This window comes from Antedon mediterranea, chromosome 9, assembly GCF_964355755.1.
Source record: "Antedon mediterranea chromosome 9, ecAntMedi1.1, whole genome shotgun sequence".
Classification (NCBI taxonomy): domain Eukaryota; kingdom Metazoa; phylum Echinodermata; class Crinoidea; order Comatulida; family Antedonidae; genus Antedon; species Antedon mediterranea.
In genome coordinates, this window is record NC_092678.1 from 14,576,145 (window position 1) to 14,648,233 (window position 72,089).

Sequence of the window (72,089 nt, forward strand, 5' to 3'; positions counted from 1 at the left end):
TCCCAGTATGGCATTCTAGTCTCACTAAGAAACAAAGTGATATAATAGAATCTGTCCAAAAAAGGGCTTGCAGAATAATATTGTGTAATGACTACATATGTTATGACCAAGCACTCAATGATCTTTCTTTAGACACTTTATCTGATAGAAGGCGTAATCTATGCTATAAGTTTGCTCTGAATTGTTCAAAAAGTATTCATTTTGGAAAATGGTTTCCAGTGAAGAATGTAAGTAACATGAAACTAAGACGTGTAAAGTATCAACAACCCAAATGCAGAGTTTAAAGATATAGAAAAAGTGCAATACCATACCTTGTCTCGCTTCTAAATGAATAATCAGTATATATCACCCAGTACAGCTTTGCGATTCTTATTGATGCTTTTAGGTGTTTTTTTTTCTTTTTTAATATTTTAAGCTAAACTTTTTGAATGTTCCTGTATTGTATTTCTTGTGTAAATTGCCTCCTTTTTTATATATTATTATCATTGGTTTTATACTTTTATACAAATTTTAATATTGAACAAATGTAAATATCTTTGTAATGAAATGAAATAAAAAAAAAAATTACTTTTGTGACGATAGAATTGACTTTGATAGATTTAATTCTTTAATGTTTAACCCTTTTGGTATTAATTTTAAAGATGTTATTAATGACAACGATGCCCAATTATTTTCCGAAAATATTGACTCCTGTGCCTATGAATATATCGATAGCCTTAACAACAAATATTCAACACAAGATTATTCATTTAGTATCTTTCACTTATACACACGCAGTCTTGTTAAACATTTTAACGATATCAATGTATGCGTAGGTTCTATTAACCATGAATTCTCAGCACTATGCTTCACCGAAACTTTTTTTAATCATAATACGCCCTTTTCCTTTTATAATATTCCCAATTATAACCTCTTGCATGTTCCACGAGCTGATAGACCATGAGGAGGCGTTGCCATTTACCTACATCAGAGATTTAAATATATTCTTCGCCCGGATTTATAATTTATCATTACTAATGGTTCGGAATCTCTTTTCATTGAAATCGATTCACAACCCAAAAACATAATCCTTGGAGAAGTATATCGTTTGCCTGAATTATCCATTAACACATTTAATAAAGATATCTCTAATTTAATTGACACAATTAATAATGAGAAAAAACAGCATATATTTCTGGAGACTTTAATATTAACTTGTTAAATTCGAAAACACACAAAGGAACTTTAATCGACAATATTTTTTGTAATAATCTATACGATAACATTTCTTCCGGAATTCTTTATTCTGACATCTCGGATCACTTTCCTGTTTTCTTGTTAATACATAATTCAAAATATATATACATAAAAAAAGTCAATGATATTTCAATTTCTGCCTTAAGTAATGATTTGTCAAATTTTGACTGGACTATTATTTATAACTCCAATGAACCCAATGAGGCATACGCATTATACAAGGACATATTTAGTACATTATATAATAACAACATTAAAACCACTCGTTCCAGACGCAATATTCGGAAAGAAAAAAAACCTTGGATAACTAAAGACTTAATTAAATCTATCGACAAAAAACACAAATTATATAAAACATTTCTTGTATCTAAAAAGCAAAAGGACAAAGATAAATATGTTAAATATCGAAATGTACTTACCAAAATCCTTCGTACTGCCCAAATGAATTACTTCAGTGACAAATTTGAATTCCATAAAAATAACATCCAAAAAACCTGGCAAACAATAAATGGAGTCCTTGGCAAGAAATCTCGTAAACCGTTTCCTTCTCACTTTATTAACAATGACATTGAATTAAATACAAACTGCAAACAAATTGCAACTGAATTCAATAATTATTTTACTAATATAGGGCCAAATTTAGTTAACAAAATACATGTGTCGGATAATGATAATTATACTTCTACCCTACCTCGTCCATGTGTCCACTCTCTCTTTCTTAGTCCAGTAACCGAACATGAAGTTGTCAGTATAATAAATCTACTGGGTTTGATGGGATTTCCAATAAAATTATTAAACATGTTTCTAATTTTATATCCAAACCCTTAACTCACATTTTTTTTTTTTATCTTATGTGGGTTCATCCCACTTTTATTTCCATACCACTGTTCTCTTTGCATATATTTTTCACTATACACTATACATATCATTATATTTACAATGTTTGTTTAATCATCTGTTTACATATACTTATTTAAATAGTTTTATTCATTTGTTTACATATTATCACATTGATTACATAGCTTACATAACTCACATTTTTAATATTTCTTTTCAAACCGGTATTTTTCATGATTCTTTTAAAATAGCTAAAGTCATCCCTATCTACAAGAAAGAAGATCCTCATCATTTCAATAACTACAGACCAATCTCCCTACTTCCTTGTTTCTCAAAATTAATTGAAAATATAATGCATAATCGAATTTTTTCCTTTTTAACTAAACATTTTTTTTTCTCTTTTGTGGCGTTAACCACTATTTATTCATTTCATTTCATCAACAGATTAATACAATTATTTATAATAATAATAATAACTATTCATTGTTATTCTTACTTTTGTTTGGTTTATATATATATATATATCTAATGTGGTATAATGGTTATCTAGTGGTCTAATGGTTAGGACATCTGCATATCAAGCAGGCGGTCCTAGTTCGAGTCTCGGTTGGGGCGACTTTTTCTCATTCTCACAGATTTCCTCATCTTTATCGTTTCAAATTAATTAATTAAATTTCAGTATAACACTGGGCGGTTTAGAATTAATGTTCTTTGCCTCTTGTGTTTATATATATAAAAGTATCTCTTCGGAGATTCCGCCTCGTGAATAAAAATACTGAAAGATGAGGGCGTATCAATATGATCTCTGTTGCGCGTGCGTACAACTGAGGACTAGTGCTGTTCCGCCGTACCACGCCGAGAATGTTAAAGAGTCGTTATCCAATCGAGTTCGAACAATACCATGAAAGCCCCAGTGGTCTAATGGTTAGGACATCTGCATATCAAGCAGGCGGTCCGAGTTCGAGTCTCGGTTGGGGCGACTTTTTCTCATTCTCACAGATTTCCTCATCTTTATCGTTTCAAATTAATTAATTAAATTTCAGTATATCACCGGGCGGTTTAGAATTAATGTTCTTTGCCTCTTGTGTTTATATATATAAAAGTATCTCTTCGGAGATCCCGCCTCGTGAATAAAAATACTGAAAGATGAGGGCGTATCAATATGATCTCTGTTGCGCGTGCGTACAACTGAGGACTAGTGCTGTTCCGCCGTACCACGCCGAGAATGTTAAAGAGTCGTTATCCAATCGAGTTCGAACAATACCATGAAAGCCCCAGTGGTCTAATGGTTAGGACATCTGCATATCAAGCAGGCGGTCCGAGTTCGAGTCTCGGTTGGGGCGACTTTTTCTCATTCTCACAGATTTCCTCATCTTTATCGTTTCAAATTAATTAATTAAATTTCAGTATATCACCGGGCGGTTTAGAATTAATGTTCTTTGCCTCTTGTGTTTATATATATAAAAGTATCTCTTCGGAGATCCCGCCTCGTGAATAAAAATACTGAAAGATGAGGGCGTATCAATATGATCTCTGTTGCGCGTGCGTACAACTGAGGACTAGTGCTGTTCCGCCGTTCCACGCCGAGAATGTTAAAGAGTCGTTATCCAATCGAGTTCGAACAATACCATGAAAGCCCCAGTGGTCTAATGGTTAGGACATCTGCATATCAAGCAGGCGGTCCGAGTTCGAGTCTCGGTTGGGGCGACTTTTTCTCATTCTCACAGATTTCCTCATCTTTATCGTTTCAAATTAATTAATTAAATTTCAGTATATCACCGGGCGGTTTAGAATTAATGTTCTTTGCCTCTTGTGTTTATATATATATATATATATATATATTTTTTTATTTTATCAACGTTACTGTTCTTGGAATCAGAACATTAATATTTCTTTTCTGTTATCCACCTTTTTTCATAATTTTCTAGTATTTTTTTTGTTCTATAATTCTCAACATCTAAAATTGTGAACACTTAACTAATAAATGTACTGTAGGAGATACATTTACTAATGTTGTATAGTTATTTTCGGTAGTATTTTTTGACATATAATTCATTTATACCCTATATACAGATTATATACATTATTTTAAAATACGAATATAAAAAAACAAAAACAAAAATATTAAAAATGCATTTCTTACTTATGTGTCTAGTTTTATGTCTCACGGTTATATGTGTTTTCTTATCTTCTCGTGCGTTACTTATGTTGCGTTACGTTTCTTTTTTGTTTTCAATATTAATCTATACAATTTTTTTTTAAATTGATATTTCATATAATATAAAATGAAACTGCCTATGTGTATTATACAACATTATTATGTAATATATTTTAAATAATCAGATTCACATCAATATAAATTATAATAGGTGGTTAAGGTAAGATCTTTTGTTTTTTCCGCCATAAAAAGACGAGACAATGATCCGGTCCATTTGTTTACATTTTTCAAAGTGTGTGCCTTGTAAACGCAGAAGCATCCAATAGAGAACATGTGGTCTACATATTTGTTTCCTGTACCTAGTACAATGTTTCGATAATTTACCTCGATCCCAAATGTGTGCATGGTGTAAACGTTAATATATTCCCATAAGGGTTTTACTTCAGTGCATTCATAAAAGAAATAGGCATCATCCTCTACTACGTTGCATTGTAGGCAAGTATCTGTGTTGCTTATTTTCCATGTTAACAGCCTTCTTTTGGTAGGTGTTATACAATGCAATAATTTGATGTTCAACGGTTTAAGTTTATTATCTTTAATATCTTTAATTTTTCTTTTCCATGTTAGAAACCAATCGTTCTCCATGTTAAAATATGTTTCCCATTTTGTTTTACTTTTGGATGGTTCTAGACATTTTTCCTTAATAAAGAAAGAACATATTTGCTTGCTACTCATATTCAAACATCGAACGTGTGTTGTTTTTGGTATTTATCCCTTAAAAAGATTTTCTCTTTCCATTATTTTGGAATTGCGTTTAATACAATTTGCCATTCAGCAATCCAGTTTGATTTATATCTAAGCATATCAAGTAATTCATTTGCGTTAATGAACCTATTCTCAATTACAATATCATTAATAGTTCGCACACCTGACCTTATTCAGTTTCTAAAAAATAATGACATGTCATTGTGTAAAATTATTTTGTTATACCAGAGTTGTTGATGCAATATATCATCATAACATAATTGACGTTTAGTCATACCACTATTAAGTTTTACTAAAATACATAGTATAGATTTTTAGAAATCGGGTATGGCTTTAAAAATAGCATTTTTCTTATCAATATATGATATGTTTTCAATAATATCTTTTGGGCCTATTCTATTAAAATATGTGTTTGGCAGACATTTCCACTTTGAATCCTCATTGTTATACAATCTTTTAAGCCAAGATATTTTTTTAAGATTTAACCTGTGACCTGAAATCAGGCGCTTTAACACCACCACTTTCATATTCGTTTATAAGAACTACTCTTTTAACCTTTTCTCTTTTTCCATCCCACAAAAAGTCAAAAACTATGTTATCAACACGTTTTAGAACACTTTCAGGCGTGTCTATAATACTTGCAACATAAACAAGTTTCGACAGGCCAAGCCTCTTTAAGATAATTGTTTTCCAAAAATGGTCAGATTTCTTTTTCGCCACGATTTAAGCGTGTTTTGTAACGACTATATTTTTTCGGACCAATTTTTAGCAAAACAAAATTCTTTCTCATGGCCAATATAAATACCTAAAACTTTAAAACCGTCAGAAATCCAATTAATGTCCAATAGGTTGTCCTTTTTCTTCCATTTTCCAAGCCACATGGCATTTGTTTTTTCTGTGTTAAGTCTTAACCCAGACACACTACCAAATTTGATAACAACAACAATAGACTTTATTATGCTGTTCTCATAAATAAGACCGTGTCGTCTGACAGTTGTGCAATTTTGACCTCGACAACTGGGTCTGGTAAAAGTATACCTTTAATAAGTGTATCCTGTTTTATCTTTAACGCCATAATTTCAGCGACCAAGATGAACAGAAGTGCGGATAAAGGACAACCTTGTCTTATATCTCTAAACATTTTAAAGTTTTTTGAGCACCATCCATTGTTTAAAATAATACATTCTGTTTCAGCATATACAACTCTGACCCATGCAATAAAAGACGGTCCAAAATTGAAATGGTACAAAGTGTTAACAAGAAAAGTTCTGTCTACTGTGTCACAAGCTTTTCTAAAGTCTAAACTTAATAATGCCCCTGATAACTTGCTAGTATCCATATATTCAATTACATCTTCGATCAATCTGATGTTTTTACCACCAAAACGGCCTCTAATGTATATCCTTTTTGATCATTACTCACAATTGTTTTAATAACATTTAGTAGCCTTTTTGTTAAAACAAAGGCGGCAATTTTATAGTCAGTGTTTAAGAGAGTTATGGGTCTCCAATTGTTTAGTCTTCGTGATCACCTTTTTTAAATATTAAGTTTATTACTCCCCTTTTTTGCGTATTTGATAGTGCTCCATTCTTTAAACATAGATTAAGAGCATTGCAGACTAATAGGCAAATCTTGGGCCATAATGTCTGATATAATTCTACCGTGAGACCATCGGTACCTGGCGCTTTATTTAGTTTCATACTCCGTATCGCTTCTTTGCATTCTACGGAGGTTAATTCTCCTTCACATAACCCCTTTTCAAGATGTGTTAACTTTGGAACGTCTATTAAATTTAAATAATTTTGAATATCATTTGCTTGTATGTCCTCTTTTGCATACAACTTTTCAAGTGTTTGACTTCTTCAATCAGGATATCTTTAATTTTTGTGGCGCATGCTCCGTCAGATTTTTTAATAATCTTTTTATTTGTTTTCTTTTCCCGTTATTTTTTTCCAGACCAAGGAAGTATTTGGAGTTCTTTTCTCCTTCTTCTACCCATTTTGCTCTTGAACGAATTTGAGCCCCTTTTGCCTCATAGGCATATATATCCTCTAATTCTTTAGATTTAATTTCAATTTCTGCATTCACATATTCATCTCTATCGTTGTTCATTAGTTTAGCGTTTAGTAGTTGAATTTCTTTTTGTAAATTTTCTTTATTTCTATTTATATTTTTTGATTTTAGTTTGCCAAAGTTGATTGAAAATTCTTTGATTTTGATTTTAATTAGTTCCCAGATTTCTATATTATTAAGAAAATAGAACTGCTGTGAACAGCTATCTATTATCTGATTAATTTTGTTGAGAAATTGTTCGTCCTGTAATCGGAATTTAATTTCCATAATCCTGGACCACGAGAGTCTTGTAATATATTTATCTTAATGGAAACTCCTTGGTGATCAGTAGAAAATATGATAAGGGATAATTCTGACCCTATGTTGACTTGCTTCTCATGCGCTTTCTTTTTTTTTTCTGTTTCTGGATAGAACTAGATGAGCCGGCAGCTATGTTCGTATTTTTATTAGTGTTTTCATTGTTTTTTAACTAAACATAACATTTTATTTAAAGGCCAATATGGTTTCAGGAAAAAGTATTCAACAGATCTTGCTTTATTAGATATTTTTGACAAAATTACAATTGCCCTGAGTAAAAATGAGTTTTCTGTTGGCATTTTCCTTCATTTATCTAAGGCCTTCGATACTATTAACCACGATATTATTTTAATTCATAAACTTTCAAATTACGGTATCAGAGACTTCCTTTAAAATTAATTAAAAGCTACCTTTTCAATCGTGTTCAGTTTACTTCCTTAAATAATTTTAACTCTTCCTATTCCCGTTTAACTCGTGATTATTGATTTTTGTTAACGATATACCAAACAGCTCTAAATTACTAAATTTTATCTTATTTGCTGACGACACAAATATTTTTTTCTCTCATCCTAAATTAAATACCTTGTTTAAAATTGTCAATGATGAGTTACTTAAAGTTTCAAATTGGCTCAAACACAATAAATTAACTCTTAATACATTCAAAACGAACTATATAATATTTTCTAAACGTAACATTTCAAATTCTTTAAATGAATTGATAATAAAATGATCAAACGAGTTAATGAAACACAATTTTTAGGAGTAACCATAGATGCCTCTCTGACTTGGAAACTCCATATAAATAAAATCAGTAATCTAGTTTCTAGAAATGTTGGAATATTGAACAAATTAAAACATATCTTCCCTCAAAAAACCTTATTAACCCTTTATAATACTTTAGTTTTGACTTACCTTTCTTATGCCAATTTATGTTGAGCAACTACTCTAGATAAATTTAATACGTTATGCCGCTGGACAAGTCAAGAGAAAACTCAAATAGACCGCCTTTTTAAACTACAAAAACGTGCACTTCGGATTTGGGCGGGAGAATCATTTGGAGCCCATACACAATTACTTTTTAAAAGATTTAACGTTTTAAACATTTATGATTTAAATAAATTACAAGTTGCCTCATTTATGTACCGTTTATCTAACAATTTACTGCCTTCACATTTAAGTGCTTTATTTACAAGAATTGACGAACGCCATTCCTATAAAACCCGATCCTCTGTTAACAATTAAAATTATATCCTTGATAATTTAAATGCTCGACGATTTTCTATTTATTATTTTGGTCCCAAACTTTGGACTTCACTCTCAAATGAACTTAAACAGAAATCTTCCTTTTATAGTTTTCAATCTAATTTCAAACACAAAATTGTTTCAGAATATGCAACATAATTTTTCGCCAATCTTTTATCCTTATTTATTTGGTCGTGATACATGGCATTAAATCCTGGTATTCAATAATATCGTTATTTGTATCGTTATTTTTGTTATTATACCATATTTAATTATATTACATAACCTATGTAAATACGCGAATGTGATTGGATGAAACTGCATCACATGACTACCGCTGCGAGGATCGTAAATCGTATATATCCTCGAGAACGATGATATTGACTGAGGAATTTTCGCGTAATTATCGTGTCCCCTGTCATTAAACATACAAATTCTCGAGTACGATGATATTGACTGTGTAATTTTCGTGTGGCAACACTCGCGTTTGCCGATAAATAAACAAAAGTCATCTACTCGATCTTGAACTCGGGTGGAATTGTCACTCCATCGCAAGACAACGCTTCAACCGCTACGCCACGTAACTTGCTTGAAGAAATTAATCATCTAAACTATTTAAACTATGCATACATAGCGCCCTCCTTTGTTATTAGTCCACCCTAAATGTGATGAAACACCGTTTGTGATTGGTCAATACTCACGGTAGTAACCTAGTAACTAGTACGCGCTGAACATCCGGTGATTCGGCTCTCCTCGAAGAGAAGAAGACGAATTGTTTATTCGGCCTACCTGATTATAATATTTTTATTAATAGGCTTATTGATGGAAATTCTTCTGTTAATTTAAACGACCTAGGCCTAAGTGAATATTTTATTGCCAAGGAATCATTAATTAGTAATTATCTGTATATTATTCTTCGCAAGGTAAGGTGTCTAGGCCTAGGCAGGCTTGTTTAAATACAATACAAATACTATATCAGGCCTAGCCTAGCTTCACCCAACCCAGCAGCAGACTTGTTCTTGGCTATATAATATAACAGATATTGCCTTTTATATCGGTTAAAAATAAGATTTGACATCCCCTCGGGAATGATATTAAGTTCCCGGGGAATATATATTTCCCTCAGCTGGCGCTTCGGGAAATATATATTCCCTCGAACATAATATCATTCCCTCGGGGATGTCAAATCTTATATTTAACCTCTAAACAGTCAATATCTGTATAATATTTCATATTGTACTCTAATTGTTATCACTATCCCTTTTATCATTATATTATATAATTGCCTGGTTTATCTTAACTTCCATAATTTAAACTGTTTTTATTTTTTATTTTATGTACTTTCACTATTATATATTTATATTTTAGTCTACTATGTAGCAATGTTAGTATACCTATAGGCATACGGGGGTTATGACTTAAAGTTCAGTGAACTTACTGTGACCTCCATCCACCCACATTTAATATATGTTATGTAAATGTAAATTATATATATATATATATATATATATATAAGTGAGTGGAAAAAATAAATAAACGAAATTTTACAAGGTTTTTGATGCGAGTAGTTTAAAAAACCTATTTCTTTTCAAATTCACCCGTGTGTTTTTCGCGTTGCTGTTCTATTGTTAGTCGACTGAAGCTATTGTTAGTTTGAAAGGCTGGTTACATAAAATTTACACAAAACTCGTATACACTTTTTTTTGTAGTGAAATTAGCCTAAATCACACAGCATTAAGACACACTTTTGATGAAAATCGGGTCAAGTGTGTTTGAATTTTGCCAAGTATAGTATTTACTTTGTTTGTTTGTATGTTTGTATGTGTGTATGTTTGTATGTTTGTATGTTTGTTTGTTTGTTTGTTAGCACGATAGGGTTCATTCAAGTTATCGTTCTGAATTTCTGGGTGTAGATAGGTATATACCTTCAGACCATGCCTATTAAAAATCAACAAAATTGGTTTATTAATAACTACACAAATAACAAAAAACTATTTTATTTTCAGACCGGCTAGTGTTAAAAGATAGGAGACACTTTTCAAAAGCCGGTGATCAGTTTGTAACACGTAAACTGAAATTACATTTTCTTGAGAACTACTTGTCCAAAAAATCTCATTTTTGGACAAGCGGCAAGGGTTATAATTTGTGATTTGTAAATTTAAAACATAAGTTTATTCAATGGACCGGTTTTTTCATACGAGTAGTTTTCATTTCTAATTCACACCTTAGTTTTGAACTTGTTGTTCTATTGTTATTCAATTTAAACTATTGTTAGTTAGTTATTGATAACTAGTTTTGTTAGTACCAGTGTGTGTCCTTGCTTATTTTATTCTGTACATAGGTAAATACTTAAAGAACATTATTGATTTTCAGGTAAGTTAATATACTGTTTGTCACAAAAGCTTATCTTACGTATGATATATTAAATAGCAATCATTCTGTATTCTTTTAACATGGACATATTCTTTGATATGGACCAAAACATTAGTCAACAGGTCAAGCGGTTAAGCTTACTACAGAAGTTAAGGCAGAGGCGCCGCAAATCGGCACAGCTTCAAGACACTCCTCGATCATTATTCTGGTCAATCTTGATTTTAGAAAGGTCATTGTTGCATTGCCGGAGTTGTTTGGATTAAAAAATTATTTAAACAAATTATTAACCCCAGCAGGATTTTAACAATGTAAAGTTAATACCTAAAGCAAAAAAAATGTATCTTTCAACATGCTCCGAGTCAGTGGATATATTTCACCCAGTTTCTGAGTCCTTTCATTTGTTTGTTTGCCTGATTACTCAAAAAGTAATTACAAGATCTTTCCCAAAATAAAAATACAGATTGATATCCGGTCAAGGACCACTCCATTACAATTTGGAGGCAATCTGGACCACTTTTTAGAAATATTTTCAGACCTACTAGTGTTAAAAGAAAGGAAAGACATTTTAAAAAGCCGGTGAGCAGCCTTAAAGTAAAAAGTGAACTAAAATTGTATTTTCTGAGAACCAATTGTCTAAACAAAATAATTTTAATACTAGAGGCAAGAATTATAATTTGTGATTTGTAATTTATAAACATAATTAGATTTAATGTACAAATTTGTTGTTGAGAGTATTTTAAAACCCTATTTCTTTTCAAATTCACTCGTTTGTTTTTCCCGTATCTGTTCTATTGTTAGTCGGCTGAAGCTATTGTTAGTTGAAAGGCGGGTTACATAACCTTTACACCAAACTCGCAAACACATGCTTGTAGTGAAATTAGCCTAAATCACACACAGCATTAAGACACACACTTTCTGGTGACTAAATATGATGAAGACGAATTTTACAGTAGGCTGATTTATGCACTCTAGTATCATTATTTACTCAGTCTATTTCAATATACACAAAAAAAAAGGGTCAACCTAAGAGAACATAATCACTGTAGCGGAGCCGGTTGACCCAACCCCAAAGTTATTTACAATACTTAATATATTTGATGTTTATGATTTCTTCACAGAATGGAAACACACCAATCGATATTTATCTGAATCAAGATGATGTTAAATTAGAGATATTGTTCTGTCTGATAACCAATGGTGTATCCCCAACATTTAAAAAAGAGGTAATTTGAAAAAAAAATTAAATTGAAATATAGCACACTGGTAAAAGTACACGTAGGCTTCCTTAATATTGTTTTGCTTCGTTTTTATTCATCTAGTGCACTGTATGTTGTTTAATTATTATTCATCCTCAGCCGTTGTCAGTCCACTGCCATAGTGAACAATCTCTAGCTGCTCCTTGCCTCAATACATGTCAATTTCATATCGTTATCTCACTATTTGTCTTCCGCTATTTCTGTTCTCATCCATGGGTCTCCATGATGTCATTAGCGAAGTCCATCTATTGTCTGTTCTTCTACTGATTCGTCCAGCCCACTTCTACTTACTTAATTTTCGCATAATGTCTTGGACATGTGTTTCTTTTCTCATCCATTAATTTGTTTTTTTCTCTTTATATGTGATTCCAAGAATATTTCTTTTCATGCCGTGCTGTGCTGCTGCTATTTTTTTCATTTTATTTGGCAGTGCCCATGTCACAGCTTTATATGTTGTGATTTGTAACATGCATTGATTAAAGACATTTCTTTTTCGGTATTTCCCCTCGAGTGATGTTGCTCAGTTTTCCATATTGGCACCAGCCCAATCTGATTCTCTTCTTTATCTCTTGTTCTTGATTCTTTTCTTTTATGCTGAATCTCTGCCCCAGATAGATATATTCATTAACATCATTAATGTTATTGCCATTAACAGTCACAAATCCATGAGGTACCATGAAAATTACCATAACTTTTGTTTTCTTCCTATTTACTTTCAATATCTGGCATTTGCAAGGTCTTTAAGCATATCTTCCGTTCACTGATTTGCTCCCCCAGGAGAACATTTTTTTTTCCATTGATATCCACTCCTTAATCTTCCCACGCCAGTAAGCGAAATATGCCTTCCAAACAAGTATAAATAGTTTAGGCGAAATTGTATTACATTGTCGGACACCCTTCTTTGTGTGGTCTTTTCTCGCTTGGTTTGTGCATCGTAACTGTGGTAGTGCAGTTGGTGTAGATATCTTGAGTAGGTTAATGTACTTATGATGAATTCCATGATCTTGAAGAGCTTTTCAAACTGACTGTGTCTCTACCAAATCAAATGCCTTTTCATAGTCTATGAAGGCCATACAATGTGGTTTGTTGTATTATTGGCATTTTTTATCGGGTTCAGTGTATGAATATGATCCATGCTATAAAAACCACTCCTAAATCCTCCTTGTTCACTGGGTTAGTGGCTATCAAGTGAATTTTCCATTCGATATATCAGGATTCTTGAAAACACTTTGTATTGTTATTAACATGATGCAACTACTCTTGGTATAATTAAAATATTTTAGCTACTTTCGATTAATTTAATTTAGTTAATCCATGTTGTAAAATCCATCGAAGGAAAACATTTATTAATAAAAATATAACAATTTTATTTTTTTTAGAATGGAAGCAATGCTCTACATGTACATCTAAGTGGTAGATATGTTAAACCTACATTGAAAATAGTGACCCATCTTATTAATCTTGGTGAATCTCCATCATTACAAAATAAGGTAATATACATTAGAGTGATGTAACCTTGTGTATGTTCGGGTGGAACTCAAAGACACCCCAGATCACTACTGTGGTGTTCATAACTATATATATATATATAACTGAGGACTAGTAGTAGAGCAGTTAATGACATGAGCTGTGCATTTTATTACCAAAGCATGAAACTTGGCACAAAGTTTCTATAATGTATATAGATTCAAAATATCGGGGGGTGCCAAGTGTCCAACGTCCGGTATGGCGGCCATCTTGATTTCAAAATGGCCACCATAAAAACAAAAAATGTTCATATCTTGGCAACTATACACATTAGAGACTTAATTCTGGTCTCAAATTGTTCACAAACTATATATTTCTATTTACTCTAATGAAAATTTTCGTCCAAAAATGACCGGAAATGACGTTTCTTTCAGTGTGACCTTTGACCTCGTATTTGTATATCTCTGTAACTACTGGTCATTTTCAATAAATGTTGGTGTCATTTTGTTCAGAATAAATACATTTATATTTGTAGTAATGAAACATTTTCACATAAAATGACCGGAAATACAATTTATGACCTTTGACATTTAATTATTGATTTTTAATTATGTGAATATACTGTATGTGGATTTTGGTGGTCTTAAATGCACCTAATTTTGAACTTTGACCTGATAGGCGTAATTATATTAAATGATTAATGGACTTAAATTGTATATTGTACATAAAATTGGTAAACATTGTGCTTGGTGGTACCATTAGTTCAATGATGTTGGCACCTTCTGATTCGCTAAAAGTTTTAATAGTTTGACAGAGGAAATAACATACATGTTATGGAATACCGTAAAACCTCGAAAAGGTGATAGTATGAGCTTCTTTTCGAGATAGACTGTATTTGAATGTCAAATGAATAGTATGATGATCGTGTTTATATCAATATATTATTAATGACCTTACAAAGAACCCTTTATATTTCAAAAATCAAGCCTCAGTTATTCTACAAGTTATTGTTTTCCAAGTGGCTGGTAGGCCTATTTTGATTGCATCTTCTTTTTGTAGGCCTATGCTTCCTCGGTAATATGGTCCTACCCCTCCTTCTTTGTCTGTAGGTGGTCTTATACCCCATTCTTTGTCTGTGGATGGTCTTATACCCCCCTTCCTTGTCTGTGGATAGTCTTATACCCGCTTCTTTGTCTGTGGATGGTCTTATACCCGCTTCTTTGTCTTTGGATGGTCTTATACCCCCCTTCTTTGTCTGTGGATGGTATTATACCCGCTTCTTTGTCTGTGGATGATCTTACACCCCTTTCTTTGTATGTAGATGGTCTTACACCCCTTCTTTGTCTGTGGATGGTCCTACACTCCCTTCTTTGTATGTGGATGGTCCTACACCCCCTTCTTTGTCTGTGGATGGTCTTATACCCCCTTCTTTGTCTATGGATGGTCTTATATCCCCTTCTTTGTCTGTAGATGGTCTTATAATCCCTTCTTTGTGTGTGGATGGTCTTACACCCCTTCTTTGTCTGTGGGTGGTCTTACATCCCCTTCTTTGTCTATGGATTGTCCGACACCCCTTCTTTGTCTGTGGATGGTCTTACACCCCCTTCTTTGTCTGTGGGTGGTCTTACATCCCCTTCTTTGTCTGTGGATTGTCCGACACCCCTTCTTTGTCTGTGGATGGTCCTACATCACCTTCTTTGTCTGTGGATGGTCTTATACCCCCTTCTTTGTCTGTAAGTGGTCCTATACCCTTTCTTTGTCAGTGGGTAGTCTTACACCCCCTTCTTTGTCTGTGGACGGTCCTACACCCCCTTGTTTGTCTGTGGACGGTATTACACCCCTTTCTTTGTCTGTGGACGGTCTTACACCCCTTCTGTGCATGCGGATGGTCTTATATCCCCTTCCTTGTCTGTTGATGGTATTACACCCCTTTCTTTGTCTGTTGATGGTATTACACCCCTTTTTTGTGTGTGGATGGTCTTACACCCCTTTCTTTCTGTGTGGATGGTCTTACACCCCTTCTTTGTCTGTGGATGGTCTTACACCCCTTCTTTCTCTGTGGATGGCCTTACACCCCTTTCTTTGTCTGTGGACGGTCCTACACCCCTTTCTTCTTTGTATGTGGATGGTCTTACACCCCCTTCTTTGTCTGTGGATGGTCCTACATCCCCTTCTTTGTCTGTAGATGGCCTTACACCCCTTTCTTTGTGTGTGGATAGTCTTATACCCCCTTCTTTGTCTGTGGATGGTCTTACACTCCTTTCTTTGTGTGTGGATGGTCTTATACCCCCTTCTTTGTCTGTGGATGGTATTATACCCCCTTCTTTGTCTGTGGATAGTCTTATACCCCCTTCTTTGTCTGTGGATGGTCTTATACCCCCTTCTTTGTCTGTGATGGTCTTATACCCCCTTCTTTGTCTGTGGATGGTCTTACATCCCCTTCTTTGTCTGGACCCACTACTTTGATTGATTAAATCAGACATTGTTTCTTGTATGATTAGGAGACCAAGACCTTCAAAGTGAAAGTCCACAAGTGGATGCCTAAAAAGGTCTTGTACAGAACAGTATATTGTAGGTCCATGTCACTAATTTGAGAATTACTTGAATAATTATATTGAGATGTCTTTTACGAATTGATTTGGTTCGGATTTTGCTAAAAAATCAATGAGTAGAGAAAATCGAGGAAAAGGATTCAGATGGTTTACAGCAAAGGCCCATTACCATAAAAATGGAGTACATTTTTTTAGATGCAACGAAAATGAACAAGAATTATCTGAGTTTCTGACTAATGAAAGTAGGTCTACTGCACAAATGCAGGATAAGTTTGTAGTAAGTTTGAAAGACGGTATTCTCTTAACTCATGAAAATGAAAACTTTCCGAACTTGTCTCATATGCAACATCAAAGAGGCCAACGAAAGAATGCTACTTTACATCAAAAATATTTCCAAATGGCATCTAACAATTCAATTCAACTTTTATTTCAGACAATTGTCCATATGGTATAATGCATTGCAAAAAAAAAGATGATGGAGAGAGGACCAAAACTTTTATCTAACGATTGACACATCACATTTTAGCAAACAAGTCGGCATAGATGAGCTCAGTGATTGCTGTTTCTCAGTGATCTGTCATACTTTACGCCTATCCTATCACATCAAAAGTCAAAAATTCAGAATAATAATTCCTGGTCATTTTTGCAGTGTCATTTATTTCGTTAAAAAAAATTAGGTGCATTTATACCAATGTAAACCACATATAGTATGTTCACATATTATATATGTCAAAGGTTATAAATTGTATTTCCAGGCATTTTATGTGAAAATGTTTCATTACTACAAATATAAATGTCTCTATTCTGAACAAAATGACACCAAAATCGATTGAAAATGATCAGTAGTTACTGAGATATACAGATAAGAGGTCAAAAGTCAAACTGGGCGAAACGTCATTTCCGGTCATTTTTTGGCGAAACTTTTCATTAGAGCAAATAGAAATATGTGGTTTGTGAACAATTTAACACCAGAATCATGTCTCTACTGTTTATAGTTGCCAAGATATGAACACTTTTTTTTATGGTGGCCATTTTGAAATCAAGATGGCCGCCATACCGGACGTTGGACACTTGGCACCCCCCGATATTTTTAATCTATATACATCAAATAAACTTTGTGGCAAGTTTCATGCTTTGGTAATAAAGTGCACAACTTGGCTATTTTTATGGCACTAACTGCTCTACTATAGTGCTTTTCCGCCGTACCACGCCGAGAATGTTAAAGAGTCGCTATCCAATCGAGTTTGAACAATACCATGAAAGCCCCAGTGGTCTAATGGTTAGGACATCTGTATATCAAGCAGGCGGTCCGAGTTCGAGTCTCGGTTGGGGCGACTTTTTCTCTTTCTCACAGATTTCCTCATCTTTATCGTTTCAAATTAATTAATTAAATTTCAGTATATCACCGGGCGGTTTCGAATTAATGTTCATTGCCTAATGTGTTTATATACATATATATATATATATATATATATATATTATATATATTAAAGAACAATACCATGAAAGCCTCAGTGGTCTAATGGTTAGGGCAACTGCATATCAAGCAGACGGTCCGAGTTCGAGTCTCGGTTGGGGCGACTTTTTCTCATTCTCCAAGATTTTCCTCATCTTTATCGTTTCAAAAATTAATTAAATAATTTTCATTGTATCACCGGGCGGTTTTGCATTTATTTCTATGCCTGTTATGTTTATATAATATATAAAAGTATCTGTCGAGATCCCGCTTAGTGAATAAATATACTGAATTATAGATGAGGGCGTATCAATTTTATCTCTGGTGCGCGTGCGTACAACTGAGGACTAGTTGTGTTCCAACCGTACCACGCCGAGAATGTTAAAGGGTCGTTATCCGATCGAGTTAAAGAACAATACCATGAAAGCCCCAGTGGTCTAATGGTTAGGGCAACTGCTTATCAAGCAGGCGGTCCGAGTTCGAGTCTCAGTTGGGGCGACTTTTTCTCATTCTACCAGATTTTCCTCATCTTTATCGTTTCAAAAATTAATTAAATAGTTTTCAGTGTATCATCGGGCGGTTTGGAATTTATTTCTATGCCTGTTGTATTTATATATATATAAAAGTATCTCTCGAGATCCCGCTTAGTGAATAAATATACTGAATTATAGATGAGGGCGTATCAATTTGATCTCTGGTGCGCGTGCGTACAACTGAGGACTAGTTGTGTTCCAACCGTACCACGCCGAGAATGTTAAGGGGTCGTTATCCGATCGAGTTAAAGAACAATACCATGAAAGCCCCAGTGGTCTAATGGTTAGGGCAACTGCATATCAAGCAGGCGGTCCGAGTTCGAGTCTCGGTTGGGGCGACTTTTTCTCATTCTCCCAGATTTTCCTCATCTTTATCGTTTCAAAAATTAATTAAATAGTTTTCAGTGTATCACCGGGCGGTTTGGAATTCATTTCTATGCCTGTTGTGTTTATATATATATATATATATGTTCCGCCGTACCACGCCGAGAATGTTAAAGAGTCGCTATCCAATCGAGTTTGAACAATACCATGAAAGCCCCAGTGGTCTAATGGTTAGGGCAACTGCATATCAAGCAGACGGTCCGAGTTCAAGTCTCGGTTGGGGCGACTTTTTCTAATTCTCACAGATTGGTGATATACTGAAATTTAATTAATTAATTTGAAACGATAAAAATGAGGAAATCTGTGAGAATGAGAAAAAGTCGCCCCAACCGAGACTTGAACTCGGACCGTCTGCTTGATATGCAGTTGCCCTAACCATTAGACCACTGGGGCTTTCATGGTATTGTTCAAACTCGATTGGATAGCGACTCTTTAACATTCTCGGCGTGGTACGGTGGAACAGCACTAGTCCTCAGTTGTACACACGCGCAACAGAGATCAAATTGATACGCCCTCATCTTACAGTATTTTTATTCACGAGGCGGGATCTCCGAAGAGATACTTTTATATATATAAACACAGTAGGCAAAGAACATTAATTAATATATATATATCTAGATCAAAGTGGTTACGATAAGCAGTTGGACACCTCTGGCCGATATAAAATCTCTAAAATAGGGAAACAAAATTACAATAAAAAGTATAAATAAACAATACAAAAAAAAATTATACGATCAAAATGCCAAACCCACAAAACAGCCTTCCCTCAAGAATCAGCTCTCAGCTTCCAAATATGACTGCGTCTCGGCCCCGGGACGGTAATGTTAAATGTTTAGGATCATCATTATTGTGAGGCAAAAAGAGTTTTGAGAGATCCATAGAATAATGTTACTGAAGTGCCACTGGTCATTACAAGCACATATCTAGATAATTATATTGATACACATACTTTGATATACACGTTCTGCCTTCCTTATAATTGAATTCTCATGAAAGAACATTTGTTTTCCTGTATTTTAAGTGTATTGTAAACATAATATGTCTCATATTTAGTATTTCTGTATCTGAAGTATTTTGTAAATATGTATGTAATATTCATGCTGTATCAACGACACAAAAAAACCAACAACCCTTCATGGTGTCAGTTGTATCAAACTGTATAATTTATAAATCTAATTATATTTGATATTTATGATTTCTTGACAGAATGGAGACACACCGATAGATATTTATCTGAAGCGTGTTGATGTTAAATTAGAGATATTGTTCTGTCTGATAACCAATGCTGTATCAACCACATTAACAAAAGAAGTAATGTTCCATTAACTTTACAACAAAACAATTAAATTAAATATCATACTTGTAACAGTACACGATGCTTAATAATATTCTTTGTTTTGCTTCGTTATTTTTGTTATTATCAACCTCAAATGTAAGAAGATATACTGTATGTTGTTCAATATTAAAGGGCAACTTGACCGAGGACAATATTTTAACAACGTATTAGAAATGTACATATGATTCCGGAAACATCGCGAGATTAATGATATCGCCGCACGCGCTCGCCCCATACAGCCGTAGTCATAAAATGCTGTGACGTCACATGTGCATTACAACATTGACGTCATGAGTTTTCACTGTTGTTAACATACACGAGATAGGTACCTTTAACTTCAACTGCTTATTTGACCTGCATTAGGCTTAATTTTGCCAACATATTTAGCTTGGTATTTAAAAAAAACTTCATTATCCAGATAAGCAAAATAAACAATAACAAAAATCAACGTTTTTATTGCTTACGATTTATTTACAAAGTTTGTTTACTAGAAATTGTTTAGATTTGCCAGACTTGTCTATTTACCCGAAGGATAGCTAGAAACATGATGCTCTAGAATCATTGAACTATATCAAAGAACTAAAAAGAACATTTTTCACCAAATGGAAGATGGGTTTGTGTCGATAGAGTTCAGGAATGTTCCCAATGGTTCTGTTAATGCTTTTAACTTTGAGAAGGTCGTGTACTTTTGACCCAATGGCGTACAGGGGGAAATTTTTATATACGTGTTTAATGGCTTTTACCTTCGAGAAGGTCATGTCTTCGACCCATTGGCGTTCAGGGGATATTTTGTATAAGTGTTTAAGTAATGTACATTCTTTTTCCTTTTGCCTTCCCTTGGACGAACACGTCAATAAATTGTTGTTGTTTAATGGCAAAAACCGACATCGAGGATGCGTTTCGTAACATTGCAATCCACCCTTGTGATTATCACCTTTTGAGTTTCTCGTGGAAAAATAAGTACTACTACGATCGCTGTCTTCCGATGGGGGCCAGTCGTTCATGTAGCATTTTTTAATCGTTCAGTACAGCATTAGTTTGGCTAATGCTTACAAAATTTAATATCCCGGATATATCTCATATCCTGGACGATTTTTTCTTTGTCGGTCCTAAACATTCAAATCTTTGTCAAAATGCACTTACTACTTTTATCTCACTTTGTAACACACTAGGGGTGCCCATTACAGATTCGAAGACTGTTTTACCAACTACAGTCATTGTGATATACGGCATAGAGGTGGATTCTGTTTCCATGGAATGTCGTTTACCTATGTCAAAAAATCACGAAGACAATCACTAAAATTAACCATTTTTTAGCCAGGAAGAAAGTTACGCTGCGCGACATACAGTCGATTTTTGGCCTGCTGAATTACGCCTGTAGCGTGGTGCTACCAGGTAGAGCCTTTTACGCCGTCTTATAAATATCCCATCCTTAGCGAAACATCCAAATCAGTTTATTCGCTTGTCGCGCGAGGTAAAAGACGATTTACATATTTGTTTATGTACATTAATTCTACGATATGTTAGTTACAATTCTGTATAGACCTATAACTGTTATATTATATTATCGGTTATTTTTTACAAGTATATTAACGGTGCGTTTATCTATATAACAATGGTGAATGCTTGTTAATTGTTAATACTATATATTCAATAGGGGCGCGTGCGGCGATATCCTTAATCTCGCGATTATTATTTTTTTTTATAGGAAGAAACCAATGCTCTACATGTCTTTCTAAGTGGCAAATATCTTCAACCTACTTTAAAAATAGTGACTTATCTCATTAATCTTGGTGAATCTCCAACATTACAAAATAAGGTAATGTACATAAAAGTGTAATGTTCGTGACATGTGGACCTCGAACTCACCCCAAATCACCAGTAGTGGTGTTTTTAACTCTAAATATCAGTGTGGTTACGGTAAGAAACCAATACAGTTGGACACATTTAGCGTTCGTGGCAACGAGATCAAATCTCTAAATGGGAAATGAAAAAATATATTTTTTTTTTTATTATCAGCATCGTTTGTATAATTTTATTTTTATTCAATGTCTGACTTTTTATTTTTCATCAGTATAGGGGCAATATATTTGAATTAATAATATTTGTTATTATATGGTAGCCAAACACCAAAACTGGTTGTTGCCTAACGGTCATACATCATCGTACAATCTAGAAGCTTTTAACCACCCGATTCCTACCTAATGTGAAACTGCTGTTCTAATTAAATTTGGTGCCATTATTATGCCAATTTTACGATTGTTATCATCTATTAAACAGTAGTTGTTTGGTTTTGCTGTAATGTGGTTGTCTCTCTAAATTGATCTGATATTTATTGATATAATGATGACATGTTTTATTTTTATAAATATCTCTAAAAATCTAGCTTTTCGACTTTTCATTTAGTAGTTTTATCATCATCCTCACCATCTCCCTTTTTAATACATCTCTTATCATCATTGATGATCATCTTTTAGACCATTTTCCGATTTTCTGTAACCAAATGGGTCAATATAAGATGCAATGCCTCGCGAGCTTACGTTTGTAAAAAACAGCTTTACTCAAAGCCTGGTGTAGTTGTTCAGGAGTCGCTTATATTCGGGAAAGTTTGATTTTGCAATCTGGTCAGCAAATACAGTTCAACGTTACCGGTTCATTTCCATATAAATGATCAAACTATCAAGTTTTCTACAATTTTCAGAGTTTCTTACTTTTTTTTTTGTTTAACCATATTTTATGAGGGTGATCCATCCAGCAATTGCTGATCATTAGGGACCCTCAGATGTTCACAAGACAAACATATAGGCCTACACAAGATGCTCTACATAAACAACGTCTTATTACAAGTCTTTGGGAGTGGAGTTGTAATTTTGTCCTTAGATCAAATGTTGACATCCTGACGGGTCTTGAACCCAGGACCCTTTTTAGTGGTAGCTAAGCATCATAACCACCAAGCCACAACTCCACCAATCCTAATAATGGGTACTCATGTTTTCAGTTGTTACATTATATAACAGTAAAAAAAGTGTGAACTTAATCACTGTAGCGGAGCCGGTTGACCCAACCCCAAAGTTATTTACAATACTCATTATATTTGATATTTATGATTTCTTCACAGAATGGAGACACACCAATCGATATTTATCTGGAGCGTGCTGATGTTAAATTAGAGATATTGTTTTGTCTGATAACCAATGGTGTACACCCCACATTTAAAAAAGAGGTAATTCGATAAAAAATGTTAATTGAAATATAGCATACTGGTAATAGTACACGTATGCTTAATAATATTCTCTTGTTTGCTTTGTTTTTGTTCATCATATTATTATTACTTTCAAATGTAAGAAGGTAGTGTATTATGTTGTTTAATTATTATTCATCACCAGCCGTTGTCAGTCCACTGCCATAGTGAACGATCTCTAGCTGCTCCTTGCCACTGTACTGTATCTCAATATATATTTGTCTTCCTCTATTTCCGCTCCCATCCATGGGTCTCTATGATGTCATTAGCGAAGTCCATCTATTATCTGTCCAGCCCCCTTCTACTTACCTAATTTGATAGTTCTCATAATGTATTGAACTTGTGTTTCTTTTCTCACCCATTCATTTCGTTTTTATATGTGATTCCAAGCATATCTCTTTTCATGCTGTGCTGTGCTGCTGCTATTTTGGTTATCCGCGATTAGTGGATAGCCCGCTTGTTATTGTCAGGATCTTTTTTTTTTTCTACGTTCTTTTTTCTTTCCACGAACTTTGTCAAAAATTTCCCTGTAGCTGTAGATGTGCAAGAAACTTTGTTTTTTGATTTTCGAGTTGCGCAGCATAGGTTACGCGGGATTTTATGAGTTTCAATGATTGATCATAGAATAAAAACCAAAAGTCATTTTGTATTGAAACTTTCTATGGATTAATAATGGTTTCACCGAGTTACGCGCGAACGCGCGTTTAAAATTTCAAAATGCGAAAAAAACTTCTAATCAACTTTCTACGCGTTTCATGTCATTTTGAGCATTTCAAACATTTCCGCACGCACGCAAATTTTTACGCACGCTTGCGCACGTAGCGCAAAAGAGCATTTTTATGTGTTATATTTGTTTTTCCAGCTTTTTCTAGTAATTTTACCAGTTTTTAATCAATTTCGACTTAAAATCATGTCATACGAGCACGTAGAATTGGAAAATTTGCGCGCGTTTTTATGAAAAAATATAAAATTTCGTCTAAATTTTACCTTTTTTTAAACTGTTATAGATTCTTTTAAAATTACAGATTCTGGAAGTAGATGAGTTGTAGATATCGAATCATGCATGAATATGGCTAACCGGACATTGTGACGTCATTTTATGGCCACTCGAATATAAAATATAACATTTGTGTTTCTTTAGTCATAGCGTGGCTTTTGCGCTGCGGAAAACCTAACTCGTCCGTAGTAACGAGTTCAAATCTAGTTTTTTCAGTTTTATTTGGCAGTACCCAGGTCACAGCTCTAAATGTCGTGGTTTGTAACACGCATTGATTACAGACATTTTATTTTAAGCTTAACGGTATTTCTCTTCACGTGATGTTGCTCAGTTTTCCATATTGGCACCAGCCCAATCTGATTCTCTTCTTTTATCTCCTGTTCTTGATTCTTTTCTTTCATGCTAAATCTCTGCCCCATATAGATAGATATATTCATTAACGTCATCAATGTTATTGCCATTAACAGTCACAAATCCATGAGGTACCATGGAAATTACCATAACTTTTGTTTTCTTCATATTTATTTTCAATCCCCAACATTTGCTGGCATTTGCAATTTCTTTAAGCATATCCTCCGTTCACTGATTTGCTCTCCCAGGACAACAATGTCGTCTGCAAACCTCAGATGATTTTTTTTCCTTTGATATCCACTCCTTTATCCTCCCACTCCAGTGAGCGAAATATGCCTTCCAAACAAGTATAAACAGTTTAGGAAAAATTGTATCACCTTGTCGGACACCCTTCTTTGTGTGGACTTTTCTCGCTTGGTTTTTGCATCGTAACTGTGGTAGTGCAGTTAGTGTAGATGTACTTGAGTAGGTTAATGTACTTATGATGAATTCCCTGATCTTGAAGAACTTTTAGAACTGACTGTGTCTCTACCGAATCAAATGCATTTTCATAGTCTATAAAGGCCATACAAAGTGGTTTGTTGTATTATTGGCATTTTTTTTAGCGGGTTCAGTGTATGAATATGATCCATGCTATAAAAACCACTCCTAAATCCTGCTTGTTCTCTGAGTTAATGGCTATCAAGTGAATTTTCCATTCGATATGTCAGGATTCTTGAAAACACTTTATATATGTTAATTATTATTAACATCATGCAACTGCTCTTGGTATAACTAACACATTTTAGCTCCTTTCGATTAATTTAATTTCGTTAATCCATGTTGTAAAATCCATCGAAGATAAACATTTATTAAAAAAATATAACATTTTATTTATTTTTTAGAATGGAAGCAATGCTCTACATATACATCTAAGTGGTAGATATGTTAAACCTACATTGAAAATAGTGACCTATCTCATTAACCTTGGTGAATCTCCAACATTACAAAATAAGGTAATGTACATGAGAGTGATGTAACCTTGTGTAATGTTTGGGTGGAACTCAAACACACCCAAGATCACTAGTGTGGTGTTCATAACTATATATATATATATATATATATATATATATATATATATATATATATATATATATATCTAGATCAAAGTGGTTACGATAAGCAAATACAGTTGTACACCTCTGGCCGATATAAAATCTCTAAAATAGGAAACAAAAATAAATTACAATAAAAAGAATAAATAAATAATTTAAAAATAAATTATACGATCAAAATTCCAAACCCACAAAACAGTTTTCAGCTTCCAAATATGACTGCGTCTCGGCCCCGGGAGGGTAATGGTGTATGTTTAGGATCATCATTATTGTGAGGCAAAGAGAGTTTTGAGAGATCTATAGAATAATGTTACTGAAGTGCCACTGGTCATTAACAAGCACATATCTAGATAATTATATTGATACACATACTTTGATATACACGTTCTGCCATTCCTTATAATTAAATTCTCATAAAAGAACAAATATTTAGTTTTTATGTATTTTAAGTGTATTGTAAACATAATATTATGTCTCATATTTAATATTATGTATCTTAATTGTTTTTTAAACATGTATGTAATAATCATGTTGTTTCAACGACACAAAAACACAAAAAAACCCTTCATGGTTTCAGTTGTATTGAACAGTATAATTTATAAAACTAATTATATTTGATATTTATGATTTCTTGACAGAATGGAGAAACACCGATAGATATTTATCTAAACCGTGATGAGGTTAAATTAGAGATATTGTTCTGTCTGATAACCAATGGTGTATCCTCCACATTAACAAAAGAAGTAATTTTACATTTAACTTTATAACAAAAAATTACATTGAATATCATACTGGTAATAGTACACAATGCTTAATAATATTCTTTGTTTTGCTTCATTATTATCATTTTATTATTATCACCCTCAAATGTAAGACGATATACTGTATGTTGTTCAATTATTATTAAAGAACAACTTGTCCGAGGACCATATTTTAACAACGTCTTAAGGATGTACATATGATTCCGGAGGCGTCACGATATTAAAGATATTGCCGCACGTGCTCATCGTACAGCCGTAGCCATAATTTGCTGCGACGTCACAGGTGCATCGCAAAATTTACGTCATGCATTTTCACTGTTGTTAACATACAAGAGATAGGTACCGTCACTGTAATTGCTTATTTGAACTGCATTAGGCTTAAATTTTCCAACATGTTTAGCTTGGTATTTTGAAAAAAAAACACCTCATTATCCAGATAAGCAAAAGAAACAATAACAAAAATCAACGTTTGTATTTTTGACGTTTTTTTTACAAAATGTGTTTACTAGTAGAACTTTTCGAGATTTGCCAGACTTGTATATTGACCCGAACTATATCGAAGAACTAAAAAACTGTTTTAATACGATCGCGGTGATTTTTCGTGAATAAATGACTTTATAGTAATCCATCGGCCTAACAGTTGTACTCAAAGACGATGGTGAGTAAATTATAAAAGGTCATGAATTTAGGCGTTCATAAACGGCGGTCATAATTATCAGACCGACTCGATACCTAACTAGTAGTTTACCTAGCCTAGGCCTAAGAGGATAGGCATATGCACTCTAATAATAATAGGCATATGAATAGGCTGCTAAATCACCACCACATACCGACACGACCCACCGCGTGTCACACCACATAGGAATGTTTTGAGTGCAATATGGTTGAGTCATGTCCTAGATAATGTCATCACATACGTCTTACTTCTAGCTACGCTGCGTGCTTAGGCTTCAGCTCATACAAAATACAGCTGCACGAGTTGTAGGCTAACTAACTTGCCCAAATTTTCGCATATTACAGGCACCTTAAACAAGTTACATTGGCTACCTATTAAACTTAATTGTTTTTAAAATATTGTTAATTGTTTTCAAAGTTATTATTGGAATTGCTCTAGAATATGTTACTGACATTTCTTAGATTTAGTATTTGTTTCTAATCCACTACTGATTGAAAAATGTCGTACAATTTATAATTTTGAATCATGTGATCATGAAGCAGTTGAGATCTCTGTTAAAGTGTCATATAAACGTGCTAAGGACATAACTAAAATTGTATATGCTCTTAAAAAGGCTGATTTTTCAAAAATGCAGACTATATTAGATAATTTTAATTGGGAGAATTGTTTTCAATATAATAATATTAGTGATATATGGGAAAGTATTTCTAGTAATATCAATTTTGCAATTTCAAAATCTGTACCAACTAGGAAATGTAAAAAAATCGAAATCTTTTCCCTGGATAACTCCAGAAATCAAAAAGCTTTGCACAAAGAAAAGAAAGTTGTACAAAATTGCTAAACAAGTAGGAACTGAAGAAAGCATAAATACATTCAAATCTTGTAGCAGGGAATTAAAAAAGTCAATATATTGTAGCCATCGGGATTATGTTGTAAATATTTCAAACAAAGCTACAACTGATATAAAACAATTCTGGGCGTATATAAGGTCTATAAAAAATGACTCAGATGTTATTAGCTTTAAGATAAATAACACAATGGTATCTGATGCTAAGGTGTTGGCTAATCTTTTCAATACACAATTTGTAAACAACTTTTGCATAGATAATGATCAGCATTGTGATTTGGATACAATAGATTGTCTTACCAACTTTGAATGTGAACCCTTTGTGATGCCTGAGGTATTTTATGCCCTCTCACAGTTAAATGTATCCAAATCACCAGGACCAGATTGTTTGCTTCCAATATTCTTAAAGTCATGTAAGGCACAATTGGCTAATGTTTTATGTACATTCTTTAATTTTACTGTACAAAAAGGTATTTTACCAAAACAATGGAAGGATGCAAATGTTGTACCTATTTTCAAAAGAAATGGAAAACCCAAGGACGAAATGAAAAGCTATCGTCCAGTAACTCCCATAATTTGTAAGATTATTGAGAAATTGCTTTGTTATCGCTTAAGGGAATATCTAGAATATAATAATATCCTTTCAGAAAATCAGTTTGGGTTTAGACAGATGTATAGTACTGAACTTTTACTTTCAAAGGTTTTTCTCGCAACATCCCTGCTCGTTTTCTAAAAGATGGAGCAACTTTCTTAAAAGGTCCCCTAACCCATATAATAAACCTTTCCCTTAAAACTGAAATTGTACCAGACCAATTTAAAATAGCAAAAGTAAAGCCGATATTTAAAAAAAGGCGATCGTACTGACACAAATAACTACCGCCCTGTTAGCCTATTAAGTTGTACCTCTAAGATTCTAGAAAAGGCTGTGTATGTCCAGCTAGCCAGACACCTGGAAGATAATGATGTGATAACAGATTCTCAGTCTGGTTTCAGAGAAGGGTTTTCCACTGAAACCTGTCTTACTCATTTATTGGATCATGTGAAATCAAAAATGGCCAATGGGTTTCTTACAGGTATGGTTTTGCTGGACATTCGAAAGGCCTTCGATTCGGTCGATCACTTCATTCTTTGTGATAAACTCAGAAGAATCGGATGCGATTCAACTAAATGGTTCCGCTCTTACTTGTCTAATAGGAAACAATTTGTTGAAATTAAGGGAGGTAAATCAAAAAATATGGCTATTGCACATGGCGTCCCCCAAGGGAGCATATTGGGACCTTTGCTGTTCCTAGTGTACATAAATGATGTTGTTTCATCAGCTAAATCAAAATGTAAAGTGCTACTATATGCAGATGACTGTGCCATCTTGTATTCAGACCGAAACCCTAATACTATTTCGGCTGTACTTAGTGCTTCGTTAAATCTTTGTAATGATTGGCTTATTGATAATCGACTTACAATTCATCCAGGTAAAACTGAATGCATTCTGTTGGGAACGAAACGTCGATTAAAAAATGTCTCATTCCAACTCAATGCCCTTGAATGTGATATCAAATCAACAGAGTCGGTAAGGTATTTAGGTGTCCAGAATGACCAACAGGATTCTGGGAATCTGATTGCCAATTCAGTAATAACTAGCGCAAATAGCCGTTTAAAATGTATGTACAGACAATCCAAATATCTTGATTTTGGTAGTAGGAAACTTCTCTCTTCAGCTCTAATTCAGCCTCTTTTTGACTATGCTTCCCCAGCATGGTATAATGACTCTTCTCAGGTTCACAAACTCAGGCTTCAGACTACTCAAAACAAAATATTCAGATTTATTACTCAATCAGATTCGAGATCTCATGTTGGTCAATCTGAGCTGAAATCAATCGGATATCTGAACGTCCCAGAAAGAGTTAAGTTCAAATGTTTATGCAATGTATATAAAATTTTTAATAATTCTGCCCCAATGTATCTAAATAGTAACTTTGTTCGTATTGTTGATTACCACTCTAGAAGGACACGTAGTGCCACAAATTTAAATTTTAGGATTCCAATAATTAAGGGCTGCGAACAAAAAACTTTTTATTACAACTCAATAAAAGCCTGGAACGCTATACCATTATATGTTAAAAGTAATATTTCATTAGAAAATTTTAAATTGTCACTAAAAAAGCATCTCCTCAATATTTAATTCTCATGTGCAATAAATTATAAAAAGGTTTTAGCATAATGCAGTAAATCAATAATTTTCTGTAATCTGTAAATTAAGAATAAATAATATAAATATAATAAGGGTAAAAATCAATTGTAATTTTGTTACTTTAGTGCAATAAATCAATTTTTGTATATATCTCTTATTATAAATCTTTCTTAAAACTGTAACTTAGGATTACATTTTTGATAAGTGTTAGATAAACTGTTATTTTTAAACTTTTGTATTTTTATGCTATTTTTTAAGGATTCTTTTGATGTAATTTGTATGTTCTTTATCAGTTCCTTGTTTTTAGGACCCAAGTGGAAATAAGTTTTTAACTTTTCTTGGCACTCCTTGTAATCAAGGCCTGTGTTTCTGTGCAATTGTTTTTTCTACTTTTTTTGCATTGTTTTTATTGTTTTTTAACCTTGATTACTAAATAAAGAAATTCAAAAATTCAAAAATTCATTCATGGGCACAGAGCTTAGAACTTAAAGGTTGTAAAAATATTGATATTATTTTTCTTGATTTTTCGTCTGCATTTGATAAGGTGTCTCATAAAAGATTAATTAAGAAATTTAATAACTGTGGCATTGGTGGAGACACTAATGCATGGATTACAGATTTTCTTTCAAATAGACGCCAAAGGGTTATTTACAGAGGAGAAAAGTCAGAGTGGGTAAATGTTACTTCAGGGGTACCACAAGGGTCAGTTTTGGGCCCTCTTTTATTTTTGATTTATGTAAGTGATATTGTAAATAATATTTCTTCTTCACTTTTTCAATTTGCTGATGATCACACATTATCACGTCCTATTTATAACAATAATGATTGTAAATTGCTTCAAAAGGATTTAGATTTAATTGCTAAATGGGCAAATGTAAACAAACTCCCCTTAAATCCTGTCAAATGCGCCGTAATGCATGTTACAAGATGTAAAGAGATAGTTAACTGGGATTATACCATAGAATCAGACAATATTCCTAAAGTTACAGAATTCAAATTTCTAGGTGTTTATGTAAATAGTTCGTTGTCTTGTCATACACAAGTTAATTATATATGTTGTAAAGCAAGCAGATTGCTTGGTTTCATTTCAAAATGTAGTAAAAATATGTCCTGGTTAGCTATGTTGAACTTATACAAAGCTCTATTACTTCCAGTGGTTACCTACTGTTGTTCAATGTGGGCACCATTTGAGAAATCAAATATTAATAGAATAGAAATTATACAAAGGAAAGCAACAAGGATAATACTGTTGTTCAATGTGGGCACCATTTGAGAAATCAAATATTAATAGAATAGAAATTATACAAAGGAAAGCAACAAGGATAATAATGTTTAGAAAGGAAAGTTCCTTGGACACATCTTATTTTCATAGGTTGAAAGTGCTTGAATTATTATCTATTGATGACTTGTTTAAATTACATAGACTTTCATTAGGATTTAAGGTGTTGAAAGGTTACTGTCCCCATTCTTTCAATGAGTATATTAAAACTAGTGAAAGATGTCCGGGTAGGCTTTTACGTTGGAATTCGAAAGGCAATACTTTTCATAATTCTGTATTTGTTTCCTTTCCTAGACTATGGGAGCAAATACCAAATGACATAAAAGATTCACAAACAATTTCAATATTAGTGGTTGAAGTAATGGCATCTAGAATAAGAAACAAAGATGACTATAAGGGTATTAAACTTCCAAATAATGAAAACAACATAGAAGCTAGAATAAGCCAATTAGCCGATGATACTGTTTTGTATGTTGGTAATGACAAAAGTATTAAGTCAGCAGTCAGTGTAATTGAACGTTTTTGTGAAGTATCTGGAATGACACTAAATAAAAAAAACCAATGCTTTTTGGATTGGTAAATGGAAGAACAGAATAGATAGACCTTTAGAATTAAATTGGGTAAAACACCCAATCAAAATTTTAGGCATATATGTAGGGTATAATACAGAAGAATGTACCAGAAAAAACTGGGATGTTAAATTAATAGAGCTAGAAAAGACTTTAAAACAATGGAATGCTAGAAATCTCTCAATTTTTGGTAGAATAATAATCCTGAAAAGTCTTGCACTATCTAAATTAACATATGCTGCAAATATCACTGATGTTCCAAAATATGTATATACACAAGTTACAAATCTAATATATAATTTTATTTGGAACAATAAAAGGGAAAAGATAAAAAGAAAAACTCTAATTGGGGTGATGTTGAGATGGGAGGCATTAAAATGCCTGATTTTACTCTTCATGTTAACGCACTCATGTGTGGCTGGCTAAAAAGAATTATGAATGATGATGGTGCTAAATGGAAAAAATATTCCAATGTATTATATTCAAAAAATATGTGATGTTAATGTTTTACTTAATATGTCATGTTATAACATTATTGATGTTAATTCTGATAAAATTCCACTGTTTTACAAAAATATGATAAAAGCCTACATAAATTATAACAGAATCTCTAAAAAAAAACCTGAAACTTATAACGATATAACGAATGAGCAACTGTGGCGAAACCACTACGTTAAACTAAAAAAAAAATCGCTTTTCTACAAGCATTGGATTGACAGTGGCATTATCAGTATTAAAGACATTGTTAATAAGAACACTTTTTTAAAATCAAACGAAATACTGGTGAAACTACAATGTAAAACAAACTGGTTAAATGAGTATTTGTGCATTATTAAGGCAATACCAATTCTATGGAAACGTATTATTAAGGAGGTAGGTATTTTCAATTGTGATGATAATGATGAATTAGTTGGGACCAAGTATGAGATTAATACTACCAAACTAATATACTCATGGTTTGTGAAAGAATATTTCATTATTCCAATGTCACAACTAAAATGGGAAGAGTACTTCAATGATAACAACATTGATTGGAAAACTACTTGGTTACGGAAAGTATGTAAAATGAAAGATAAAAAGCTAGCACAATTCAATTATAAGATGTTACATAGAATACTGCCTACCAACAAACGGCTGTATCAGTGGAAAGTTAAGGAAACACAAACGTGTGACAAATGTGGAGAAATTGAAAATGAAAATCATTTGTTTTTTAGTTGTAGATTTATTCAGAAATATTGGAGGAAAATGCTTAGTATCTTTGTAAGTTTAAATCACAATAATATATCATTTAAACAATTAATACTAGGAACGGGAGATAAGCTAATAGATTATATTTACACTTTTGCAGCATTTACTATTTATAGAATAAAAATGTTATCTGCACTAAATAAGCCAGTGGGTAAACTTTATGGAATTCATTTAAAAGCAATATGTTATATAATATTGAATGTGAAACATATAACAATAAAGAAACAAGTATAGAAAAATGGGTAGCTTTAAGAAATAAGATTATGATAATATAATTTCTAATTTGGTACGATCAACCGAAAAAGAATTACAGTGATACGGGTTACTGGTGGTACTGAGCTATTATTGTTTTTTTTTTTATCATGTATATAAATATATTGTATAATCCGGGTTGTAAAATGAAAACAAACAAATGAAAATGTGTGAACTATTTTAAAACGGGATAGATGATAATGATGATCCTGTCAAGTGTATAACAAAATATAAGAAAATTAATGAAAAAAGGAGTAATACAGAATTCATATATGTAAAAATGTTACTTTTGAATTGTAACGACATTTACAAGTTAAATAAATACGATTTTATGTAATATGAGATAATATGAATGTGAATAAAAGTGGTGTTTGCGCCACAAAAGAGAAAAAAAAAAAACAATTTCAATATTTAAGACTGCTCTAACAAAACACTATATGTCATGTTATGTATAATTTATTTGTATTTTTCTTGTATATGGTTTTATCTTTAACTGATTGTATTGTATGGAGTGAGTGCAGAATCTGTTTTGGCTTTAGCCTATTCTCATTCCTGGTTATTTTTACATTGATGACCGAATAAATATTATTATTATTTTTATATGCTGGGCTTATACTCTCCTAAAAATGTATTTTATGATCCAATAATAAGTTGCTTTTATTTCAACCGAAATCTCACCACTCGTTTGGAGATCGTGCTTTTTCTATTAATGCTCCGCGTCTGTGGAATGATATTTCTGAATGGATTAGGCATTGCCATACAATTAATTCTTTATTAATTTATTAATTTAATCATGAAAATCATTTTTGATGAGGCATATGGTATTAATGAAGTATAAACAAACATTGTTGTGATTAGCGCCTTGATCACTTTTAGTGGATATGTGCGCTATATACATTTTTATATTATTATTATTATTAAAAAATATAAATGTTGAATTTTTTTCTTGTTTGGATATTGAAGTGTTTCTTCAAAACACCAGACTAAATATTTTGGCAAATTTAAACCTAATACAGGTCAAATTAGCAATTAAATTGACAGTATCTCTTGTATGTTAAGATTCAAGATTCAAGATTTAAGAAATTTTATGTCCATAAAAATGGAAATTCACTTTGCTTGGTAGATGTTGCAACAATTTAAAACGTGCAGTATTATAACAGATAAAATACAAGATATACAGTTCAAAAAATAAAAAAAAACTGTTAAAAATGTAAAACTATTTAAAAATTGCATTACCGTCTTACAGTAGAATTAAAAATATGAATGCTATTTACAACGAAGGATTTTCTAGTTCTACAAAGATTTGCTCTTGGAGGTCGTAGCCTAATACCTGATCTATTTAAGTTATAACAGTAACGTAAATGATGAGTGGGGTCTTTCATAATATTGTTTACTTTTTTTTAAATACTCTTTTCATAGATAAATGAACAAGGCGTTAGATCAGCTTCTATAATAAGTTGTGAAATTTTACGTGGTCTCTCAATATTTTTCTTATCATTATCAGTATAGTTACCATAAAAACATCCAATGCTAAAAGATAAAATACTTTGAATAATACTTTGATAAAATAGAATTAAAATAGTGTTATCAACTCTAATTTGCTTGAGTTTTCTGAGAAAGTAAAGCCTTTGAGATGCCTTCTTGTAAATCATTAATTAATTAACAACAGTAAAAACTAATTTAGTACCGTAGATTTTGCGATGCACCTGTGACGTCACAGTAATTTACGGCGACGGCTGTACGGCGAGCGCGTGTGATTATATCCTTAATCTCGCGATTGTTCTGAAATCATATGTATTTAATTATCCATGTTGCATAATCCAATGAAGAAAAATATTATACTTATTGAAATATTTTTTTATAGGAAGGAACCAATGCTCTACATGTATTTCTAAGTGGCAAATATCTTCAACCTACTTTAAAAATAGTGACTTATCTCATTAATCTTGGTGAATCTCCAACATTACAAAATAAGGTAATGTACATAAGAGTGTAATGTTCGTGACGTGTGGAGCTCGAACACACACACTAAATTTTAACTTTTCAGAGTGGTTACGATAAGAAGCCAATACAGTTTGACACCTTTAGCGTTCGTGGTACCGAGATCAAATCTCTAAAAGCGAAATGAAAAAAGTATATATTGTTTTGATTATCAGCATCGTTTATTTAATTTTATTTTTATTCAATGTTTGACTTTATAACTTTTTATTTTACATCATTATTATATAGGGGCAATATATTTTTAATTAATAATATTTGTTATTATATGGTAGCCAACCACCAAAACTGGTTTTTGCCCAAAACGGCCATTATACATCATTGTACAACCTAGAAGATTGTAACCTCCCTATTCCTACCTCTGGATTATCTAGCTGTTTATCGGACAGTTCTAATTTATTGTGAAAATGCTGTTCTAATTCGATTTGGTACCATTATTATGCCAATTTTACGATTTTTATCATCTATTAAACAGTAGCTGTTTGGTTTTCCTGTAATGTGGTTGTCTCACGCTATGAGCAGTAAATTGATCTGACATTTTTTGAACACAACCCAAATCACCAGTAGTGGTGTTTTTAACTCTATATTTGTACATCAGAGTGGTTATGATAGGCAAATACAGTTGGACACCTTTAGCGTTCGTGGTAACGAGATCAAATCTCTAAAAGGGAAATGAAAAAAATATATATTGTTTTGATTATCAGATCAAAGCTCTAATAGTAAATGGGAAATGAAATATTATATATTTTTTTATTATCCATGGGCCAGGTCCAGTTTTTTGCTAAAGCAGTATCAAATAGGTAGCACATGCTACCATACATTTTTGGAAATCTTAATATGTCTACTTTTCAGAAATCCATGATAGTAATGCCAATTGTACAGCTTAATAGTCATTTTTTAGGATTATATAACACCGCCTACGGAAAATATGCAACACAAAATGTTGGGGTAGGGGAAACACTTTTGCTAATAACTCGGTATTTAATGAACAGATTGGCATTTTCTTGGTATCAATATGTAGTGTATAGACTGCTTAAATGTAATATATTTTTCTAAGTAAATCCAACAATTATTGACGCCATTAGAGGTCAGAAGGTCATTGAACTTTAGTAAAAAATGATTTTTTTGTCTAATATTAACTTATACATTTCAGTTTTTAACCAAAAAAATACAATAGATGTTATGTAAACTGATGTTTTCATGAACATATAGACCCAATAAACAAGAAAATTGAAGTTAAAGATTAACAAAATATGAATATTCTGTGTATTATGAAGAAATTTGTTGTTTTTAGTAATTTGTAATCAGTTACAATTATGGGGTAGGGGGTAACATTTTTGCGAATAACTTACAATTTAGTCAACAGATTTGCATTTTCTTGCAATCAGTATGTAGTGTATAGATTGCCTAATTGTAATATACTTTTTAAAATTGAATCCCGTATTTATTGACATCTTTAGAGGTCAAAAGGTCACTGACCTTTAATAAAAAAAATGCAATTTCTTCAAAATTAGCTTATACATTTCAATTTTAAACACAAAAATACAAGATATTATCTTATGCAAACTAATGTTTTCTTAAACCTATAGACACAATAAATAAGAAAATTGAAGTTAACATTTGTTCAAAATTGAATATGCTGTGCATTGTAAAGAAATGTTTTCGTCATTAGTAATCTTTGACCATAATGGGGTAGGGGGTAACGTTTTTGCAAATAACTTAAGATTTAGTTATTAACAGATTTCCATTTTTTTGTTATCAGTATGTAGTGTATGGATTTCTTTATTGTAATATGCTTTTAAAAAATTAATCGAACATCTATTGATGTATTTTAGAGGTCAAATGTCAATGATCTTTAATCAAAAATGCAATTTCTTCTTAATTAGCTTATACATTTCAATTTTAAACACAAAAATACTAGATATCTTATGCAAACTAATGTTTTCTTAAACCTATAGACACAATAAATAAGAAAATTGAATTTAACAAACAAATATTCGGTGAATTTATGAGAACATTCTGTCTGTTAATAGTAATGTATTATTAACAATTATAGGGTAAGGGGTTACATTTTTCCTAATAACTTTGTATTTAGTGATCACATTTGCATATTTTTGGTATTAATATGTACTGCGTAGGTTGCCTAATTGTTATATTCATTGTGAAAAAATAAAACGTAACATATATTGACATCATTGTAGGTCAAATGGTCATTGAACATTTAAAGAAATGCAATTTCGTCCAAATGTAACATTAATAAAGTTTCAATATTAAAACGCAAAAATACACCAAATCTAACCTTTTTTTAAACCTATAAAGACAATGGACAAGAAATTGAAGTTAAAGATTAAATACAAATAAACCTGTGTAATAATATTAGGAATTGTGACCGTAATAGTAATTTGTAATTATTAAAAATTATGGGGTAAGGGGTAACATTTTTGCTAATAACTTTGAATTTAGTCAACATATTTTGCATTTCTAGGAACCAATAAGTAGTATATAAACTGTTTAATTGCTAAAAAATTATCAAACTGTTATTACCAATAGATTTATGTAGTTTTTAACTTATTAAACCTATAGAAAAAAATTCATCGTTTAGTATTGTTGTGGGATACGAAATAACAAAATGTATGACTTTTTGGAAGGTATACATTATTTAATTTATTATTAATTAAAACAAATGAATTTTAAATATGAGGATAATAAATATATCTTTGATGTTTCATTGTTATTACATATTGATAATAATAAACATATCCAGCTTCTGTGTTGTAAATTGTTTTTTATAATTTACATATTCTAAACATTCAATTGTCTATAGTAATCATATAAATTGTTTAGATTACCAATTTTATCTTTTATTTGTAACTGATAAGATATTCTAAGGTTATAATTGTTCATCTGGTTTGCAAATGCAAATGAGATAGTTTTCTAAACAAAACTATTATGGTATTGTAATATTACAGGACAATTACATTTTACTTCATCTTGATTTAAAGAAAACAGTTAGTTTATTCAAACTCGTTAATATGTCAATTTTTTAGATTTTCATATTAGCTGCAGTTCCACATCTTCCACATACGTTTGAAAGAACTGGATATCTCTATGTTTTTATATCGCAGTTTGAGGTATGTGCCATGTATCTTGGCATGGTCGAAGGTGGTTCTAAGTTTTCCCCATTTTGATCAAGGTTACCATTAATATCTATTAACCAATGTTTTAACCAAGAACACTGGTGCAGCATGTCACGTTCTTCAGTCTCTTTGTATTTTCTGGAATTCTGGAAAGGACTCAACATATTGTGTCGATTGAGACATTGACATGGAAATTAACAATTATATTGGAAGATAACTCATGACACAATCACCTAAAGTTAGGTGAGAAGATCCAGTCAATACAATTTACACAGGAAGGAAAAAATCATATCTGGTACATCTTCAGAAGAGACTGTCATGCATACTTTACATTTTCCTCATTGCTCACAGACGCCACTGAGCCAAATAGTGTTTCTATCCATTGTTGGATGCCCTTCACATCTCTAGAAAATACAGACTGAAGACTATAACGTGCTGTACCAGTGTACTTGGTTCTAGTATTTTCGTCAGCTTTTTTATAACATTTTAAAAGATATTAACGGTAACGTTGATCAAAATCGGGAAACTTGCAAAGTATCACTTTCCAAAATGTCAAGGAACATTGCAAAAGATCATACTTCAGTTTGCGATAACAAAATCATGTATTTTAAAAAGATTTCTATATATACCGTACCCAGTTGTTTTAAATGATGTAGGCTTTACTGGAATTTGACGATGTAATATAATAGAATTAATTTTTCTAGAAAGTGTGAATTGCTAAACTGCAGCTGATATGCAGATCTGAAACATTTACATATTGTTACGGAGTTCATTTTTGTAAACCAAGATACAGGAAAATGTCAGATGAACATTTATAGAAAAAGAATATCTTTTAAATACAAATTTAATTGGTAGGCCCTAGTGTCATTTTCAAAATTACTATATAAGTCGATTAATTGATTTAAAGTACAATCTGTAAAATAATAACAATTTATACAGTATAGCCTAAAAACAGTAGCCGGAGGATATGTATTTAAAAAATAACCAAATACTCTATCTAAAGTAGTGGAGCTGTAGCTTGGTGGTTAACGTGCTTGCCTTCCAATCCCAAGGTCCGGGGTTCAATCCTGATCTAGTGTCAGGCTTGTAACTCACGACTCTTTCAACTCCACTCCTTAAGCCTTAAGTGAGACAGTTTATAATCACGATAAATTATAAAATAGTTTATGCATCCTGTAATTTCACGATGAAATAAAAGTTTTTATAAAGCTCCTATCCTCATATTAAAGCAAAATCATTAATTTTTTTTTTCAATAATGTATACCCTCTAACAAGTCATGCATACTGTTATTTTGTACCCCACAACAACACTAAATACTAAAAATTTGTCTACAGGCTTTAAATAAAACTACACAACCAGTATTGGTAATATTATTTGAGATCAAAATGTTGCATAATTTTTTGATATAACAATTTTTAATTAAACATTTTATACAGAACCCTACTTATTGTTACCAAGAAAGGCAAAATATGTTCAATAATTTCAAAGTTATTAGCAAAAATGTTACCCCTTACCCCATAATTTTTAAGGATTACAAATAACTAATACGGTCAAAATTCTTCATATTGTTAGTGCCTATACATGTTTATTTGTGTTTAATCTTTAACTTTAATTTGTATTTGTACATTGTCTTTATAGGTTTGAAAGAAAACACCAGTTTGTAATAGATTTGTTGTATTTTTGTGTTTAAAATTGAAACTTTATTATTGTTAAATTTGGAAGAAATTGTAATTGTTGGTAATGTTCAATGATCATTTGACCTACAATGATGTCAATATGTTACGTTTCATTTTTTCAACATGAATATTACAATTAGGCAACCTACAAAGTACATATTAATACAAAAAAATGCAAATGTGATCACTAAATACAAAGTTATTAGAAAAAATGTTACCCCTTACCCTATAATTGTTAATAACAAATTATTATTAACGGACAAAATGTCTTCATAAATTCATAGAATATTTGTTTGTTTAATTTCAATTTTCTTATTCATTGTGTCTATATATTTAGGAAAACATCAACATAAGATTTTTTGTAAGTTTGTGTTTAAAATTGAAATGTATAAGTTAATTTAGAAGAAATTGAATTTTTGATTGAAGGTCATTGACCTTTGACCTCTAAAGACGTCAATAGATGCTGGATTCATTTAAAAAAAAGTATATTACAATAATGAAATCCATACACTACATAATGATAACATGAAAATGTAAATCTGTTCACTAAATCTTTAGTTATTTGCAAAAATGTTAACCCTACCTAATTATTGTCAAAGATTACTAATGACAAACAAGTTTCTTTATAATGCACAGCATATTCAATTTTGAAAAAATGTTAAATTCAATTTTCTTATTTATTGTGTCTATAGGTTTAAGAAAACATTAGTTTGTATTTGATTTCCTGTATTTTTGTGTTTAAAATTGAAATATATAAGCTAATTTAGAAGAAATTGCATTTTTTATTAAAGGTCAGTGACCTTTTGACCTCTAAAGATGTCAAAAATGCGGGAATCATTTTTAAAAAGTATATTACAATTAGGCAATCTATACACTACATATTGGTAGCAAAAAATTCAAATCTTTTAACTAAATTGTAAGTTATTGGCAAAAATGTTACCCCCTACCCCATAATTGTAAACGATTACAAATTACTAAAAACAACAAATTTCTTCATAATACACAGCATATTCATATTTTGTTAATCTTTAACTTCAATTTTCTTGTTTATTGGGTCAATATGTTCATGAAAACATCAGTTTGCATAACATCTATTGTATTTTTTTTTGTTAAAAACTGAAATAATTGTTGGATTTACTTAGAAAAATATATACACAACATATTGGTACCAAGAAAATGCAAATCTGTTCATTAAATCCCGAGTTATTAGCAAAAGTGTTATCCCCTACTCCAAAATTTTGTGTTGCAGGCGGTGTTCTATAATTCTCAAAAATGACTATTAAGCTGTACAATTGGTATTGTTATCATGGATTTCTGAAAAGTAGACATATTAAGCTTTCCAAAAATGTATGGTAGCATTTGCTACCAATTTGATACCGAAAAAATGTCTGGCCCATGGGCTATGATTGAATGGCCGAGCGGTTAAGACATTCGAACCGTCATCACGTAGCCATAACATCGGCAGTAGTTCGAGGCTCATTCACTCCATCGTTCTGGTGGTAGAACGAGTCTTCTCGGATAAGGACTATAAACCGTAGGTCCAATGTACACATCTAGCTCGTGTGCACTTTAAAGAACCTAGTACATCTTTCGAAACGAGTAGGGGTTTACCCCGGTGTATTAGTACATCACAGCCACTGATCACAAACTGGGCCCTCTGGGAGAGGTTACCCAGTATAAATATATATTTCAATCAGCATCGTGTGTTTAATTTTATTTTTCATTAAAACTGCAAAATGGCCTATTCAAAGACTGACTTTACAACTTTTATTTTTTTCATAATTTTCTGGGGGACACCAGATAATACGGGCACACTGCTTGATATGATACCATTAATGACGACTTGTTGTTGCCGGTCATAGAGGAAGCTCTTTATCCACTTATGCACTTTTCCCTTGATCCCATACCATTCCAATTTTGACAGCAGTCGCAGGTGTCCAACCTTGTCAAACGCTTTGGCAAAACATCAGTTTGCAAACCGTCCATCATATTTGCTGTGATATCATGTACAAATTCTATCAACTGTGTCTCACGCCTTGCTCGAAATACATGCTGCTTAGAATGTAGAATAGTGTTTAATTATGCATGGTTCATCAGACTACTAGTGATGATGTGCTCCATGACTTTAGATGCGATACTTGTCAGGCCAATAGGTCGGTAATTTCTTTTGACACTAGGCTGGCCTTTCTTGAAGATGGAGACAATATTTGCATTCTTCCAGTCACTAGGCACAATCCCAGTATTTAAAGATTTCTTGAACAAGCCACAGAATATCGGGGATATATCTGTTGCAAGTTCTCGGAGCACTCTTGGGCTTATGTTGTCAGGTCCCGAGGCTTTTGCTGGATGCAGCTCTTTCAGCAATTTGCAGACTCCTTCTTCTGTGATGTTAACTTCTGGCATGAGCGTGTGTTCGGTAGGGGGAAATGTGTGAGTCAAAGGACTTTCATGTATAAATGTTGACTGAAACTGTTGATTTAGAGGCTCGGGTTTCGCTTTATCATCGGTTACTAGTCTGCCATCATCTTTAATGTCACTGACGCCAGTGAAGCCATTTTTCCTATGTTTTATATATTTCCAGAACTTTTTTATGGGTTGGTAGGTGTTTTTATCTTCTTTAGGGGTTATCATATTCTCTATGTATTCCCAATATTGCTTTCTCATTTCTCTTTGACATTGGCTCTTCAAGAGACGGAATTTCTCTTCATCCTGTGTACGGCCACGTTTTGTACAAGCTTTATAGGCTTTATCCCGTCTACGCATCATTCTTTTTAGGCTCCGAGATATCCATGGGGAAGATTCTTTTTTCTTTACGATTTTGCTTGGGATGTATTTTTTTATACCTTCATTGAGATGAGTTTTAACCCTATTCCAGTCATCATCAACAGAGCTTGTTAATGTGAACGGTGGCAAGGTCCTCATATGCATTGCCAATCCTATCCAGTCAGCCTTATTGTATAAAATAATGGATCTTGGAACTTGATTCTTTCTAGGAAGTTTAAGGGTTAGCTCAGTGTACACAATGCTGTGATCACTGATACCTGGTAACACCTGGGTCCTACGTACGAAAGTTGGGCGGTTAGTTGCTATTAGATCAAGGATGTTTTTTCCTCTGGTGGCTTCTCTTACAACTTGTGTGAGGCCATTATCACAAAGTATACCATAGAATCTGCTATGCAGTGAAGGAAAGGGGCAGGAATTATAGCATGTGTTGTGATTCCAGTCCCATCCGGGGAAGTTAAAGTCACCTCCGATGAGTACTACTTTGTTGTTGTTGTTTGTTAACTAGCTGAGGGACATTGCTAATGCGTCTAGTGTACTGGTGTCACCAACATTTGGTCTGTGCCTTACACTGGATCAACTTCACTTTAACCCAAATAACTTCAGTATTGTCCTGTTCTAAGTCATACTCTCTGGAACTAGGTATCGAGCTGTTGACTGCAACTATGAGTCCTCCGCCCTGGGCTTGGAGACTCCGATCCCGTCTATGAATGGTATACGATTTACTAAAGTATTCAGAGTCTTTAATTTCGTTCTTAAACCATGTCTCAGTTAGCATCATAATATCTGGTTTTCCACTTTCTATCAAATTATTTAGTTGGGGCTTCTTTTTTACTAAGGATTGACAGTTAATATTTAATATTCTGAGGGGTCTTGATCCAGTTATAGTCTTGGGTTTAGGTTTAATTGGTGTTGATGCATAAGTTGGACTTGATAGACTACTGATGCTGGTGTTATCTGAACAGCTGCTATCTCTTGTATTTGAATGCAGATCACTTGTTCTATGCAGGTCAAACAGCACAGAGCTATAGTTGTTGCCCTGACAGATTGTGCATATCCATGCTGGAGTTCTGTCATCTTCAAAAGCATGGTACATGGAGTCAGTCACTTGCTGGAAATGACTGTGGAACCATGACTCACAGGTTTCGCATATAATAGCCTTATTTTCCCAGGTAATTTGGGTTTTACATACCGCGCAGTACTTGGCTGAATCATTAGGAATAATTTCATAATTTTTATTAGAGTTAGTTTTGCCTCTTGTTTTGTCTCTATTATTATTAAGATATCGGAACTTAGCTCTTTTTCATCCTCTTCTTCCACGCTTTCTCCTGCGCTTTCTCCTGTTTTTGCAAATTCCCAGCTGATCTGGAAATCTAAAAAACTTTTCTAGGATCTCAGTTGAGCAGAACTTTCTGGTGTTGAAAAAACATGATTTTGATTGGTCCAGTTGTAGAAGTTCCTGCCTAGAGTACTGCAAAGGTTTTTTAATTACCATAACAGGATACTGCGGTGAGAAGAAAATACCTTTAATTTAACTGTGCCGTGTTAATAAATATATATCTATGAATAAGTTGTTGTAATCTCACAACCGGTAAGCTTGGCTTAGGCTGGTATACGATTTAGAAGCTTTTGTTTAGCTTAGTAGTGTAGGCCTAGCGGTATTTGGCCTAGCCAGATTTGTTTAGCCTTATAGTGTAGGCCTAGCAGTATTAGGCCTAGCCAGATTTTAGGTGGATTAGACTAAAGTCTGATTTTAATTTGGCAGCATACAGTAGATAAATAGTCAGTTTATTTCTTGTATTTAAGTAAGGATAACATCCTAATTGGTATAATTAATACATTATTCTGCGATACAATGAGCCGTTTTGGCATAAGAAGGAAGAAGTTTTAGACGGCTTGCAACATGGGTAGAAGTACACCAGGGTCCTAGTGCAATAGTGGAAACAAATGTTATCAAATCTATGTTTCGCGGTACACCTGAGATAGATAAGGTAGGTATCCAAAACGGAGATTTGTCCCGAAGTATTTCCATTGTGCTCGCCTATGTCAGAAGTAACCATAATTTATATATAAATGGTAGCCAAACACCAAAATGGTTTTTTGCCCAAACGGCCATACATCATTGTACAACCTGGAAGCTTTTAACCGCCCGATTCTACTACTGTTCTAAGTAAATTTGGAACCATATATCAATTTTACTGTTGTTATAATATATTAAGCAGTTACTTTTTGGTCTGGCTGTAATGTGGTTGTCTCACGCTATAAGCAACGAAATTTGATCTGATGTTTTTTGATATATGATGACATGTTTTCTGTTTTAAATATCTCTAACAATCTAGCTTTTCCACTTTTTATTCTCACCATCTCCCTTTCTCTTATCACCATTGATGATCTTCTTCTTTTTGGATTTACTGGAACCATTTTAATCAACTGAGCCGATTGACACACTACGTGTACGTCGGATTACAATGTTGCGTCTAACATATTCGATTATTATGCGGTTTTTGGTATTTATTATACCTTACGTTGATTTAGTCTTCCTCGAAACTGGACATTGATCACATATTGACTCAAATGCTGTTTACAAATATCCAAACACCGATTTTGAAATATATTTTTACTAATTGGGCCAGCTAAGCACAAAACATCATATACAACAGGCGAGCGTGTCGGTCAGCTGGAGGACAAAGCATACAACAATAGCACATTGTTATCGCATTGCCCACTTTCAAAAAGCATTCCAACACTAAAATCCAGCAGCCTTAAGCCTATTTTACACTAGACGAATTTATATGCGCGACGCGAATTATTTCGCCGCGAAAAAGATCGCGCGATTGTATATTTTATTTTACACTAGCAATTCGTGATTCGATTCGCTCGGTAGTTTTTGCGCCATTAGCGGTGATTAGCGCGAAATTAAAATGGCTGCAGTGAATGTTAGTTCAGTAATGTTATTACTTATAAAATCACGATTATTAACTATGTTAATACTAAGGAGGAGACAACAGACACGGATGCAGCGATTTAGAAGAAGACGACGGTTTTGGGTAAGGAAGATATATGAAGAACGTGAGCAAAAGGGAGAATTCCATCTTCTCGTTCAGGAACTGAAACTGTACGATGCAGAATACTTCTTTCGGTGTTTTAGAATGTCTCCAGAATTGTATAACCACCTCTTGAGTTTAGTAGGTCCACATATTCAGACATCTACGACTAAAATTAGACAGCCCATCGGCCCAAGTGAATGATTTACAGTTTGTCTGAGATACTTAGTGACTGGAGATGCACAAGTAACAATAGGTGCAAGTTACCGCATGAGCCCAGCAACATTAGGAATTATAATAAATGAAACGTGAAATGTTCTCTGGACGGTCTAAACCAGGAAGGTTATATAAAACACCCATCGTCAGAGGATGAATGGAAATGTATTGCCAAAGATTTTTCTGATCACTGGAATTGCCCAAACTGTCTGGGTGCCATAGATGGGAAACAAGTTGTCTTGCAAGCACCAGCAAATTCTGGATCAGCCTATTTTAATTATAAGAAAACATTTAGCATCGTACTCATGGCAGTCTGTGATTCAAATTATCAATTTACTTTGGTAGATATTGGGGATAGCGGTCGGCAATGCGACGGAAGTGTGTATAATAATAGTCATTTGGGGTATGCAATTGAAAATAATTTGTTACACATTCCAGGACCACGACGGCTCCCAAATTCAGACAAACGTCTTCAATTTGTATTTATTGGAGACGATGCATTTGGATTGAAACCCCATATGATGAAACCATTTCCGTCACAGAATTTGTCTATGGATAAACGCGTCTTTAATTATCGGTTGTCTAGAGCAAGAAGGGTGATCGAGAACACTTTTGGAATAGCTGCAAGTAGATTCAGAATATTACGAAGGCCCATTATTGCCAGTGTACAAAAAGTAATCCTAATCACAAAAGCCATTGTTGTACTTCATAACTTTTTGATGAAAACAAGTGCAATTAATAATAACAATTATTGTCCACCAAACTTTGTTGACCGTGACGGACCATCCGGATTTAGAGGAGGGGATTGGAGAAAAGACAACGATGCTATTGGGGGATTGCAACCTATGCAGCGACTTGGTTCTAACAATTATTCAAACAATGCTGCTACAGTCCGACAAGACTATATGCATTATTTCAATAATGAAGGGCAAGTAGAATGGCAATGGCAACTGGTGAATCGTACTGTAACTTAACGCGATGTGTCTTTAGATGAATGAACTACTGGAGAGTGATTTATCAACGTTGATAACTATTTATTTTAACATGATACAATACAATACAAAACTAAACTCTATTGTGACTACACTGGCATCAGTGAATGTTCATCACAGTTACATTTAAGTATAGGGAAAATGGTTGCAGTACTCAAACTTTAACTAATTTTAAGAGTAAAATAAAAACATGAATGCTATAGCCTATAAAAGAGTAATTACATGCACAAATTTAACACTAAACTAACTAATTTCTATTGATTTACCATTTTGTATGTAATGTACAAGCTTCACAATTATTTGAAATAAAATGCATTGTATTCGAGGTTGTTCCGATATATGTTGTTATTGTATATTTTATTTCAGGATCTTGTCTCGAGCAAGGGACAAGACATCTGGTAACGATTGTGCAACAGGGTTTGAGTAACCCAGTCCAACAGACATCAGTGAATTTTACTGAGGCAAAAAAAAACATTTGTTGCCAAATATAGACATAATATGAAAGCTAATTAATGAAATTCTATCTATATAGGCCTACATGTTATTCAAAGTCAAATTCTAAGTCAAATATCAACTGGCTGACTTTGATCATCGCAAGTCTTCTTTTTCTTAACGGCAGTGACGAGATGATCGGAATGAGGCTTCTACAATACAAAGACACCTCGTTATCATTGTCTGGTTTTGTGGTCAGCGACATTATCGCTTCATTTGTTGTTTCCAGGTTTTGTAGTAGAATTGTATTTAGTGGATCCGATGACTGACGCCCCTTTGACCCGTGTCTGTTTTTAGGAGGGGTGCGGGTATTTCAGTAATTTTTCGTTTGGCACAAACAATCGGATTGTTAATACTAGTATCACTGGACGTTGATGCAACATCTTCAATGATCGCTGGTTCTGGTTGAAGGTTGCTTTCGGTGGGTTTGTTAGCTGTGCGGTCATGTAAAAACCCCATTTGCTCGAAATACTTGCACTTTGGCAACAGCGATGCGCCAGCACCAGATCTCGTCAGTTTGGTTCGCTTGTCTAGGCATTTCTTTAAACTGTCTTTGAGGTTCTTCATTTGCTTCTGCAAGTACTCAACTGAAAACAATTAAAAATGTATTTATTTACATTTTATTTGTTTAATACTTGAATGATAAAAATGGTTACTTATAGCAGTAAGCTGTCATTTATATACCATTACCAGCTAAATATTAGTATTTATTATTATAATTCATATTATGGTTCATTTTACTGTTTACAATTTATTACATTTTTGGCCTGGATTATATTGTTTGCATATATATTTTGCAATAAATATTGAAGAAATTTCACACAAAAAAACATCATTAAAATGAGTTCTAGGACGGGTGGAATAGCAAATGTTTACTCTGTACCCCGACCGAGGGCCTTTTTGGCGGCCCCCTGGCCCCCAGCCAACAATGGTGCTCGCTGCGCTCGCAACCTGACCACGCTACGGCCCTGATTAACCATCGTTTTCATATTAATCACAGACTGATATTTTTATTTACGAAACTAAAATTATAGAACAGTAGTATACCTAGGCCTAGCCTAGTACTACTTATCGTCTTTGTTAAAGAGTTGCCCTATTTTCACCCAGGCAGTTTGTTTCATTGGTCTGTTCTTATAGCCCTCATAGTGAGTGTCGAACCCAGAGACATCTATATTTTCTGACCACTTCCAAGAACAGTTCCTTGTCAAATTCTAGTGCAAAATTTGGCTCTTCGATGTTTTCCTCGATGTTTTCCTCGATATCAGTAGCATCAATTGTACTATTATAAATTGAACTAGTAGTACTAGGCCTAGGCCTAGTATCACCGAACCACGACATATTATTATGATTTTCATCCATTTTGTTCTCGGGGTCTGGTCAGGTTACAAGTATGACGTCGAAATTTCTATCGATTTGATTGGATTGCGCTTTATTTCGCTGCGACGATCAACGAACAAGTTAAAACTGGTCGAACTCACTTTTTCGTCGCGGCGAAAAATTGCGAGCTGCTAGAGCGATGCAGCGAAGGTGACGTTTCAAGGAAAAAACAAACAGCGCATGCGTATCCTCGAAATAATTGGCGTCGCACGAATAAATTCGTCTAGTGTAAAATAGGCTTTAGATGCAAGTACGGATGCTTTTGCAACTATTACAACAACTAGACATGGACTCGTCACTTGAGGATGAGTTTGGTTATCTTGCGTATTCAAGTACTCATTCAAAGTTAAAACTGCCATTTCAGTGCAATAACCAAATACATCATTTTATGTAATTGTTTTCCCGTGACGGGATTCGATCCCGGTACCTCTGATACCAAAGTTGGTTGCACTACACATCGAGCCATATGAGCACCTGCCGAAGAAAATCCAAAGAAAGATGCCTCGTTCATTCGATATGTCGTGAACCCCTCGATGCAAATTGATTATTACATACCAACCTATGATTCATACACTGCAAGAAAATAAAATGTGGGTGGGAAGTTTCTAAACGCTTGAAATGACCTGAAACGGGCTCTAATTTAATCAGAAATTGATTTGAAGCATTTTAAAATTCCTAACAACGCCGTTTACGCGCACACTTTCTAATGTTACATGCCATTTTTAATCCATAGAAAGTTAGCGTATGATATAAATTAAACTTTGGCTAAGTTTCAATTAAACATGTTATTTGGTTTTTGACCTATGTTAAATACGCGAAATTCATAAAATCGCCCGAAAGTCACGTTGCGCAATTGCAAACGTCGTGAAAACCGTCGCTGCACAACTTCACGTGAATGGTGATATGTTGAGAAACGTTATGTTTGCAAGTTTTAGAGATACGCGTGACAAAAAAATTACAGAAAGAAGAATAGGGGGAAAAAATATGATTTCGTACAATCACAAGGGGTTATCCAGCAACTTCATTGCGGATAACCAATGATACTGCAACTTTTAACTCAAGTATCTTGGCTGATGGGGACATTTGTCCCAATCCAGGACCAATTAAAAACCCATGCAATACCTGCTAGAGACTTGTTGCGAAAAATAACCGAACTTTCCATTGTCAGGTATGTGAACACGACTGCTACATTAAGTGTGGCCATTTTCCAGCCAAACATTTTCTCACACAAATAAACGTTAACTTTATCTGCCCTAAAGGTGTTTTTGATCAACTTCCTAGGTATTTTGACGACGTTCATGTAAGAGGTCAATCTGTTGATCCAAAAATCATAAAATGTTCCAATATTAACTCGTTTAAATTTAATTTAAAAAAAAACACATTTTATCGTAATTGTCTAATTGAAATTTGTTTTTATATAATTATTTTTTTAGATAATTGTTTTAAATTTAAATGTATATAGTAGATTCGTATTAGTTAAGTAAAGTTTTATATATTTTGTCATTTTTAAGAGGTCCCATGGATATCAACTCTCCCCCCTCCCCCCTCCAAAGCAAAGGGAAGTATGGGACAACATGATAGCTTGAGTAATCAAGCAAAACGTGTTTTTGTGCCAGCCGTTCTTAATGGTCAAATGTATTTATATAGGCATATGTGATTAATATAGGTAAATAATAGACTATTCTAGGTATATTATTTAAAAAATTAAAAAAGTGATATTTTAGCTCAAAATTTCCCATACTTCCTTCTGCTTTGGTATTATAAGTGCATGATATAGGAAAAAAAACATATTGAAATGAAGCAAATCCACAATTATAGTAAATCAATGGTCACATGGAAAATACAATATAAATTAATGGTAAGCAGCATTCACTACATTAAATTATTACTAAAAACCAGTATTTTGTAGCAAAAAATACAAAAATGTATTCATTTATTCATTAATCAATTATTGAGACAAATAGAATCGTTGAAAAATACACATTGTCCTCTAAATACATCATAATTGATGTATTTTCAGTGAATATATTGAGTTCAGATTGTTTATTTTATTGGTTATCTATCAAGTCTAGTGATGAGTCATTTACTGGCAACCGTTTCCAAAATGAATGTCGATTTGCTGGCATGAATCGGCAGAGGTTTGTCAAAATGTCATTTTTCTTTTTGTCTTGGATGCCTCTTGGTGATTGAAGGCAAGAAAACGGAACTGATTCCACTGATTTCTCGATTCTCTCGGCAATTTTCTTTTTCAAGAATAACCCAGACTGGTAATGTGTGTCGTCGAGTGAGGTTTTCCAGTGTAACATCATTGAACCTTTGATGAACTTCGCTTCCTGTATGGTACATAAAAGAGGTTTATGGGTATATTTTCCCTGGCTTACACCATTCATAAATATAAAAACATCTCCATATTCCAGTTTAGTTGCTGTGCGTCCTCGTGTGTTGATCACATACACAAAGTCTTTGCCATCATATTCTTTCACTCACGCATTCCTTTCTCCACTTGGGAATGAAAAGAATCTGCCGACATAAATGTATGTCCCTTCTCCAGATATCGAAAGATGATTTCATCTGGTCTTCCCTCTGTATTTACCTTAGCTAACATAGCAGTATAAATTGTCCAATTCTTATTTTGGGCACTGCAGTTATCCATATAAAACAAGAACCTTGTGCGATCTCGAAGCTCTGGGTGGTCTATGCATATGCGCTTGCCACATCTTCTGAATTTCTTCCACAAAGAGACTCATCCCATATTACACCAATAATGGGATCATTGGTGCACTTCTTTCCAACAATAGGTGCGAATGTCATATGAAATTGTATTAGCCTACGCGTAAAAACACAGGATTTAACACCAGGCATTCTAGGCAGCATTATCACTTTCTGTAAATCGACAGAACATACTGCTTCACTGTCTTCGCGTGGTCTTTCTTTCTCTTGTGAATACCATTTTCTAGCAACCTTCGCTCTTTCTACATGTATCTTCCACATGCTGCACACTGGACAGTTTGGATCCTCACCATCATGGGATGCGTTGTCTTTATGATGGTCAAACTCCAGGCATACCTCGCACTCTTCCTCTCCTAATTTTGCAAAACTAATGTTAATGCCTTTCAATGTTCTCCTATAAAATTCTAGGCCACATACATTTGGGTGCTTCGCATTTAAATCATCATACATGTTGCACATCTTCAACTCAGGTGGCAAATACCTTCGAATAGGCGCATGTTCACGTCTGGGTTATGAGATAGTATATGATCCTTCACGAGGTTGACACCGCTACTATCAATCTTATTAGATTGTTCATGCTTTCCTCTTCTATCACAGGATGTTGTTATGTCACCGATAAGTGCGTTGTTGAGTGTTACAGTGATAATTTTGTCAGACTTGTATCCCAATGTGTGCAGGAAAAACACCTTGCAAACAAATACATCGTATCCTTCGCTGTTGGGAAGCTTGTACACTCTTGTATGCTTACGCCTTCCATGACTCTCAGGCCGTTTATTCATCCGACTAGGCTTTATTACCTTAATGTGAGAATATAGCCTGCACGTCACATTGAATAAGGCTGTTTCCAAAATTGATGATGGATGTCACTGCGTCTTTCTTCTGGTATTGCCATTAAACATTATTTGGAGCAATTACATGGAGCCAACATCTGATATTTCAGTGTGTTTCGATCTATCTACTCTGTTTCTTTGGTTGGTTCTTGTGTGTTGCCATCAATTTCATCAATCAATTGAGCTGGGTGGTCATTTGAAATATCAAATGGTGCTATTTCTACATGAACCTGTTGAATGGCTGTGGTAGGTCCATTAGGTGATTGCTTATTTAATTGAGACGTATCCATGTCTATCGTGGAAGAAGTCGGAGAGTTGAAAGAGTATGACTCTGATATTACCGTGCTGTCTTGAGAAATGTTCATGTCTATAGTGGAAACCGGAGAATGCAACTGTTCATTTCTGGAGGGAACAAAATATTTCAACATTGAGTATCAAATTTGGTTTGGTTGGTTGTCAGTTAATACCACAACTGGTTTAGTAAAATTTCTCTCCCATTCTGATCCCTTTTGACTCTGAGTAAAACCAGTACCAGCAGTCTCTTCAGTTCATTGCATGGCTAATTTACATTATTATTATCACATCTAAACTTGTGTTGATGAAATAGTATACATTTATTATACCACTTGATTACAGGTAACAATTATTTAATTGCATTATTGTTAAAAAACAAAAGAAAAATATTTTTTTTTATATAATTAATATAAAAAAACAATTACTCACATCTAGAGAGATGATGAACCGTTTTTCTCAGCAGGCATGTTTTCTTTGTTGAACATTAAGCGCCGTCTAAACAATAAAAACATTGTTAATTTTGTACAGCCTTTTTAAAATAGCAATACAATATTAATTTCATCAGTAACTTAGTAGGAGTATTGGGTTAAATTTAGGGATCGTTGTAGCTTTCATAGAGATAGTAGATACATAGGCCTACTAAATATAAATTCTCTAAAGAAGAGAAACCAATAAATATGAGCTGGGACATTTTGATTTGATGGGTAAGCTTGAGGTACATCTGACATTTAATTTGGACAGAGAGAATTTTAAATAAATTATCAGACATGGCAACTATAATTATTAAATTAATGAATAATGTTTTGACAGTGATAACGAATCATGATCAGTAATATGATAATACCAATTACCTTTTGAGTTGACGGAGATTTGCATATTTTGAGGTTGAACGTTTTGGCGTGGTAGGTAGATTGTCATAGTTTGTAGTCAATTTTAGATGTTTGGAAAGTGCTGGATTTGTACCGGCATTGTCAATTCTCTTTACACGGCTATAAAAATAGAACATAATACAGATGAAAAAATTGAGGACTAAATATTTTTATTTATCTTTAATAATGTATGTTGTCACCGTGTTCATAAATAGGCCTAGGCCTAGAACAGTTTTTTTTTAAAATTATAACTGGAAAATTGTATGGTAGGCCTATTTTGATTATTCTCATCATAAGTCCATTTTAAAACTTACCTTGTACATGTTGATTCATGATTTGTCGCTATTCCATCTGAAGTCTGAGATTTACTTCCACCTATTACACCCCTGATTAAGAAACATACAATTTAATATATTTTTTTGTTACCAGGGACCATTTAATTCATTGTCTGTAACAAAAAGACAAGGCTAGCCGACGCCCTATGCTACAAACAATGACAAAAAAAACTGTTTATAACAAATTATTCCTAATGCCTTATATGTTAAAAAATAAGTCATTACCTGCTGACATGGTTAAAGCAGGGAGTTGTTCTAATAACAACTCCCTGGTTAAAACATGTAAGATGAAATAAACATTTCTGACTCTCAAAATAAAAAAACATTATTTGGAACGCGTGTTCTTTATTATCAAAACTCGAAAAAGAACTTGTACGCGTTCGAAATATTTTTCTTTCTGAACTGTTTACTTTTATAATTCTACTATTACTTTTTTTTTCTCTTTTGTGGCGTTAACCACTAGTTATTCATTTCATTTCATTAACAGATTAATACAATTATTTCTAATAATAATATAACTATTCATTGTTATTCTTACTAATTTGTTTGGTTTATATATATATATATATATATTTTTTTTTTTTTTGGATTTTATCAACGTTACTGTTTTTGGAATCAGAACATTAATATTTCTTTTCTGTTATCCACCTTTTTTCATAATTTTCTAGTATTTTTTTTTGTTCTATAATTCTCAACATCTAAAATTGTGAACACTTAACTAAGATACATTTACTAATGTTGTATAGTTATTTTCGGTAGTATTTTTTGACATATAATTCATTTATACCCTATATACAGATTATATACATTATTTTAAAATACGAATATGAAAAAAAAAAAAAAAAAAAAAATATTAAAAATGCTTTTCTTACTCCTGTGTCTAGTTTTATGTCTCATGGTTATATTTGTTTGCTTATCTTCTCGTGCGTTACTTATGTTGCGTTACGTTTCTTTTTTGTTTTCTATATTAATTTATACAATTTTTTTTTTAAATTGATATTTCATATCAGATAAAATGAAACTGCCTATGTGTATTATACAACATTATTATGCAATATATTTTAAATATTCAGATTCACATCAATATAAATTATAATAGGTTGTTAAGGTAAGATCTTTTACTTTTACTATTACTTGATTTATTTTAACCTTAATTGTTATTATCCAACATTTATTTGTAATAACATGCCCAAACAATCCTGCAGTAAATACTTATTCCTGCTAAAACTAAAAAGAACTTAAATGCAACTTTGAATTTTACTTACGATTTCTTCAGCAACTTAAAGATGCCATCAAAGGTAACATCCCTTGCCATCTTGTCTTGTCGTTAGGCCTATTGTATGTTTAATTAACTTTTAAAAGTTTTTAAATTTTATATTGATTAAAAAAGGCACAATAATTTGAATAGTGGATCTAAAACTGTATGCTGCTTCCTTCTGCTGTGGTTTAATCAATGGTTTGGAAAAAATATACTTCCCCTAAGACAGCCATAATACTGCATTCTGTTTGGCTAGCAGTATACAAAGAAAAGAGCTTGTCCCATACTTCCTTTGGCTTGGTTTTATTGTCAAAAAGTGGACATACTCCCTATTTATGATATTAATAGCTCGCTTAATATAAGGTTTGTGAAAAAAATGTTTAGTTTAAAATGTGCAGAATGATGTCCTGAATCATGTACAACCCATAACTCATTTTTCAAATTTTTTTTTACCATACTTCCCTTTGCCTTCGGGGGGGGGGGGAGCGGCAGCGGGTTCAGCTGGAAGAGTTACCCTCTATAAATAAGGTTGAAATAAAAAAAATCCCTAGCTAGTTTTCACCGAAATAAAAAATACAACCGGGCAATAGCCCATGTTAATATAAACAGCCTGTTTGCAAAAATTGACCAACTTCGACTATACTTAGCAAGTCATAGTATAGATATATTTAATATGGCCACGATAACCAAATGCGATGATTCAATTGGAGACAACCAGATCAACATCGTATTGTATAACCTACATCGTATGGACAGAAATCGTAACGGGGGTGGACTTGTAATGTGTATTTCAGATTTCATTTCCTCTAAAGTAAATCACTATAAAGATATTGATATTGAATATATCTCAGTGAACCTCAGAACCAAGCGTGGTAGCACTCTCACTGTCAATACGTCGTACACACTCCCATCAGTCATGGTTTCTTATTACGAGGAACTAAGTCAAATCCTTGAATTGTAGGGAGTCCATGGTTGGAGATCTAAATACAAACTTTCTAATCTATCCCCCGAATCATAAACGCTGATGAATTTATTTATTTATTTTATATAATTTTTTTACAAAGTTTGAATCGGCATGCACCCATTGTTAGTAGGCGTTTTAGATCCAAACTACTTGCCTGGCTTATTGATAGGGATGATCTACTTGATCTTATGCACAAAAGAGATCGTGCACGTAGTAAAGAAATGAAAAGTAACTCAGAACGGGACTGGCGATATGCAAAAAAAATCAAAAACCAAACGACTAGAGAATTAAGAAATGCCAAATTAACATTTTTCCATGATTTACATTAATACTTCTGCAGGGGATTCTGGTAAGATGTGGGAAAAGCCTTTGGCAGGTTCTCCCCAAAAAAGTGAAACCCTCTCACCAAAGACCTTAATTAATTAACCAACATTGAAGTAGGCAACCCCTAAATGTTTGCTGACGCTTTAACAATGCCTAAAGCTGGACTTATTTTATATATTATTAAATGACTATTTTGTCAATATCGGCCCCACTCGTAAACAGATAAAAGCTCGATCACCTTCATTGCAACACAAACATCGAGGTAAACCAAAGACAATCACCCGTTTTTAGTTTTCAAACTATTAGTCAGGACAAAGTTGAGGGAGAGTTGCTCAGTGTCGATCCTAAGAAGGCCACTGGTCCGCACGGAATTGGGGACAAGATCTTGAGACTGGCAGCCAGTTACATATATCATAAATCATTCTATTAAATCAAACAATTTACCCCACATCTGGAAACTATCGCATATCACCCCCATACACAAATCTGGTGATATTCAATACCTACTACAGACCTATTTCCATACTGTGTAACTGCTTCAAAATCCTTGAAAAAAATATTCACACTCAACTTTACAATCACCTCACTGATAATAACCTTCTTTGTTCCAGTCAATCTGGTTTCAGATCCGGCTTCTCCACACTTTCAACAGTGACTAACACACTACTTTACTAACGGGTATACTACTAACATCAACCGTGGCTTTCTCACTGCCGTAGTTTTCAATGATCTCCGCAAGGCTTTTGACCTTGTGGATGACCAACTCCTTGTAAATAAACTCTCTTATTACAACATATCTCCATCATCTTCACAACTTATTGTATAATTTACACAGTGCTACGCAACATCATTGATTTATATATATATATATATATATATATATATACCACTAAATTAACACTTTGGGAGACATGCTATTTTTTTGTATATTTGGGAGACAATGACAAAATGGCTGATTATTATACTTTGACATATATTTTACATACACCCTTTCATTTTATTTCATTAAAGGCATGTTACTACATATTTAAAAACAAAACAAATTATAATAACAATTAAACTGTAAGATATATATGTTTTAAGTTGTTATTTTTGTCTCCCAACTGTTTTTCAAACTCTGAAATGTACATTTGGGAGACTTGTCAAGTCTCCCAAGTGTACATAACATATTACAGTATAAAAATGTCTTATTTACAGATTAAACAGTGCAAAAATAGTACAAAGCTCATTAAAACCATTCCAATTATTACTATTGATAGGAAAAACCATACCAATGTTAAATTGATGAATAAAAAAATGTTTTTTGTTAATTGTTCAGAAGGGTTTTTAAGAGGGTGGGGGCATGAAATGCTAACAATAATTAACCCTCGAAATGAAAATCTACAACACGATTAATATCAAGGTGTTAAAAATAAATATGGTACAAATTGTTAAAAATGCTTTGTAAAGATCATCTTCAGACAACAATTCTACTAAAAATATAAATGTGTTATAATACAGTATTCAAAATAAAAATTCTATTTTTTTGAATAAAAGGAACATTTTATTTCGGATTGTAACCTAGCTGAAAGTTAAACCAGCCCGAATGAATTAGATCAAGCAACAAACTTACTCAAAATAAAGAAGTTCAACAAATTTGCAATTTCTTTAAAATAGATTTATTAAGAGTCCAAATGCCAAACCTATTCAATTTAACAGAATATCTAAACAATTTTAGCTTGTAAGGTGAAGATTGTACAAACAAAGTAATTGTTTTCATATTAAATAGAATAATGTATACATATAATACACAGTAATTATAGTGTAGCAAGTCTCAATAAATTTCATGCTATAATAATAATATTTTATTGACATATACAATGTACATCGGCGGCAATCAATTTCATAAGAGCTGCGTCAAAAAAAAAATAAATAAAAATCATTTATGCAAGCATTACATATACAATTATGTACAGATAAAAATAAATTGCATACTATTATCAGTATTACAGGAAATTGTAATACAGCAATTATATAATTGAATCAGAATAAAATATTGTGCCATTAGGTAAATTGTTAACACATTGCAGTCTCAATAAATTGCATACTATTATCAATATTACAGGAAATTGTATTACAGTTAAATAATTTAATCAGAATCAAATCTTGTGCCATTAGGCAAATTGTTAACACATTGCAGTCTCAATAAATTGCATACTATTATCAATATTACAGGAAATTGTATTACAGCAATTATATAATTTAATCAGAATCAAATCTTGTGCCATTAGGCAAATTGTTACCACATTGCAGTCTCAATAAATTGCATACTATTATCAATATTACAGGGAATTGTATTACAGCAGTTATATAATTTAATCAGAATCAAATCTTGTGCCATTAGGCAAATTGTTAACACATTGCAGTCTCAATAAATTGCATACTATTATCAGTATTACAGGAAATTGTAATACCGCAATTATATAATTGAATCAGAATCAAATCTTGTGCCATTAGGCAAATTGTTAACACATTGCAGTCTCAATAAATTGCATACTATTATCAACATTACAGGAAATTGTAATACAGCAATTATATAATTGAATCAGAATCGAATCTTGTGCCATTAGGCAAATTGTTAACACATTGCAGTCTCAATAAATTGCATACTATTATCAGTATTACAGGAAATTGTAATACAGCAATTATATAATTGAATCAGAATCAAATCTTGTGCCATTAGGCAAATTGTTAACACATTGCAGTCTCAATAAATTGCATACTATTATCAATATTACATGAAATTGTAATACAGCAATAGGTATATAATTGAATCAGAATCAAATCTTGTGCCATTAGGTAAATTTTTAACACATTGCAGTCTCAATAAATTGCATACTATTATCAATATTACAGGAAATTGTAATACAGCAATTATATAATTGAATCAGAATCAAAACTTGTGCCATTAGGCAAATTGTTAACACATTGCAGTCTGAATAAATTGCATACTATTATCAATATTACAGGAAATTGTAATACAGCAATTATATAATGTAATCAGAATCAAATCTTGTGCCATTAGGCAAATTGTTAACACATTGCAGTCTGAATAAATTGCATACTATTATCAGTATTACAGGAAATTGTAATACAGCAATTATATAATTGAATCAGAATCAACACTTGTGCCATTAGGCAAATTGTTAACACATTGCAGTCTGAATAAATTGCATACTATTATCAGTATTACAGGAAATTGTATTACAGCAGTTATATAATTTAATCAGAATCAAATCTTGTGCCATTAGGCAAATTTTTAACACATTGCAGTCTGAATAAATTGCATACTATTATCAGTATTACAGGAAATTGTATTACAGCAGTTATATAATTTAATCAGAATCAAAACTTGTGCCATTAGGCAAATTGTTAACACATTGCAGTCTGAATAAATTGCATACTATTATCAATATTACAGGAAATTGTAATACAGCAATTATATAATGTAATCAGAATCAAATCTTGTGCCATTAGGCAAATTGTTAACACATTGCAGTCTGAATAAATTGCATACTATTATCAGTATTACAGGAAATTGTAATACAGCAATTATATAATTGAATCAGAATCAACACTTGTGCCATTAGGCAAATTGTTAACACATTGCAGTCTGAATAAATTGCATACTATTATCAGTATTACAGGAAATTGTATTACAGCAGTTATATAATTTAATCAGAATCAAATCTTGTGCCATTAGGCAAATTTTTAACACATTGCAGTCTCAATAAATTGCATACTATTATCAATATTACAGGAAATTGTATTACAGCAATTATATAATGTAATCAGAATCAAATCTTGTGCCATTAGGCAAATTGTTAACACTTTGCAGTCTCAATAAATTGCATACTATTATCAATATTACAGGGAATTGTATTACAGCAGTTATATAATTTAATCAGAATCAAATCTTGTGCCATTAGGTAAATTGTTAACACATTGCAGTCTCAATAAATTGCATACTATTATCAATATTACAGGAAATTGTATTACAGCAATTATATAATGTAATCAGAATCAAATCTTGTGCCAATAGGCAAATTGTTAACACATTGCAGTCTCAATAAATTGCATACTATTATCAATATTAACCGCCCGGTGATATACTGAAATTTAATTAATTAATTTGAAACGATAAAGATGAGGAAATCTGTACTGTGAGAATGAGAAAAAGTCGCTCCAACCGAGACTCGAATATATATATATAAATATATATATCTCGGTTGGGGCGACTTTTTCTCATTCTCACAGATTTCCTCATCTTTATCGTTTCAAATTAATTAATTAAATTTCAGTATATCACCGTGCGGTTTAGAATTAATGTTCTGTGCCTGATTTGTGTTTATATATATATATATATATATATATATATATATATATATATATATATATATATATATATAACAATATAGATTTATTTTTTACGACATGTTTCGGGCATAGCCCATCTTCATCATCATCATTATATATATATATATAAACAAATCATGCAAAGAACATTAATTCTAAACCGCCCGGTAATATACTCATGAAATTTAATTAATTAATTTGAAACGATAAAGATGAGGAAATCTGTGAGAATGAGAAAACCGAGACTCGAACTCGGACCGCCTGATTGATATGCAGATGTCGTATACCTACATATTTTTATTTATCTATATTTATATTTAAGTTGGTAACTCCGTTTGTTTTTGTCCTTTTTCTCGTCTTGTTGTAGCTGTTCAAGAGTCGCTTATATTCGGCAAACAAGATTTTTTCAATCTGGCTCGCAAATTTAGTAGGCCTTTAACAGTACCGGTTCCCATTTCCTTATTAATGATCAAACTATCAAGTTATCTAAAACTTTCAGAGTTTCTAACTGCATTTCACCGAGCCTAATAATGGAGTTTGTGTATTCATGTTTTCAGTTGTTACATTATATAACAGTATTTCATTTCATTATTTATTCGGTCTATTTTAATATATACTTAATAAAAATGGGCCAACCTACATAAACTTAATCACTGTAGCGGATCCGGTTGACCCAACCCCAAAGTTAGTTATAAGACTTATTATATTTGATGTTTATGACTTCTTCACAGAATGGATACACGCCGATCAATATTTATCTGAAGCATGATGATGTTAAATTAGAGATATTGTTCTGTCTGATAACCAATGCTGTATCCCCCACATTTAAAAAAGAGGTAATTCGACAAAAAAAATGTAAATTGAAAAAGAGCATACTGGTAATAGTACACGTATGCCTAATAAAACTCATTTTTTGCTTCGTTTTTGTTCATCATAATATTACCTTCAAGTGTAAGGAGGTAATGTACTGTATGTTGTTTAATTATTATTAACATGATGCAACTGCTCTTTGTATAATTAATACATTTTAGCTCATTTCGATTAATTTGATTTAGTTATCCATGTTGCATAATACATCGAAGAAAAATATTTATTCAGTAAATATATAACATTTTTTTAAATTTTGTTTAGGAAGGAAGCAATGCTCTACATGTACATCTAAGTGGTAGATATGTTAAACCTACGTTAGAAATAGTGGCTTATCTCATTAAGCTTGGTGTATCTCCAACATTAGAGAATAAGGTAATGTACATAAGAGTGGGCCTTTATTCCCGTGATCTAACCTTGTGTAATTATCGTGTGGGACTCAAAAACATCTCAGATCACGAGTGTGATGTTTATAACTCTATACCTGCACAAGAGTGGTTACAGCAAGCAAATACAGTTTTACACCTGTAACGTTCGTGGAACCGAGATTATGCAACTGCTCTTTGTATAATTAATACATTTTAGCTCATTTCGATTAATTTGATTTAGTTTTCCATGTTGCATCAAAGAAAAATATTTATTTAGTAAATATATAACATTTTTTTACATTTTGTTTAGGAAGGAAGCAATGTTCTACATGTACATCTAAGTGGTAGATATGTTAAACCTACGTTAGAAATAGTAGCTTATCTCATTAAGCTTGGTGTATCTCCAACATTAGAGAATAAGGTAATGTACAAAAGAGTTGGCCTATATTCCCGTGATCTAACCTTGTGTAATTATCGTGTGGGACTCAAAAACATCTCAGATCACGAGTGTGATGTTTATAACTCTATACCTGCACAAGAGTGGTTACAGCAAGCAAATACAGTTTGACACCTGTAACGTTCGTGGAACCGAGATTAAATCTCTAAATGGGTAATGAAAAAAAATATTTTTGTAATGAGTAGATGGTACGCTTGATTCGCTCGCGTACAATCTAGGTCTTTCCAACAGATGGTTCTCGAATACACAGTAATTTCAGCAAATGTACGTAACGAAGGACTATAATAGTTATTGTCGTTTACAGAAACAAATAAATACACATGATAATCTATGTACAGGTAGTCAGCTAAAATTAGCACCCTGAGAATTACTTTCGAAAGAGAAACTCGTCACAAAATATTTCAAAATTTTTGATTTGGATTCATTTAAACAAACCCAATTTGTGTTTTGTGTCTGTATGGGTATAAAGAAGAACAATTTTTAAATATATCCTACCCACTCAGTAACGAAATATTCGTTTCATATTTTATAGGCCTATAAATAATATACCACTAAATACAATAAAACATTTGCGATTTGATACTTTGTTAAAACTGTCACTGTTGTAGTCGATTGAAATAGTAAAGTACATGTAACGATACACCACTACGACGTTTATATATTTTGTAATTATTAATTAATATAAAGGTTAAGGAGCAACTGTCATTAATAAAGTTTATTTATATATTATATGTTTATAATCTAACAGTAAGGGCAACACACACTCACAGTTATAACGTTTATTTGTATATTTGTTTATATTTTGCGATTCAAATGCCGATCAAAAGCGGTTAATACATATTTACAGTATTTTCTCTTACATACTTGATTAGTTGAAGACTAATATGTGATACATGACCATCTAGTACTAGAAGCACAGGGCGAATAGCACCAACATGGTGAACAAAACACTTTCTAAACCACATGTCAATAAACACAGTATCGATGAATGATGATTTGCTGACACCAAAGAAAAAATCGGCAGGAGCATTCTGCATCAACGAATCGCTCAGTCATTGGCCTTTAAAAATGATAAAGGGTGGCAAATAACGCCCCGCAACATTTGCACATTCTAGCACCGTTACATGTTCACTTCTATCTCCACTTGTTTTATACTGAACAGTTCTCTTTCCTTTTTTACTAACAATCTTTGATTGATTGTTCACCAAACTAAGTCCGGTTTCATCGACTTTATATATATATATGATGGCTTGTTCTTTAAATCCAATGTATCCATTAATTAATTCAGCTTGTCAAAATGCCTGCGCATCACGGATGGATTAAGCACACCCCATTATATGCTCTTGCGGAAGAAAAAAAACTTCTGGTTTTCTCAAAGAAAGTTCTGGATGGCGCTCACGATACTCACAGAACCAATCATATCCAGCCTGTTGTTTTAATTTATTGAGATGGTCGTCCTGTTAATTCCATCATCTGATAAGCTAACCGGCACACATCATCTAATGTCAATCCAAAGTCAACACTTTCCATATGTATAATGTAATTGTTTAGTTCTGTTTTTTCACTTGCAGTTAATACAGTTGCTTTTGATGCAGAAGAAGTGACATTCTCTTTACCCGATAAACGTCTGCAATGTTGTTTTCGGAACGCCATACTGCTTTGCTGCAGCCCTAAAAGACAACTGCCAGCTTTTACTGCTTCATACGCTTCCTGCATAGATTGCTTGTTCTATTTTCCAAGCTTTGGAGTCCACCTTTTTTCTCTTGTCATTACTATAGATAAAAATATTATTATTAAAAAATATTTATATGAAAAGTAAATATGATAATAAAAACAGAATTTCAATTACCAAACATCATTTTAAGAACCAAAACAAATTATATTTCTTAAAATGTCTCAAAGTAAACTACTGTTGTGGTGATAGAGAAAAAACATAGAAAATGTATACACATATAATAATTAACGTGGGGTAAATAAGACGCCTTATTTAAAATAAAACTATATAATTGAAAACATATCTGAAATCCTTAACAAATTTAATTTGGTTTCAAATGGATATTTAATAAATAAATGTTAACTTTTTGGTTAAACCAGTTGACATGTACTTACTTGCTACGTTTCAGCTACGTTCACGCAAATGACGTTGACATGATGTTCTGTCATTCGTCATAGTTCGGTGATTGACATAAAATATGTCACTTAATATGAAGACACAACATTTACAATGTCAATAACTATGATTTTGAAACTTAACCTTAATTTTAAAATAAAAAGAAAATGTAACTTATCCATAGGCCTTGTTAACGAACAACAAGGAAGGCCACACACGCCTGGCAAGCACACAGTGGACAAAAAAACTATTAGAATCGGCCAAAAATAAGGTTAAATCGTATAAATATAAAAGAAAATAAAAACACAACAATCCACAAATATAATAATGATTGATTTCAGATGAAATAAAATATAATTTAGAATCAATATTTGGTAAAATTAGGTATATTTTCTAAACGGGAACACGGCATGCAATACCTCATTATACACAATTGTTTGTATGTGCAAATTTTATTGTGTTCTCTGCTTTAACAATAGAGGGGATAATCCTGTTTAAAGTAACATTGCAAACGAGAATCAACAGACAATCGATATAATTGAGTATACATTCACAGCATAATATGCACCAGCAAACCCTTTTATTTAAAATTGTTATGATTATTTATCATTACTTAAATATAATTATTTGCTCTAAAGATCTGTTTGTTGTATCTTGATTATACATTTTTTTTTACATGTTTTGTTCTAATAAGCCTACCTTAAAAATAGTAAATTATTTCACGAAGAAAGGTGCAACAGTAACAGCACCAAATAAGGTAACTTATAAGCAAATGATATTTTTCAAAAGGTAATTGAGAAGAACTGAAATGTGTACAGAAAGAGCTGAAGCCTGCTATACGTTAACAAAAACCCTCTTAGTACCAAATTCCCGAGAGAGAGAGCCATTTCCCCTCAACCGAATTCTTTTTAGAACAGCATTTTTATAGTACTCCAGGGAGTTGACATTTTTAAAACAGTAATTTCATCATTTTATCATAAATGTATGAAAATATGTTTCTAAAAACAAATATTCCTTATTAAATTTCCTGTAAAATGATGTATAATGAATATTTGTATGATTTATTTTTATTTATGAAATGTATGAATTAAAAAAAATAAAATTTTTAAATAAAATTTCCAAGAAATTGCTTGAAAAAAATCGTATAAAAACGATAATAAAATGATATTTAGAAAACCCCAAGAAACAAATATTTATAATACATACCTATAAATGTACATTTACTTGAACAAAAGTAATAATAGGAGAGTTAGATACCAGTTATTTTATTCAAATAAACCGCCATCGTATAATTTTAGCCTAGGCACAATCAAACCATCCTATCACCATCGTTAGTCTGAGCATGCCCACTACAAGCAAGTTGCTCAGGCGAGTAAATTCTGACAACCTGCTGCATGGGCCTACAAAAAATTCTTCTCGCGTTGCACATTTCAACAAAGGAGTCAGTATTTACGGTTGTCTGACTAGATACGGGAAACGTGTAATCCACAAACAACGTAATTTTGATTAATTAATCAGTTTTTAATTAATATTTCCAAAAGATTTTCCTATAGCGAAAATGTCTTCGTTGACATTTTTGGAAAGTAAATTTTACGCTTGATCGAATAAAAGCTATCCCAGAATCCTCAGACAAGCAGAAGTTAGTGATTATCGCCCTCAGAATGTACGTTTGGTGTCTAACGCTTACTAGGGGTGTTCAACGCATGTCCCCAGGGGTTTCAAACGCCGCCCGTGGCACTCCAAAAAGCTAATACAAACGGAAACATTGAAAATAATTTTGTTAGTAATGATCTGAAAAAGATTGATTATGAAGGATCGAATATTAAAAATAAAACTAAAAACATGATAACCATCAATAGATTATGCAAATGAATTAAACTTCTTAATAGATTTGGCAATAATGATTTAAAAAAAAAATTAAGTTATAGCTATTAATTAGCTCGTAGGATTTTGATAGTGAATTTGATCTATTTGAATATGTCAACTTCATTATCAAAGATTTCTTGTTAATTATGTAAAACTAATGAACATAAAGTCTTTGAGTTATTCGGAAAGTTAAAACATTTCAAGCCACCGAGCCCTGATATTATGCAATCCAAGATACTTAAAGCATGTGTTTCTCAATTATCCGGGTATATTTACAGTCATTTTTAATACAAGAAGATTTTTTTCTGAATTTTTCTTAAGGTATTAGGTAGAAAAATTACCAGATATAATTCAATATCAATTGTTATATTTAATACGTCTTTGTAAAACAATCATTTCATCAGACTTGTTCAGACTTTTGTAAATATTTTATATACTAGATAAATAAAAATAAATGAGATGGAAATAACACAGATCTTGTCTTGTTAAGTATAATCTTTTTAAAGGACCATCACTCTCTTAAGCGACCACTACCCCTTTATTTAATGTAGTGACCAGCTGTTTTAAAGAACCACCACTTTTGTAATCGTCAATCTCTTTTAAAAGATCAAAACTCGTAAGAAAGGTGGTTGCTTACGTTGTATGAGTCAGATAATAGTTTAAAGGACATTGGAAACAATAATCAATTCAAATATACACTTAAAAAACATATTCTAAATTGCAATTTTAACTGATTTGCTTGTTAATTAAGATTGTTGATGTTTTTTTTATGTTGGGGACCCCTATGGAAAAAAGTTATATAGCTTATAGAGTTATCCTCTTCTTCTCGTCCTGTCATTTGTTTATATGTATTTGTAATACAGTATTATTGAATGAGCAACAAATATAATATAAACAAACGTTCTGCCATTCATTATAAATGTTATAAGGATACAATTTCCTGACAGAAGTATGGGTATTTCTGTATCTGAATTGTTTTTGAACACAATATGTCTTATAAAATACACGTTGCATCAGCCTAAAAAACAACAACCAATTACCTTATCAGTTGTGTCTAACAGTATCATTTATAAGAATCATTATTTTTTTATGTTTATAATTTCTTCACAGAATGGATACACACCGATACATTCTTATCTGAAGCGTGATGATGTTAAATTAGAGATATTGTTCTGTCTGATAACTAATGGTGTATCACCCACAATACCAAACGAGGTAATTCGACAAAAAAATTTAAATTGAAATAGTATGGCATATTGGTAATAGTACAAATATGCTTAATGATAATTATTATTTTTGCTTCGTTTTTTACCTTCAAACGTAAGAAGGTATTGTACTGTATGTTTATTATTAACATAATGCAAATTCTCTTGGTATAAATAATACATTTTAGCTCCTTTTGAATAATTTGATTTAAAAATATTTATTTATTAAAAATATAACATTTTTGATTTATTTTTTTAGGAAGGTAGCAATGCTCTACATGTACATCTAAGTGGTAGATATGTTAAACCTACGTTAGAAATAGTGACTTATCTCATTAAGCTTGGTGTATCTCCAACATTAGAGAATAAGGTAATGTACATAAGAGTGGCCATATATTCCCGTGATCTAACATTGTGTTATTATCGGGTGGGACTCAAACACACCTCAGATCACGAGTATGGTGTTGTTCATAACTCTATACCTGCACAAGAGTGGTTATAGCAAGCAAATAAAGTTGGAAATCACTAACTTTCGTGGTACCGAGATTAAATCTCTAAATAGAAAATGAAAATATATATTGTGTTAATTATCCGCATCGTTTGTTTAATTAAATGTGTTATTGTATAAAATAAGTACGTGTGAATTATAATGAACTTGAGAAAAAAGTGCCTTACGTACGTCTTCATTATTATGTAATAATATATCTTGATTTCACATAGCATAAGGTAATAGGGATAGAGATAATTCATATACTAGATAAAAAAAATAAGATGGAAATAAAACAGATCAATTAAAATATATTGACTTTACCTCTTGTTAGATATCATCCTTTAAAAAACCATCACCTCCCTTAAGCGACCACTACCTCTTTATTTAATTTAGTGACCACCTTTTTTAAAGAACCACCACCTCTTGTAAGCGTCCATCTTTTTTAAAAGATCACCACACGTAAGAAAGGTGGTTGCTTACGATGTATGAGTCACATAATAGCTTAAAGGACATTGGAGACCGTAATCAATTCAAACATACACTCAAAACATCTTCTGCATTGCAACTTATGATTAAGTAGGATTTGCTTGTTAATTAATATTGTTTATGTATATTTCTTTTTTATATCGGGAACCCATATGGAAACAAGCCATAGAGCTTATAGAGTTATCCTCTTGCTCTCATATTGTCATTTGTTTATATATATATATATATATATATATATATATATATATATATATATATATATATATATATATATACATATATATATATATATATATATAAATAAAATAACAGCAGAAAACTTGGTTACTTCATTGTTTTAATCACTACATATTTGTTTCGTACGACCAGCATGTAGCTGGCCGCACTCTTCAGGTGAAATATAAAACATAAGTGACACAGTTGTCTCATAGTGCTTAATACAAGTGAGTCATCAGGAAGTCGTATACAATAGCCTATTGTTTTAGATAAACTGTTTGGATCTGTAATTTAGTAAGAATTTTTTCCTATGTCTACAAGTAGAGACTAACTCGTTCTTACGGTTCAGTGAGCATAGCTCTGGTTGACATATAATAACATACTTTTCATATATACATAAATTATATCTTTTGTTAATATTTGAGTAAGGTTTGCATTTCTTTATAATTTTCCATTTAATTGAGTAATTTGTTTTAGAGTCTTTAAGTGTCCATATATATTTACTGAGTTCCGTTGCTTTTCTTAGTTTTTCGTTCCGGAATGAAGACGTATGGTTTCTGTATCTGGTTTAAAAATGGTTTTCAGTTAGTCCGACATATGTTTCTTCTTTTGATGAATCTTCTCTCTTTACTGTAGCTTGGTAAACTACACCTTTTCTTAGGCAGTTACCTGGGAGCGGGCATTCATTGGGATTATGGCAGTTACATCCGCTTGTTTTCGCGTTGGTTTCAGTAGACTTTTCTATTATTTTCTTTTATGCTCTACCTTGGTATTGAGCACTCTATCCAAACGGTCTGAAAATTTCAACCTGAGTATATATATATATATATATATATATATATATATGAATATATATATATATATATATATATATATATATATATATATATATATATAAACCAGGCGTGGTACAAGAGCTGGGCGTGACAAACACACTAAAAACAATCTATCATTTCCGGACTTATCATCAAACTCTCTCTTATCTAAAAACAATATTAAATTTTGCAGTATTAATACAAGATCCGTTCGGAACAAAACAACATAATTTGTGGATTTCGTTATCGAACATAATCTGGATGTTGTTGCCCTTTCGGAAACGTGGCTTAAACCAGAAGACACATCAGTTATAGGAAATATTACACCCAACGGATACTCTCTCAAACATGCTCCCCGTGCTGGTACTAAAAGAGGTGGTGGAGTTGCACTTCTTTACAAGGAAAGCATAGCGGTTAAATGTTATGACACGGGATTATTACCAAAATCATTTGAACTGCTAAATGTGGAAATAGTCAGCAATGCATCCTCAGTTTTCCTCGTAGCAGTATATCGTCCTCAAAGCAAATCAACGGGTTGCAGTCTAAATGTTTTCACTGAAGAATTCTCAACTTTGGTTGATCACTATGTATTGAAGCCGGCTCCCATACTATTCGTTGGAGACTTTAACATCCATGTGGATATGCCAAATGATGCAGATGCAATTCATTTTCGGAATCTACTTGTAGCAAGCAGTCTTCAACAGCATGTGTCTACACCTACACACCGACATGGTCATACATTAGACTTGCTGATCACTCGTTCATCTGATCCTCCTGTTTTCTCAAACCTTAATGTCATTGATAGTATATCAGATCCATCGAAACTCGTCATTGGAATGCTATAAATTTTGAGACATTATGTAAAGATATCACACAGTCTGATCTCGGAACTTCGCTCTCAAATCTTGATTTATCAAGTAAAGTACGACTATATGTCACCACTTTGAGTGAACTTCTTGACAAACACGCACCACCGAAAAAGAGAACAGTAAAGGTCCGACCAAACACTAGTTGGTATAACAGTGACATCTATGCTGAGAAAAGAACAAAGCGTAAGCTTGAAAAGAAATGGAGAATCTCTCATCTGGAAATAGATCGTCAAGCTTACATTGCACAGAAGAGGAATGTAAATTCCATGGTAAGAAAGGCAAAGGCCAACTACTACATTGGCTTGTGTGAAGAACATGCAGCAGATCAGAAAGGACTTTTTAAAATTGTTAACCAACTCCTTCATCATCGCCAGGTATCACCTCTCCCAGATAGTCTTTCTGACTTAGATCTTGCGAACAGGTTCTGTCAGTTTTTCACAGACAAGATCAAGATCATCAGAGACGACTTCAAGATTGATGACATGTCATTTAATGAGCCTGTGACAGCTGTTCATCAGCATCTCACAACATTTACACCAGCATCTCAAGATGAGATCCGCAACATTCTGATGAAATCACCAACAAAATCATGCAGGTTAGATCCAGTTCCTACTTCTATACTGAAGAAGTGTATAGACGCAGTCGTTCCAATAATAACGGAAATCATTAACCATTCTCTTAATACCGGCATAGTGCCAGATGAACTGAAAATTGCTCACGTTCGTCCTTTAATAAAAAAGCAAAACTTGGATCATAACACGCTGAAAAATTACCGCCCGGTGTCGAATCTTTCTTTTCTTGGAAAGACTCTGGAGCGTGTAGTGACATCACGCATTACTCCATATCTTCAAAAGCATAATTTAAATGAGAATTACCAGTCGGCATATCGTGCATGTCATAGCACGGAGAGTTCCCTTTTAAAGGTACAGAATGATTTGTTACAAGGAATGAATGATGGGAAAATAACGCTATTGGTGTTGTTGGATTTGTCAGCAGCGTTTGATACAGTTGATCACCAAAGACTGATAACCCGTCTGAGAAATCGCATTGGCATAAATGGTGTTGCTCTTAACTGGTTCCAGTCATATCTTACAGGAAGACGTCAGCTAGTCTGTATCAATGATGCATTCTCAGATGAAGCTTGCCTTGTATATGGTGT

General features: G+C 32.8%; 1 protein-coding gene and 2 long non-coding RNA genes across 3 annotated transcripts; 2 read left to right on the forward strand and 1 right to left on the reverse strand.

Annotated features, from left to right (window-relative positions):
- Window positions 1-21,678: 21,678 nt before the first annotated feature.
- LOC140059370 (uncharacterized) lies at window positions 21,679-25,450 on the forward strand. The gene is made up of 3 exons (XR_011847170.1): window positions 21,679-21,784; window positions 23,084-23,188; window positions 25,439-25,450. It is a non-coding gene; the product is annotated as an uncharacterized lncRNA (long non-coding RNA).
- A 62-nt stretch (window positions 25,451-25,512) lies between these two features.
- On the forward strand, window positions 25,513-35,487 carry LOC140058785 (uncharacterized). The gene is made up of 3 exons (XR_011847059.1): window positions 25,513-25,549; window positions 26,287-26,391; window positions 35,333-35,487. It is a non-coding gene; the product is annotated as an uncharacterized lncRNA (long non-coding RNA).
- A 6,872-nt stretch (window positions 35,488-42,359) lies between these two features.
- LOC140058207 (uncharacterized) lies at window positions 42,360-44,157 on the reverse strand. The gene is made up of 2 exons (XM_072103772.1): window positions 43,632-44,157; window positions 42,360-43,540 (listed from the first exon to the last, which is right to left on the reverse strand). The coding sequence occupies exons 1-2, from the start codon at window positions 44,155-44,157 to the stop codon at window positions 42,360-42,362; spliced, it is 1,707 nt and encodes a 568-aa protein (XP_071959873.1).
- Window positions 44,158-72,089: the final 27,932 nt, after the last annotated feature.

Bases quoted from the DNA above. Each gene is read 5' to 3' on its own strand.
- LOC140058207 (XM_072103772.1), bottom strand. From the start codon at position 44,157: ATGTACCATGCTTTTGAAGATGACAGAACTCCAGCATGGATATGCACA. The intron at 43,541-43,631 runs GTAAGGCACAGA...ACAACAAAGTAG, and splicing joins TAAAGTGAAGTTGATCCAGT to TACTCATCGGAGGTGACTTT.